Source organism: Mercurialis annua, linkage group LG1-X (genome assembly GCF_937616625.2).
Source record: "Mercurialis annua linkage group LG1-X, ddMerAnnu1.2, whole genome shotgun sequence".
Classification (NCBI taxonomy): domain Eukaryota; kingdom Viridiplantae; phylum Streptophyta; class Magnoliopsida; order Malpighiales; family Euphorbiaceae; genus Mercurialis; species Mercurialis annua.
This window is the reverse complement of record NC_065570.1, coordinates 28,256,444-28,328,532: the sequence shown is the minus strand read 5'-3', so window position 1 is coordinate 28,328,532 and position 72,089 is coordinate 28,256,444.

Below are 72,089 nucleotides of genomic sequence, written 5' to 3'. Positions count from 1 at the left end.
CGAAACAAACTACCCAACGCATGATCTAGAGCTAGCAGCGGTGATTTTCGCGCTAAAGATCTGGAGACATTATTTATACGGCGCTACGTGCGAGATCTTTACAGATCATAAGAGTCTCAAGTACATTTTTGACCAACGAGAGTTAAACCTCAGACAGCGGAGATGGATGGAGCTACTGAAAGATTACGACTGCACGATACAGTACCATCCAGGCAAAGCCAACGTAGTGGCGGATGCCTTAAGCAGGAAGTCAGCAGGAAGTCTCGCGCACGTTACAACGACATGGCGGAGGCCATTAATCAACGAGATTCATACGATGTTTAGCCAAGGGGTTGAGTTTGAGATTTCATCTCTCGGAAACCTAATGGCTCAGTTAACGATACGATCGACGTTGATAGATCAGATCAAAGAATTGCAAGCGGACGACCCTCAATTGAAGCATCTAATTGAGGAAGTTCAACAAAGAAAGAGTCAAGATTTCAGTATTGTCAACGGAATCTTGAAATACGGCAATCGAATGTGCGTTCCAGATATGGAAGATTTGAGACAGAAGATCATGGAAGAGACTCATGGAACGATTTATAGCGTTCATCCGGGTTCCACAAAGATGTACCATGACATCAAGACGACGTACTGGTGGAGTGGAATGAAGAAAGATATCGCGGAATTCGTGGCGAAATGCCCGACTTGTCAACAAGTCAAATTGGAGCATCAGCGACCTTACGGATTTCTTCAGCCGTTACCCATTCCGGAATGGAAATGGGAGCAGATCACGATGGATTTATTAATCGGATTACCCAAGACGTAGAAAGGGTTTGACTCTATTTGGGTAATCGTGGATCGTTTGACGAAGTCAGCACACTTCATACCTATAAAGACGACTTATTCTGCAGCAAAGTTGGCGGAGACTTATATCGATAAGATTGTGATCCTACACGGAGTTCCCGTGTCAATCGTTTCCGACAGAGGTTCCGTATTCACCTCTCATTTCTGGAAAAGCTTACAAGACGCGCTGGGAACGCGATTGAATTTCAGCACTGCATTTCATCCTCAGACGGACGGCCAGTCTGAGCGGACGATTCAAACGTTAGAAGATATGCTTCGACTTTGCGTATTAGACTTCGGAGGTAGTTGGGATACATACCTACCTCTAGTCGAATTCGCTTACAACAACAGCTATCACTCGAGTATCGAGATGGCTCCATACGAAGCGTTATACGGGCGAAAATGTCGTTCCCCTATCTGTTGGGATGAATTCGGTGAGCGAAAGCTCACTGGAGCAGAGATTATCCAGATTACGTCAGAAAAAGTTCCATTGATAAAGCAGCGTTTGAATACTGCTTCCAGTCGACAGAAGAGTTACGCGGACCCCAAGAGGAAGGACATCGAATTTCAGATCGGAGACTACGTGTTTCTCAAAGTATCACCGATGAAGGGAGTAATTCGTTTTGGAAAGAAGGGTAAATTGGCTCCGAGATATGTCGGACCTTACCAGATCGTATAATGCATAGGGTCTGTTATGGACTAAATTGAAACTTTTGAAAAGTTTCAAGGACCAAAGTGCAAATTAGCCAGATATATATAAAAACCCTTCAGATGAAGGATCCAGACCTTCATCTTCATCTTTCATTTCTCTCGTTTCGTTCATCGCCGTTTCCGTCGTTCGATTCCGTTTCTCGTCCATTTTCGACGTTTAATAGCTCGAATTGATCGTATTCAAGAGGCGAATCACGGTAAGCTTGACGTTTTACCGTTTCGTTGATTATATTTTGAGTTATATCAATTCAAAGTTTTAGGCCACGAAACGATTTTATCGTTTATTCGATTATAGGATCGTATTTGGGTGTTTTGAAGTTAGAAATAGCGTTTTAGTTACGTTTTGAGCGTTTTGGCACGATGGAGCACGTCGGAAAACGATTTCCGGGCAAAAGCCCGTGGCTGTGCGTCACACAGCCGAACTGTGCGAACGCACAGCAGGACTGTGCGAACGCACAGTCAATGGACTGTGCGAACGCACAGTCAACTGTGCGAACGCACAGTCAGGTGACTGTGCGAACGCACAGTCATGGACTGTGCGAACGCACAGTCTGCTAGGACTGTGCGAACTCACAGTCACACCGTGCAGACGCACAGTCCCCTGTGCAATCGCACAGGCAGACGTGCGTACGCACAGTGTTTTCGCCAATCGACCTAGTTCTTCGAGAAATTTTATACGCGTATATCGAGATTTGAAATGGGTTAGTAATTGAATAATGTGAGACATTAACCTAATGAAGTTAAAAGAGAATTGAGTTAAAGTGATATTTTATCCATAAACGAGTTTGATACCGTTTATCGGAGTATACGTGAGAAGCACGACGATTAATGAAAGTAAAACGTGTCGAGTCTCGAGTCTAGAGTCAATCTTAGAATAGGATTCTGATGTGAGTCAAATGTTTTGAAATTGTTTTAGATCCAGCGAGGCAAGAAGGAGCTGGACCAGGAGTTCGGGAAGCTTGACGTTCTAAAGCCCCGACGTATTTTTGGATAAGCGTTTTCAGTGAGTTTATACGATTTGCTTTTAAAGTATTTAAGCAATTATTTTATATTGCTTTGTATTTGAATTGCATGTTTGGTATGCGAATTCTTTTTATGAATTGCATATGTTTGATTTGAAACCGGTATTGATCCGATGGAACGTGCTACCTATTGGGCGACAATAGGACTGTGTGATCACCAGTTTTGATATGACTCAGCTGGGAGCTGATGATGAATATGAAATTTACGATTGGGTTATGATTTTGATACGAGAGTGAACTCGGCTACGGTGTAGCCTGGAAGTCCCCGTATCTAGTGGCTGGGCCACCAGCGAGTTGGACTCGCAATTGATATTTATGATTGGGTTGATCGATTGATTATTAGTATGTTTGAGGATTAAGGTTTCAATCGGATCCTGTACTTGGCTGCATATGATTGATTACGATTTTATGTTTTATTTGAATACTTATTAGTAAATGTATGAACTCACTCAGTATATCCCAATATACTGACCCCTCATAGATTTCCTTTCAGGATAAAGACGCTTTGAAGCAACGGACTTCTATCCTACTTCCAGAAGTCTGTATTTTTGAGTATGTAAAGAAATAGTACTTTACTCTTAGAGCTGCAGTAGATAAGTGTTTTGTAAGTCAGCTTGTATGTGTAGTTTTCTGTAAATATAACTTTAACGTTTTAAAGTTTTAAACGTTTTACGCTTAATGCGTTATCTATATTGTGACTGCTAGAGGATATGTGTGCCTGGCATGTGTGTTTCTGCATGACACGTGTTTATTTATGTCATGCATGACGTTTATATTTCGCGAAAAAAATTGTTTTACGGTTTTTAGGCTTGCTACGGGTTTCGGAGCAACCACTCCCATTCCCTAGCGCCGGTCTCAGCTCTGAGATTGGGTCGTGACAAAATTGTACTTTTACCAATTAGGGACTAAACTGTACTTTTGCCAATTAGGGACTAAATTGTACTTTAGCCAATTTGATATTTAAAATCAAATTAATTACTTTTGTTTATAATTAATACTCAATATAACATTACTAATCAAAAACTTAATTAAATAAGTTTTAAAAACGTTTAAGGACTACATTGTAATTTAGCCAATTTCTTGCCAAATTAGTATTCGAATATAATATAATTACCTGAGTAATTATGTTAACTTAGATTATAAAAATACTGTTTACAATATATCAACTGTAAATTATAATGAAATTCAAGTTATTATCGAATAAAAATAACTTAAAGGACTTAATAATTTCAAACCAAATAAGATAGTGATTAGAATGGTTTATTAACCATCCCTTTTCTTTAAATCCTCCAAAACCCCCGCCCATCACCTACAATTCCATAACTCACCATTTTTGCTACTGTACATGATTTCTACACCTTAATTCATTCAATTATAAAGCTAACACATCAAGCTTTATCAAGAACAATCAACACTAATCTCCATAACCAAACCAAAACTAATAACAACACCATCAAAACAACACCAAACAATAACACCGAAAATCAACCCAAGAACATCGAATGTGAGTCGAACAATGAGAAAAAATTCTAACAGAGAGCTTTAAGCTATTAAACGATTAACCAAATCCTAGAGATTCATAATCATAGAATATCAAAATCATTGCCCACAAGAAGAATTACAATCGGCAGTAACATTAAATTATCAAGAACAGTGAAGGCATTTCTAAAAGGGAAACCGTACGGCGAATGGAAACGAGGTCGATCACGTACCGTTCAACGAAAACGAGGTGGGGAATCGAAGGTATATGAGTCTAGAACGTCTGGGATCAAACGATTTTGATTTCGATCTAGAAATGAGCAAGAACGAATCAGAAAACCGAAAGACGTTTCAAAATGAAAAATGAGATTTAACGAAACCAGAAAACTTACCGAGGCAGCAACTTTGGATGAAGATTCCCGCTTCGTATTTCAGAGAATAAGCAAGGGAATGACGACTAGGGTTTCAGTGAAGTGTGGTAAAGGTTTTCTATTTAGAAAGCGTTTATAAATATCGATAGGAACTAGGTTAAAAACGAGTGCGAAGTGGGCTGGATGTTAAGCTCGCATGGGCTGATACATTCTCGAACGAGACTCAGCCATTTAAGGTTGAGTCTCGTTCGGGAATCCTAGTCTCGTACGAGACCAGGCTTAAAATGCCATGAGTCTCGTACGAGACTTTCACAACTTTCGAATCAGGTCTCTTTTGAGACCTGATTCGAAAGGTGTGGTTCAACCCTTTTGGTTGAACCACAACCCAAACCGAAGTGCCCTTAATTCAAAATAGCCACGAATCAAACCACAAAACCAGAAAAATATCGGAACGATTAAAATAATAAATTTAAAATTTTACGGGATATTACATTCTCCCCAACTAATTATAAAATTCGTCCTCGAATTTAACACGATAAGCAATTACCACCAGAACAACACGTAACACAAGTAAAAATCATAAAAGTCACAGAAATCAAGTTATCGTACCTCACGGAAAAAGAAAAGGATAGCGATTCCGCATATCCGACTCGGTCTCCCAAGTACACTCCTCTACAGAATGATTGCGCCAGAGAACTTTGACCATCAGAATCTCCTTGTTCCGCAATTTACGCACTTGAGTATCAACAATCTCAACTGGCTGTTCCTCATAGGACAGCTCTTTGTCAATCTCAACACTCTGAGGCACAATCACATGCGAAGGATCAGAAATGCACTTCCTCAACATAGAAACATGAAACACAGGATGTACTAACGGCATTTCTGGCGGCAAACCAGACGATAAGCCACAGCTCTAATCCTCTCTGAAATCTCGTAAGGACCAATATACCTCGGTGCCAACTTTCCCTTGACACCAAAACGAACCACGCCTTTCATAGGCGAAGCCCGAAGAAACACGAAATCACCAACATGAAACTCAATGTCTTTCCTCTTCGGATCAGCGTAACTCTAATGCCGACTAAAAGCAGTCTCTAACCTACGCTTAATCAACAGTACCTTCTCTGAGGTAATCTGAATAATCTCTGCTCCCGAGACTTTACGCTCTCCAACCTCCTCCCAACAGATAGGAGATCTACACTTGCGCCCGTACAAAGCCTCATACGGCGCCATCTCGATACTCGCGTGGTAAATGTTGTTATAAGAAAACTCAATCAACGGCAAATGAGTATCCCAGCTACCCTGAAAATCGAGAACACACATCCTAAGCATATCCTCCAACGTCTGAATAGTCCTCTCAGACTGACCGTCAGTCTGAGGATGAAAAGCTGTACTGAAATCCAATCGAGAACCCAAGGACTCCTGCAACGCTTTCCAGAACCTCGAAGTAAACACATGACCTCTGTCTGAAACAATAGAAACCGGTACACCATGCAAACTGACAATCCTGTCAATGTACAACTGAGCCAACCTCGAAGCAGTATACGAAACCTTTATCGGAAGGAAATGAGCTGACTTGGTCATACGGTCAACTATAACCCAGATGGAATCGTACCCCTGTCGAGTACGTGGTAAACCAACCACAAAATCCATAGCAATCCGCTCCCACTTCCACTCTGGAATAGCTAGTGGCTGCAGATAACCAAATGATCTCTGATGCTCCAGCTTCACTTGCTAGCACGTCAAACACTTAGAAACATACTCTACGACATCCTTCTTCATCCCGCTCCACCAATAGGTACCTTTAAGATCATGGTACATCTTAGTAGAACCCGGATGAACACTATAAGCAGATTTATGCGCTTCTTCCAGAATCTGGTCCCTCAAACCATCTGAATCTGGAACACACAATCTCGAACCATGTCTCAGAACACCATACACAAAAGTAAACTCAGAATTACCGTCCTGCTGAATCTCCTCAATAATCCATTTCAACTGTGGATCCTCAGCTTGTAAAGCTTTGATCCGTTCAATCAAAACAGGTTGCACTTGTAACTGTGCCAACAAACAACCGGCCTGAGAAACCTGGAAACCATAGCCCGAAGCTATCAAATTGTGCCACTCTCTAACCATGGGTCTACGCCCAATCTCAGAAATATGAGCCAAGCTGCCCGAAGACTTGCAACTCAACGCATCGGCTACCACATTAGCCTTACCCGGATGGTACTGAATAGTACAGTCGTAGTCTTTCAGAAACTCTAACCACCTCCTCTGTCTCAAGTTCAACTCTCTCTGGTCAAAGATATATTTCAAACTCTTGTGATCAGTGAAAATCTCACAAGTAGCACCATACAAATAATGTCTACAAATTTTCAGCGCAAAAACCACAGCTGCCAACTCTAAATTATGAGTAGGGTAATTTACCTCATGCTTCTTCAACTGTCTGGAAGCATAGGCAATCACATGTCCATGTTGCATCAGAACACAACCCAAACCAACCCGAGACGCATCACAATACACTGTGAAACCGTCAATGCCAGAAGGCAATGCCAAAACCAGAGTTGTAGTCAAAATCTCCTTGAGCTTCTCAAAGCTTGTCTCGCACTTGTCAGTCCACTCAAACTTAACACCCTTCTGTGTCAGTTTAGTCAACGGTGCAGATATTCTGGAGAAATCTTGCACGAACCGACGATAGTAGCCAACTAAACCCAGAAAACTTATGATCTCGGTAACTGACCTCGGCCTCTGCCAATCCATAACCGCCTCAATTTTCTTCGGATCAACCTTGATCTCATCTTTCGACACTACGTGTCCTAGAAAGGTAACCTAATCCAACCAGATTTCACATTTTGAGAACTTAGCATACAACTGATGCTCACGCAATGTCTGTAGTATAGTCCTCAAATGGTAAGCATGTTCCTCCTCACTCAGAGAATAGATAAAAATGTCATCAATAAGGACGATAACAAATTGATCCAAAAACGGTTTGAACACTATGTTCATCATATCCATAAATGCTGCTGGTGCGTTAGTCAGACCAAAGGACATTACCAGAAACTCAAAATGTCCATAACGAGTCCGAAAAGCAGTTTTAGGCACATCTGCATCACGGATCCGAAGCTGATGATACCCAGACCTCAAATCAATCTTGGAAAAACACTTCGCACTCTGCAACTGGTCAAACAAATCATTGATGCGAGGAAGAGGATATATGTTCTTGACAGTAGCCTTGTTCAACTGTCTATAGTCGATACACAGTCGAAAGGAACCGTCTTTCTTTTTAACAAACAGAACTGGAGCACCCCATGGAGAAGTACTCGGTCTGATGAACCCGCTATCCAACAATTCTTGTAACTGGTCCTTCAACTCCTTCAGCTCTGCAGGAGCCATCCGATACGGCGGTATCGAAATCGGAGTTGTACCAGAAACCACATCAATGCAAAACTCAATATCACGATCAGGTGGTAATCCAGGCAATTCCTCTGGAAACACATCAGCGAACTCATTCACTATCGGAACACTATGCATATCACCACTACTAGTCTCCAAATCACGAACCACAGCAAGAAAACCCTGGCAACCCTTGCCTAACATCCGCTTCGCCTTGATGGAGGAAATCAGATTCTTAGGTGTCTCCGCCTTTTCTCCCTGAAAGGAAAAAGGTAGATCACCTGGAATTCTAAACTCGACTGACTTCCCTCGACGGTTAATAGAAGCATAATGGCGCGACAGCCAATCCATCCCCAAAATCACGTCAAAAGAAACCACGTCAAGCAAAATCAAATCAGCACATAATTCTCTACCCTGAATAACTACTGGACAAGAAGGATAAATAACGTCCACTACTACACCTTCAGACATAGGTGTAGACACAGCTAGAGGTTAAACAGATGGTGCAATATCCAATTTTCCCGCAAAGCAAGTAGAAACAAACGAATGGGTTGCACCCGCATCAAATAACACTAAAGCATCAGTAAAAGAAATTGGAATGGTACCTTGCACCACAGCATTTGATGCACGCGCATCCTGAGGAGTAAGAGCAAACACTCTGGCCTGATCCTGCGGCTGTTGCTGCGAACTCTGCCCAGTACCATAACTGTTGGAACCTCTACCACCGTTACCACGGCCACCAAAACCTCTGCCACCAGAACCACGGCCCCGCTGGCCACCAAAAGATGCTGCAGTTTGAGAGTACCCTACAGACTGTGTAAACGCAGGTCTCTGCTGCTGATAAGATGACTGCGCCACACTGGAGTTAGACATCTGCTGCCCAAATGTCGGACACTCCCTGGAAAAATGACCCGGCTGGCCACAAGAGAAACAACCTCCATGAGCTAACTGACACTGACCATAATGCCTGCGTCTGCAATTCTGGCAGAACGGAATGTTTGATCCACCACTGTACCCGCGTCCTGAACCACGGTTACTCCTACTGCTACTAGAGCTGTACGGAGCACTCCTAGCACTATGCCTCCCTTTGTTGTGAGTACGACGACTCCCCTTGTTGGCCTGAGAAGAGCCACTGCAGTAATTCCCACTGCCATGCTGCACTGGGGCCTGTTGCCCCCCACTAGGAACATCACTCTTTCCCTTCTGATTCTGGAAAGGGTCAGAGATCGTCCCAAACTGAATCAACGAATTCTCCATCCGTCGAGCACTATCCACTACCCGAGCAAACTCCATGTCTGCCCCTATCAGCAAAGGAAGAAATTCCGAGCCTAAACCCCTGATATAGCGGTCGTTCACTCGCCCACGATCACCCTGTAGATCTGTAGCAGACCGCCCCAAACAGACAAACTCTGTAGTGTAGTCTGTCACTGATCTATACCCTTTCTTCAAACTTAGCAGATTATCTCTGAAATTCTCAATAACAGAGAAAGGTAGATAATAACCTCTGAACCTTGTCACAAAATCAGCCCAAGACAATGTAGCCATCTCTGGCATGATATTATCGCGAAACCAGTCCTTAGATAGACCCTTCAGCGACATCTCCACAAGCATCACTGATTGACGATCAGTAGCTTGAATTCTCTGACTATTGTACTAAAACTCTTCCAAAAAATCAAGAGCATCCCCAGTACCATCAAAAGAAGTCGGATTCAACTTCGTGTAGGTTATCACCATCTCTCTGTCAGTCGGAATATGACCGACACCAGCAAGTCCACCCATACCAGCTACAGCACCAACCTGAGGTTGCTGTTGCTGCGCTAACTAACCCAATACAGTACACTGATTCTGCAGAAGAGCCTGATTGTTCTGCATTTCGACAATCCCAGCCAAGAAAGTAGTGAAGTCGAACGCCTGCATATTCGGTGCCTATTGCACCCCTGGTGCCTGCTGCACATTCGGTGCCTGAACACCTGCTGCACCACGTCCTCTAGCTCCACCTCTACCAGCACCAGCTCCTCTGCCTCTACCTCTACCTCTGCCAGCACCTCTACCTCTACCACGTCCAGCATTGGCCGGAACTGGTGGTACGTTCTGATAGACTTCCATGGAAATCGCATCATCAGCCACAGCTTCTTGCTCTGCCGCAGCACGAGCACGAGTACGAACAACATTGTCCATATCCTAAGGATTGAACAAAAACAATTTAAATACACAAATATTTTATACCCAAGTATGAACAAAACAAGCAACAAATTAGGATTTCCCGAGAAATTAACAGCATTAAAATATTCACCCAAGTGAAATAAAATTAACATTTAACAGCATCAAATCAACATATAATGACTGACTCGACGCAATCCTATTGGTGTAGGCAGAATATTTTAAAAATCAAAAGATGACGTTTTTAAATACATGACAGAAACCTATATCCGCAGTAGTTCCTAAGACACAACCATACTTAACATAGTAAACACATAGCAAGCAATTGGCCTTGGTTTGAAACCAAAGCTCTGATACCAAGTTTGTCACGACCCATTTTCATGAATAGCGACCGGCGCTAGGGTATGGGTAATGTAGTACCAAAACCCGTAGCTAGCCTTTAAATTAACATACAAACACATAAACCTGTAGAAAACCAATGCTCGGGGGCAACCGAGACTTCAGCCTAAATCTAGCAGTTATAATATTCAACAGTTAATATAACATGCTTATCCAATTCCGAGTCTAAAATATATTTATCATAAACCAATGTAAATATTATAACATGCCAAAACAATATAACCAGTCGAACCAATCCGACAAAATATATAATAATAATAAAGACGTCTAGTTACTACTGCGGTCTAAGAATAAAATAGTTTGACAGTTTATCAAAAATAAATGGAACCTCCGAGGAAAAGTAAATGCGGAGATAACCGGACTCTCTAAGTTCATAACCCTGGAAAATTGGGAAAGCAACGGGGTCAGATATACTGAGATGAGTTTATACCACTATCTACATTTATCAAGTGAAAAACCTTTAAAACATTTAATAACGATATTACGAATAATAGTTGGAACCCTAATCCACAATTCTAAATAAATAACATAATCCAATAGGTCTGGTCCTGAGAGCTGAGCTACACCGAGTTACCACTGACCACACTTATACCAGAGTCCCGAGAGCTGAGATACACCGAGTTACTCTACTTGGTCCCGAGAGCTATGCTCACACCGAGTTACCAAATTACCATAATTACCTTACCTAGATCACAACCGGTGCGCACGCAGTCCTAATGATGCCCATTAGGTAGCATGTTCCAACTAGATGCCATAATATAAAAACAGTTCGAAATATACGTACAGTATATATATTTAATATTAAAATAACAATTTACTTAATAAAGCGGTAAATATTAAGTACAAACTCACTGCTTGCTAATCCACGTGAAAACCGGAAAGCAACTAATCCTGGTTCGCCTCTGGAGCACGAACAATAGACGAGTCTAGACAAATAAAATAATTATTAAAAACAGACCCTAACTCTAGAGAGTACTAGACACCACATAGGACTAGCACAATTAACACGTCGGAATTAAACAATCCAAAGCAACACAGAAATACCCAATAGGTAATAAAGCCCAATTAATACAAGTCTATTGAGTTCTCGCTTAAAATTCAATTTATAAATATTATTTAATAATCTTTAAATAATAATTAATTTTCCAAATAGTGGGTTAGCCGAGTTACCATTAACTACCAAGCTAACCTCACTTTTCGGGTGACCCAAGTCTAACCTGACTCAAAACATTTATCAAATATAAACCCGAGTTTATATTTATAAAATAATTCCATAAAATAATAAGCCATTTTAAATGCGGAACTCAATAACTTCAATTTCAAGTAACCCAAGTTACAACCCAAAAATCTAACCATTTTAAGTTTATAAAAGTTTAGGGACTAAATTGTACTTTTGCCAATTAGGGACTAAACTGTACTTTTGCCAATTAGGGACTAAATTGTACTTTTGCCAATTTTATATTTAAAATCAAATTAATTACTTTTGTTTATAATTAATACTAAATATAACATTACTAATCAAAAACTTAATTAAATAAGTTTTAAAAACGTTTAAGGATTAAATTGTAATTTAGCCTATTTCTTGCCAAATTGGTATTCGAATATAATATAATTACCTGAGTAATTATGTTAACTTAAATTATAAAATACCGTTTACAATATATCAACTGTAAATTATAATGAAATTCAAGTTATTATCGTATAAAAATAACTTAAAGGACTTAATAATTTCAAACCAAATAAGATAGTGATTAGAATGGTTTATTAACCATCCCTTTTCTTTAAATCCTCCAAAACCCCCGCCCATCACCTACAATTCCATAACTCACCATTTTTGCTACTGTACATGATTTCTACACCTTAATTCATTCAATTATAAAGCTAACACATCAAGCTTTATCAAGAACAATCAACACTAATCTCCATAACCAAACCAAAACTAATAACAACACCATCAAAACAACACCAAACATTAACACCGAAAATCAACCCAAGAACATCGAATGTGAGTCGAACAATGAGAAAAAATTCTAACCGAGAGCTTTAAGCTATTAAACGATTAACCAAATCCTAGAGATTCATAATCATAGAATATCAAAATCATTGCCCACAAGAAGAATTACAATCGGCAGTAACATTAAATTATCAAGAACAGTGAAGGCATTTCTAAAAGGGAAACCGTACGGCGAATGGAAACGAGGTCGATCACGTACCGTTCAACGAAAACGAGGTGGGGAATCGAAGGTATATTAGTCTAGAACGTCTGGGATCAAACGATTTTGATTTCGATCTAGAAATGAGCAAGAACGAATCAGAAAACCGAAAGACGTTTCAAAATGAAAACTGAGATTTAACGAAACCAGAAAACTTACCGAGGCAGCAACTTTGGATGAAGATTCCCGCTTCGTTTTTCAGAGAATAAGCAAGGGAATGACGGCTAGGGTTTCAGTGAAGTGTGGTAAAGGTTTTCTATTTAGAAAGCGTTTATAAATATCGAGAGGAATTAGGTTGAAAACGAGTGCGAAGTGGGCTGGATGTTAAGCTCGCATGGGCTGATACATTCTCGAACGAGACTCAGCCATTTAAGGCCGAGTCTCGTTCGGGAATCGTGGTCTCGTACGAGACCAGGATTATAATGCCATGAGTCTCGTACGAGACCTTGAGTTCTCGTACGAGACTCACAACTTTCGAATCAGGTCTCTTTTGAGACCTGATTCGAAAGGTATGGTTCAACCCTTTTGGTTGAACCACAACCCGAACCGAAGTGCCCTTAATTCAAAATAGCCATGAATCGAACCACAAAACCAGAAAAATATCGGAACGATTAAAATAATAAATTTAAAATTTTACGGGATATTACATCCGGTCCTCCCATGTTTTGGCAGGGGAAGGGCTGAAACGCATCCCCACAGTGCGAAGCACAGTGGTTCCTTCCTCCGGCCATCAAGGCCTCCAAAATAACCATCAATTCATCTTCAACCTACATGAAACCCTAACATACACAATAACCATCCATAGCACAACCCTCATAGTTCACAACTAATCATTAAGTTAAGCCTATAGCTAACTAATCATACACCAAAAACATTGTTTCTATACATATAATCATCAACATCAACAACCACCAATAAATCAAACCAGCAAATTTGAACTAGAACCTAACCATAATTACTGATTCTTACCTTTATTAATAGACATTGATCAGTAGAGCTCTGCCTTCTCGTTCTGTGGCCGAAAGGTTAGGACCTAAACATAGGAATGATCATGCCCCAACAAATTTAGAAATCGACAGAAACATAACTAAGAAATAGAATCAAAGTAGCGTACAAATACGATGAAACAGCGGCGATTGAAACGAGATCGATAACGTAAAAGTGTACAATCATAGAGAATTGCGTCTAGAATCTCTAGGATGAAGTGGAATTAATTTCGATCTACAAACGAGAGAGAATGATTAAAATTTGAGAGGTATCATTTATAACTAAAACTTAAAATTAATGGGAACTAGACTTACTGATGTTTGCAGCAAAATTGGTGGTTTCGAATGAATGAATTCATAGGTTCTTGAAAGTACAATTTACTGCTAGGTTTTAGTTGTGATGTAGAGAATGAAATTAGGTTTAGAATCGAGATAAATAGGAAGGAAACAACGAGCCAAAACAAGCTCGTTGTGTTGCTGCTGTTGGTCTCGAACAAGACCAGCCAGAAATTCATTGGGTCTCGTTCGAGACCCTGCTGGTCTCGAACGAGACCAGCCATATTCTCCAAGAGTCTCGTGCGAGACTGCATTGTCTCGAACGAGACTCAACGTAATGTTTCAAGTCTCAAATTGAGAACTGAGTCTAACGCACGTGGTTCAATCATTAGGTTGAACCACAACCCAAATGATTCGTTAAAAAAAACCTAGAATCTAATGGAATCACAAACCAAAACACAAACTTCAAAATAAACCTCTAAAATGCAACCCGAACTCGTCGGAAAATATCAAAAAATATACAGGTTATTACAGTTTGAAACGTTTGGATTCGTTTTGTAAGTAACCGTTTGTAAACGTTTAAATTTGTTTCGTAACGTTTTAAACGTTTGGTAACGTTTGGCTTAAATCGCTGAAAAAGTGAAACGTTCGGATTTGTTTCCTAACGTTTGTAAACATTTGGCTTAAATCGTAGAAAAGGTGAAACGTTTGGATTTGTTTTGCAATGTTCTAAACGTTTGGATTTGTTTCGTAACGTTTGTAAATGTTTGGCTTAAATCGATAAAAAGCTGAAACGTTTGCATTTGTTTCGTAACGTTTTAAACGATTGGTTTTGTTTCGTAAAGTTTGTAAACATTACAAACCAAATCTAAACGTTTCACCTTTTTAGCGATTTGGATTGGTTTCGTAATGTTTTTTAGCGAGTTAAGACAAACGTTTGCAAATGTTACGAAACCAATCGTTTTTAGCGACTGGTTTCGTAACGTTTGGTGTTTAAAGAAATCCAAACGTTTAAAACATTATGAAGCAAATCAAACTCAAATGTTTAAAAAGTTACGAAACAAATCCAAATGTTTCACCTTTTTAGCAATTTAAGCCAAATCCAAACCTTTCACCCTTTTTAGCGATTAAATCCAAACGTTTAAAACGTTACGAAACAATTCCAAATGTTTAAAACGTTACAAAACAAATCCAAACGTTTCACCTTGTTAGCGATTTAAGCCAAACGTTATGATCACTAAAAAGGTGAAACGTTTGGATTTGTTTTGTAACGTTTTAAACGTTTGGATTGGTTTTGTAACGTATTAAACGTTTGGATTTGAATTGTAACGTTTACAATCGTTACGCAACAAATCCAAACATCACACCTTTTTAGCGATTTATGGCAAACGTTACAAAAATAATCCAAACATTTATAAAAGATTTAGAAACAAATCCAAACGTTTGTCTACAAACGTTACGAAACAAATCCAAACGTTTTACTTTTTTAGCGATTTAAGCCAAACGTTTTGCAAACGTTACGAAACGTTTTAAACATTACGAAACCAATCCAAACGTACAAAACGTTATGAAATAAATCCAAACGTTTCACCTTTTTCGTAACGTTTAAAACTTTTGGATTGGTTTTGTAACGTTTTAAACATTTGGCTTAAATCGTTAAAAAGGGGAAACGTTTGGTTTTCTTTCGTAACGTTTGTAAACGTTTGGCTTAAATGCTAAAAAGGTTAAACGTTCTGATTTTTTTCATAAAGTTTTTAATGTTTGGATTGGTTTCGTAACGTTTGTATACGCTTGGCTTAAATCGTTAAAAATGTGAAATGTTTGGATTTGTTTGTAAACATTTTATAAGATTTGCTTAAATCGCTAAAAAGGTGAAACATTTGGATTTGTTTCCTAACGTTTGTGAACGTTTGGCTTAAATTGCAAAAAATGGGAAACGTTTGTATTTGTTTCGTAACGTTTTAAAACGTTTGGATCAGTTTCCAAACGTTTTAAACGTTTTGGATTGGTTTTATAACGTTTGTTAACATTTGCCTTAAATCGCTAAAAAGGTTAAACGTTTGGATTTGTATCGTAATGTTTTAAACGTTTGGATTGGTTTTGTAACGTTTTAAACTTTTGGCTTAAATTCCTAAAAAGGTGGAACGTTTGGATTTATTTAGTAAATTTTGTAAACGTTTGGCTTCAATCGCTAAAAAGGGGAAACGTTTGGTTTTGTTTCGTAACATTTGTGAATGTTTGGCTTAATTCGCTAAAAAGGTGAAATGTTTGGATTTGTTTCGTAACGTTTGTAAACGTTTGGCTTCAATCGCTAAAAAGGGGAAACGTTTCTATTTGTTTCGTAAAGTTTTTAAACGTTTTGCGTAAAATGATAAAAAGATGAAACGTTTGGATCTGTTTCGTAGAATTTGTAAATATTCGGCTTAAATCTTCAAAATTGTGAAACGTTTGGATTGGTTTCCTAACATTTTTAAACGGTCGGCTTAAATCGCTAAAAAGGTGAAATGTTTGAATTTTTTTCGTAACGTTTATAAACGTTTGGCTTAAGTCGCTAAAAAGATGAAACGTTTGGATTTAATTTGTAACGTTTGTAAACGTTTGGCTTAAATCGCTAAAAATATGAAACGTTTGGATTTTTTTTTTAACTTTTTAAACGTTTGGATTGGTTATGTAATGTTTGTAAACGTTTGGCTTAAATCGCTAAAAAGGTGAAACATTTGGATTTGTTTTGTAATGTTTTAAATGTATGGATTGATTTCATAACGTTTTAAACGTTTGGCTTAAATCGCTAAGAAGGTGAAACATTTGGTTTTGTTTCATAACGTTTGTAAACGTTTGGCTTAAATCGCTAAAAAGGTTAAACGTTTGGTTTTGCTTCATAACGTTTTTAAACGTTAGGCTTAAATCGCTAAATATGTGAAACGTTAGGATTTGTTTCGTAATATTTTAAATTTTTTGCTTAAATCGCTAGAAATATTAACCGTTTGAATTTGTTTCATAACGTCTGTAAACGTTTGGCTTAAATCGCTAAAAAGATGAAACGTTTGGATTGGTGTTGTAACATTTGTAAACGTTTGGCTTAAATCGCTAAAAAGGTGAAACGATTGGATTTTTTCTTAAAGTTTGTAAACGCTTAAATCGCGAAAAATGTGAAATGTTTGGTTTTTTTAAGATTTTAAACGTTTGGATTGGTTTCGTAACGTTTTAAATGTTTGGCTTAAATTGCTAAAATGGTGAAACGTTTGGTTTGGTTTTGTTTCGTAACGTTTGTAAATGTTTGGCATTAATTGCTAAAAAGGTTAAACGTTTCGATTTGTTTCGTAACGTTTGTAAACGTTTGGCTTAAATCGCTAAAAAGGTGAAACATATGGATTTGTTTCGTAACGATTAAACGCTAGGATTGGTTTCATAACGTTTTAAATGTTTGGCTAAATCGCTAAAAAGGTGAAACGTTTGGATTTATTTCGTAAGGGTTGTAAACGTTTGGCTTAAATCGCTAAAAAGGTGAAACGTTTGGATTTGTTTCGTAACGTTTGTAAACGCTGGGCTTAAATAGCTAAAAAGGTGAAACTTATGGTTTTGTTTCGTCACGTTTGTAAATGTTTGGCTTAAATTGCTAAAACGGCGAAACGTTTGGATTTGTTTCGTAACATTTGTAAACGTTTGGCATATATGGATAAAAAGGGGAAACGTTTGGTTTTTTTTCGTAACGTTTTAAACATTTGGATTGGTTATGTAACGTTTTAAACTTTTGGCCTAAATTGCTAAAAGGTGAAACCTTTTGATTTGTTTTGTAACGTTTGTAAACGTTTACCATAAATCAATAAAAAGGGGAAACGTTTGGATTTGTTTCGAAAAGTTTGTAAACATTTGGCTTAAATCGTTAAAAAGTTGAAACGTTTGGTTTTGTTTTGTAACGTTTGTAAATGTTTGGCTTCAATCGCTAAAAAGGTGAAACGTTTGAATTTTTTTCGTAATATTTGTAAATGTTTGGCTTAAGTCTCTAAAAAGGTGAAACGTTTGGATTGGTTTCATAACGTTTGGCTTTAATCGCTAAAAAGATAAAACGTTTGGATTTGTTTAGTAACGTTTGTAAACGTTTCGCATAAATCGCTAAAAATGTGAAACGTTCGGACTTGTTTCGTAACGTTTGTAAATGTTTGGCTTAGTTTCATAACGTTTTAAAATTTTAGCTTAAATCGCTAAAAAGGTGAAACGTTTGGATTTATTTCGTAACGTTTTTAAACGTTTGGCATAAATCGCTAAAAAGGCGAAACGTTTGGATTTTTTTCGTAATGTTTTCAACGTTTTGATTGGTTTTGTAACTTTTGTAAACGTTTGGGTTGGTTTTGTAACGTTTTAAAGGTTTGACTTAAATTACTAAAAACTTGAAACGTTTGGATTTGTTTCCTAACGTTATAAATGTTTGTATTGGTTTCTTAACATTTTAAACGTTTGGCTTAAATCGCTAAAAAGGTGAAACGTGGATAGTTTTAGTAACGTTTTGAATGTTTTGACTTAAATTGCTAAAAAGGTCAAACGTTTGGTTTGGTTTTGTTTCCTAACGTTTAGATTTGTTCCGTAACGTTTTAAACGTTTGGCATAAATCGATAAAAAGGTGAAACGCTAAAAAGACGCCATGTTTGGTTTTGTTTCGTATTTTGTAAACGTTTGGCTTAAATTGATAAAAACGGGAAACGTTTCGATTTGTTTCGTAACGTTTTAAATGTTTGGATTAGTTTCGTAACGTTTTAAACATTTGGCTTAAATCGCTAAAAAGGTGAAACGTTTGGATTTGTTTCGTAACGTTTCAAATGTTTGGATTTGTTTCGTAACGTTTTAAATGTCTGGCTTAAATCACTAAAAAGGGGAAACGTTTGGTTTTGTCTCGTAACATTTGTAAACGTTTGGCTTAAATCGCTAAAAAGGTGAAACATTTGGATTTGTTTCGTAACGTTTGGATTGGTTTCGTAACGATTTAAACGTTTGACTTAAATCGCGAAAAAGGTAAAACGTTTGGATTTGTTTCGTAACGTTTGTAAACGTTTGGCTTAAATCGCCAAAAAGGTAAGATTTGTTTCGTAAAGTTTTAAATGTTTTGCTTAAATCGCTAAAAAGGTGAAACGTTTGGATTCATTTTGTAACGTTTGTAAAAGTTTGGCTTAAATCGCTAAAAAGGTGAAACGTTTGGATTTGTTTTGAAGTGTTTGTAAATGTTTGGCTTAAATCTTCAAAATTGTGAAACGTTTGGATTGGTTTCCTAACATTTTTAAACGGCCGGCTTAAATCGCTAAAAAGGTGAAATGTCTGAATTTTTTTCGTAACGTTTATAAACGTTTGGCTTAAGTCGCTAAAAAGATGAAACGTTTGGATTTAATTTGTAACGTTTGTAAACGTTTGGCTTAAATCGCTAAAAATATGAAACGTTTGGATTTGTTTTTTAACTTTTTAAACGTTTGGATTGGTTATGTAATGTTTGTAAACGTTTGGCTTAAATCGCTAAAAAGGTGAAACGTTTGGATTTGTTTCGTAATGTTTTAAATGTATGGATTGATTTCATAACGTTTTAAACGTTTGGCTTAAATCGCTAAAAAGGTGAAACATTTGGTTTTCTTTCATAACGTTTGTAAACGTTTGGCTTAAATCGCTAAAAAGGTGAAACGTTTGGTTTTGCTTCATAACGTTTTTAAACGTTAGGCTTAAATCGCTAAATATGTGAAACGTTAGGATTTGTTTCGTAACATTTTAAATTTTTTGCTTAAATCGCTAGAAATATTAACCGTTTGAATTTGTTTCATAACGTCTGTAAACGTTTGGCTTAAATCGCTAAAAAGATGAAACGTTTGGATTGGTGTTGTAACATTTGTAAACGTTTGGCTTAAATCGCTAAAAAGGTGAAACGATTGGATATTTTCGTAACGTTTGTAAACGCTTAAATCGCGAAAAATGTGAAATGTTTGGTTTTTTTTTTAAGATTTTAAACGTTTGGATTGGTTTTGTAACGTTTTAAATGTTTGGCTTAAATCGCTAAAATGGTGAAACGTTTGGTTTGGTTTTGTTTCGTAACGTTTGTAAATGTTTGGAATTAATTGCTAAAAAGGTTAAACGTTTCGATTTGTTTCGTAACGTTTGTAAACGTTTGGCTTAAATCGCTAAAAAGGTGAAACATATGGATTTGTTTCGTAACGATTAAACGCTAGGATTGGTTTCATAACGTTTTAAATGTTTGGCTAAATCGCTAAAAAGGTGAAACGTTTGGATTTGTTTCGTAAGGGTTGTAAACGTTTGGCTTAAATCGCTAAAAAGGTGAAACATTTGGATTTGTTTCGTAACGTTTGTAAACGCTTGGCTTAAATAGGTAAAAAGGTGAAACTTATGGTTTTGTTTCGTAACGTTTGTAAATGTTTGGCTTAAATTGCTAAAACGGCGAAACGTTTGGATTTGTTTCGTAACATTTGTAAACGTTTGGCATATATGGCTAAAAAGGGGAAACGTTTGGATTTTTTTCGTAACGTTTCAAACATTTGGATTGGTTATGTAACGTTTTAAACTTTTGGCCTAAATTGCTAAAAGGTGAAACCTTTTGATTTGTTTTGTAACGTTTGTAAACATTTACCATAAATCAATAAAAAGGGGAAACGTTTGGATTTGTTTCGAAAAGTTTGTAAACATTTGGCTTAAATCGCTAAAAAGTTGAAACGTTTGGTTTTGTTTCGTAACGTTTGTAAATGTTTGGCTTCAATCGCTAAAAAGGTGAAACGTTTGAATTTGTTTCGTAATATTTGTAAATGTTTGTCTTAAGTCTCTAAAAAGGTGAAACGTTGGATTGGTTTCATAACGTTTGGCTTTAATCGCTAAAAGGATAAAACGTTTGGATTTGTTTAGTAACGTTTGTAAACGTATCGCATAAATCGCTAAAAATGTGAAACGTTCGGACTTGTTTCGTAACGTTTGTAAATGTTTGGCTTAGTTTCATAACGTTTTAAAATTTTAGCTTAAATTGCTAAAAAGGTGAAACGTTTGGATTTATTTCGTAACGTTTTTAAACGTTTGGCATAAATCACTAAAAAGGCGAAACGTTTGGATTTTTTTCGTAATGTTTTCAACGTTTTGATTGGTTTTGTAACTTTTGTAAACGTTTGGGTTGGTTTTGTAACGTTTTAAAGGTTTGACTTAAATTACTAAAAACGTGAAACGTTTGGATTTGTTTCCTAACGTTATAAATGTTTGTATTGGTTTCTTAACATTTTAAACGTTTGGCTTAAATCGCTAAAAAGGTGAAACGTTTGGATTGTTTTAGTAACGTTTTGAATGTTTTGTCTTAAATTGCTAAAAAGGTCAAACGTTTGGTTTGGTTTTGTTTCCTAACGTTTAGATTTGTTCCGTAACGTTTTAAACGTTTGGCATAAATCGATAAAAAGGTGAAACGCTAAAAAGACGCCATGTTTGGTTTTGTTTCGTATTTTGTAAACGTTTGGCTTAAATTGATAAAAACGGGAAACGTTTCGATTTGTTTCGTAATGTTTTAAATGTTTGGATTGGTTTCGCAACGTTTTAAACATTTGGCTTAAATCGCTAAAAAGGTGAAACGTTTGGATTTGTTTCGTAACGTTTCAAATGTTTGGATTTGTTTCGTAACGTTTTAAATGTCTGGCTTAAATCACTAAAAAGGGGAAACGTTTGGTTTTGTCTCGTAACATTTGTAAACGTTTGGCTTAAATCGCTAAAAAGGTGAAACGTTTGGATTTGTTTCGTAACGTTTGGATTGGTTTCGTAACGTTTTAAACGTTCGACTTAAATCGCGAAAAAGGTAAAACGTTTGGATTTGTTTCGTAACGTTTGTAAACGTTTGGCTTAAATCGTCAAAAAGGTAAGATTTGTTTCGTAAAGTTTTAAATGTTTTGCTTAAATCGCTAAAAAGGTGAAACATTTGGATTCATTTTGTAACGTTTGTAAAAGTTTGGCTTAAATCGCTAAAAAGGTGAAACGTTTGGATTTGTTTTGAAGCGTTTGTAAATGTTTTGCTTAAATCGCTAGAAAGGTGAAACTTTTGGATTTGATTCGTAACGTTTTCGGTTTCCTAACGTTTGTAAAAGTTTGACTTAAATCGCTTAAAAGGTGAAATATTTGGATTTTTTCGTAACGTTTTAAACGTTTTGGATTGGTTTTGTGACGTTTTAAACTTTTGGCTTAAATCGCTAAAAAGGCGAAAAGTTTGGATTTGTTTCGTATGGTTTGTAAACGTTTGGCTTAAATCGCTAAAAATGTGAAACGTTTGGATTTGTATCATAACGTTTGCAAACATTTGGCTTAAATCGCTAAAAAGGTGAAACGTTTGGATTTGTTTTGTAACTTTTGTAAACGTTTTCCTTAAGTCACAAAAAGGTGAAACGTTTGGATTTGTTTCGTAACGTTTTAAACGTTTGGATTGGTTTTGAAACATTTTAAATGCTTGGCTTAAATTGCGAAAAAGGCGAAAACGTTTGGATTTGTTTTGCAACGTTTTTGGTTTCTTATCGTTTGTAAACGTTTGGCTTAAATCGCTAACAAGGTGAAACGTTTGGATTTGTTTCGTAACGTTTTAAACGTTTTGATTGGTTTGTAACATTTTAAACTTTTTGCTTAAATTGCTAAAAATATTTTGTAATGTTTGTAATTGTTTAGTTTAAATCGCTAAAATGAGAAACATTTGGATTTGTTTCGTAACGTTTTAAACGTTTGACTTAAATCGCAAAAAAGGTAAAACGTTTGGATTTGTTTCGTAACGTTTGTAAACATTTGGTTTAAATCTCTAAAAAAATAAGATTTGTTTCGTAAAGTTTTAAATGTTTTGCTTAAATCGCTAAAAAGGTGAAACGTTTGGATTCGTTTTGTAACGTTTGTAAAAGTTTGGTTTAAATCGCTAAAAAGGTGAAACGTTTGGATTTGTTTCGAAGTGTTTGTAAACGTTTGGCCTAAATCGCTAAAAAGGTGAAACTTTTGGATTTGATTCGTAAAGTTTTCGGTTTCCTAACGTTTGTAAACGTTTGACTTAAGTCGCTTAAAAGGTGAAACATTTGGATTTTTTTGTAACGTTTTAAACGTTTTGGATTGGTTTTGTAACGTTTTAAACTTTTGGCTTAAATCGCTAAAAAGGCAACAAGTTTGGATTTGTTTCGAAAGGTTTGTAAATGTTTGGCTCAAATCGCTAAAAATGTGAAACGTTTGGATTTGTATCATAACGTTTGTTAACATTTGGCTTAAATCGCTAAAAAGGTGAAACGTTTGGATTTGTTTCGTAACTTTTGTAAACGTTTTCCTTAAATCACAAAAAAGGTGAAACGTTTGAATTTGTTGCATAACGTTTTAAACGTTTGGATTGGTTTTGAAACATTTTAAATGTTTGGCTTAAATCGCTAAAAAGGCGAAAGGTTTAGATTTGTTTTGCAACGTTTTTGGTTTCTTATCGTTTGTAAACGTTTGGCTTAAATTGCTAACAAGGTGAAACGTTTTGATTTGTTTCGTAACGTTTTAAACGTTTTGATTGGTTTTGTAACGTTTTAAACTTTGTGCTTAAATTGCTAAAAATGTTTTATACTGTTTGTAATTGTTTAGCTTAAATCGCTAAAATGGGAAACGTTTAGATTTGTTTCGTAACGTTTGTAAACGTTACGCTTAAACCGCTAAAATGGTGAAACGTTTGGATTGCTTTGTAATGTTTGTAAACGTTTGGCTTAAATCCCTAAAAAGGGGAAACGATTGGTTTTCTTTCGTAAAGTTTGTAAACGTTTGGCTTAAATCGCTAAAAAGGTGAAACTTTTGGATTTGTTTCGTAACGTTTTAAACATTTGGATTGGTTTCGTAACATTTTAAACGTTTGGCTAAATCGCTAAAAAGGCGAAACGTTTGGAATTTTTTTGTAACGTTTGTAAACATTTGGCTTTAATCGCAAAAAAGGCGAAACGTTTGGATTTGTTTCGTGACGTTTATAAATGTTTGGCTTAAATCGCTAAAAAGGTGAAACGTTTAGTTTTGTTTGCTAACGTTTTTAAACGTTTGGCTTAAATCACAAAAAAGATGAAACGTTTGGATTTGGCTTCAATCGCTAAAAAGGAAAAACATTTGGATTTATTTCATAGCGTTTGGCTTAAAACGCTAAAAATGTGAAACATATGGATTTGTTTCGAAACCTTTGTAAGCGTTTGGCTTAAATCGCTAAAACGGTGAAACGTTATGATTTGTTTCGCAACGTTTGTAAACGTTTTACTTAAGTCACTAAAAAGGCGAAATGTTTGGATTTATTTCATAACGTTTGTAAACGTTTGGATTAATTCGCTAAAAATGTGAAACGTTTGGTTTTTTTGTTAGATTTTAAACGTTTGGATTGGTTTCGTAACGTTTTAAATGTTTGGCTTAAATCGCTAAAAAGGTGAGATGTTTGGTTTGATTTTTTTCGTAACATTTGTAAATGTTTGACTTAAATTGCTAAAAAGGTGAACGTTTGGATTTGTTTCGTAACGTTTGTAAACGTTTGGCTTAAATTGCAAAAAAGGTGAAACGTATGGGTTTGTTTCGTAACGTTAGGATTGGTTTCGTAACGTTTTAAATGTTTGGCTTAAATCGCTAAAAAGGTGAAACATTTAGATTTGTTTCGTAAGGTTTGTCAACGTTTGGCTTAAATCGCTAAAAAGGTGAAACGTTTGGATTTGTTCCATAATGTTTGTAAACGTTTGGCTTAAATCGCTAAAAAGGTGAAATGTATGGATTTGTTTCGTAACGTTTGTAAACGTTTGGCTTAAATTGCTAAAAAGGCGAAACGTTTGGATTTGTTTCGTAACATTTGTAAACTTTTGGCATATATGGCTAAAAAGGGGAAACGTTTAAATTTTTTTCGTAACGTTTCGAACATTTGAATTTGTTTTGTAACGTTTTAAACTTTTGGCTTAAATCGCTAAAAGGTGAAACGTTTGGATTTGTTTTGTAGCGTTTGTAAACGTTTGGCTTAAATCGCTAAAAAGGTGAAACGTTTGGATTTGTTTCGTGAAGTTTGTAAACGTTTGGCTTAAATCGCTAAAAAGTTGAAACGTTTGGTTTTGTCTCGTAATATTTGTAAATGTTTTGCTTCAATCGCTAAAAAGGTGAAACGTTTGAATTTCTTTTGTAACATTTGTAAACTTTCAGCTTAAATCGCTAATTAGATGAAACATTTGGATTTGTTTTGCAACATTTTAAACGTTTTGATTGGATTGTAACGTTTTCATATGTTCGGCTTAAATCTGTAAAAAGGTGAAACGTATGGATTTGTTTCGTAATGTTTTAAACGTTTGGTTTTAATCGCTAAAAAGGTGAAACGTTTGGATTTGTTTCGTAACGTTTGTAAACGTTTGGAATAAACCGCTAAAAATGTGAAACTTTTTGGACTTCTTTCGTAACATTTGTAAATGTTTGGATTTGTTTCATAGCGTTTGTAAACGTTTGGCTTAAAACGCTAAAAATGTGAAACGTTTGGATTTGTTTCGTAACGTTTGTAAACGTTTGGCATAAATCGCTAAAAAGGTGAAACATTTGGATTTGTTTCGTAACGTTTGTAAATGTTCGGCTCAAATTACTAAAAAGGTGAAACGTTTGGATTTGTTTCGTAACGTTTGTAAATGTTATGCTCAAATCGCTAAAAATGTGAAACCTTTTGATTTGTTTCGTAACGTTTGTAAACGTTTGTCTTAAATCGCTAACGTTTGTAAATGTTTGGCTCAAATCGCTAAAAATGGGAAACGTCTGGATTTGTTTCGTAACGTTTGTAAATGGTTGGCTTAAATCCCTAAAAAGGTGAAACTGTTGGTTTTGTTTCGTGACGTTTGTAAACATTTCGCTTAAATTGATAAAAATGTGAAACGTTTGGATTGGTCTCGTAACATTTGTAAACGTTTTGATTAAATCACTAAAAATGTGTAATGTTTGGATTTGTTTCGTAACGTTTGTAAACGTTTGGCTGAAATTGTTAAAAATGGGAAACATTTGGATTTGTTTCATAACGTTTCTAAACGTTTCGCTTAAATCGCTAAAAAGATGAAACATTTGGATTGGTTTAGTAACGTTTTATAAGTTTGGATTGGTTTCTTAACGTTTTAAAAGTTTGGCTTGAATCGCTAAAAAGTAGAAACGTTTGGATTTGTTTCGTAACGTTTGAAAACATTTCCCTTAAGTCGCTAAAAAGGTGAAACGTTTGGTTTTGTTTCGTAACGTCTGTAAACGTTTCTAAAAAGGGGAAACGTTTGAATTTGTTTCGTAACATTTGTAAACGTTTGGCTTAAATCACTAATAAGGGGGAACATTTGGATTTGTTTCGTAACGTTTTAAACATTTCGATTGGTTTGTAACGTTTGTAAATTTTTGGCATAAATCTCTAAAAAGGTGAAACGTTTGGATTGGTTTGGTAACCTTTTTAACGTTTAGCTTAACTAGCTAAAAAGAAGAAACGTTTGGATTTGTTTCGTAACATTTGTAAACTTTTGTCTTAAATCGCTAAAAATGTGAAACATTTAGATTGGTTTCGTAACGTTTTAAACATTTGGTTTTAATAGCAAAAAATATGAAACCTTTGGATTTTATTCGTAACGTTTGTAAACGTTTGGCTTAAATCGCTAAAAAGGCAAAACGTTTAGATTTAATTCATAACGGTTTTAAACGTTTGGCTTATTTGGCTAAACAGGTGAAACGTTTGGATTTGTTTCATAACGTTTGAAACGTTTGGATTGGTTTTGTAACGTTTTAAACTTTGGCTTAAATCGCTAAAAAGGTGAAACGTTTGAATTTGTTTCGTAACGTTTTTAAACGTTTGGCTTAAATCGCTAAAAAGGTGAAACATTTGGACGTTTGGATTTGTTTAGTAATGTTTAAAACGTTTGGATTTGGTTTTGTAACGTTTTGCTTAAATCACTAAAAAGGGGAAACGTCTGAATTTGATTGGTAACTTATTAAACGTTTATCTTGGTTTCGTAACGGTTTAAACGTTAGGCTTAAATCGCTAAAAAGGTGAAATATTTGGATTTGTTTCGTAACGTTTGGCTTAAATCGCTAAAAAGCTGAAACGTTTGGATTTTTTTTGTAACGTTTGTAAACGTTTGGTTTAAATAATAAAAAAGGTGAAGCGTTTGGATTTGTTTCGTAACGTTATAAACGTTTGGATTGGTGCTAACGTTTTGAATGTTTGGATTGGTTTTGTAACGTTTTAAAAATTTGGCATAAATCGCTAAAAAGGAGAAACATTTGGTTGTTTCTTAACGTTTTTGGTTTTGTAACGTTTGTAAACGTTTGGCTTAAATAGCTAAAAAGGAGAAACGTTTGGATTTATTTCCTAACATTATAAACGTTTGGATTAGTACTGTAACTTTTGTAAACGTTTGAATTGGTTTTGTAACGTTTTAGATGTTTGGCTTAAACACTAAAAAGGTGAAACATTTGGATTTGTTTCGTAACGTTTTAAATGTTTGGATTGGTTTCGCAACGTTTTAAACATTTGGCCTAAATCGCTAAAAAGGTGAAACGTTTGAATTGGTTTTATAATTTTTGTTAACGTTTGGCTTAAATCGCTAAACATGTGAAACGTTTGGATTTGTTTCGTAACGTTTGTAAACGTTTTGCTTAAATCGCTAAAAAGATGAAATGTTTGGTTTTTTAGTAACGTTTGTAAACGTTTGACTTAAATTGCTAAAAAGGTGGAACGTTTGGATTTATTTCATAACGTTTTTAAACATTTGGCTTAAATTGCTAAAAAGGTGAAACGTTTGAATTTGTTTCGTAACGTTTGTAAACGTATGGCTTAAATAGCTAATAAGGTGAAATGTTTGTATTTATGTTGTAACGTTTTAAGCGTTTGGATTGGTTTTGTAACTTTTGTAAATGATTGGCATAAATCTCTAATAAGGTGAAACATTTGGATTGATTTTGTAACGTTTTAAACGTTTGGCTTAAATCGTTAAAAGGTGATACGTTTGGATTTGTTTAGTAACGTTTGTAAACGTTTTTCTTAAATCGCTAAAAAGGTGAAATGTTTAGATTTTTTTTGCAACTTTTTAAGCGTTGGGATTTGTTTTGTAATGTTTGTAAACGTTTGGCTTAAATTGCTAAAAAGGTGAAACGTTTGGATTTGTTTCGTAATGTTTTAAATGTTTGGATTAGTTTCGTAACGTTTTAAATGTTTGGCTTATATCGCTAAAAAGGTGAAACGTTTGGATTATTTTTGTAACGTTTGTAAACGTTTAGCTTAAATCGCTAAAATCGGGAAACGTTAGATTTTGTTTCGTAATGTTTGTAAATGTTTGGCTTAAATCACTAAATAGGTGAAACATTTGGATTTGTTTTGTAACGTTTGTAAACATTTAGCTTAAATTGCAAAAAAGGCGAAACGTTTGGATTTGTTTCGTAATGTTTGTAAACGTTTGTATTAAATTGCTAAAAAGACGAAATGTTTAGATTTGTTTTGTAACGTCTGTAAACATTTGGCTTCTATGGATAAAAAGGTGAAATGTTTGGATTTGTTCAGTAACGTTTGAAACGTCTGTAATGGTTTTGTAACATTTTAAACTTTTGGCTAAAATCGCTAAAAAGGTGGAACGTTTGGATTCGTTTCGTAATGTTTGTAAACGTTTGGCTTAAATCGCTAAAAAGGTGAAACGTTTCGATTGGTTTCGTAACGTTTTAAACGTTTGGATTAAATCGCAATAAAGGTGAAATGTTTGGATTTGTTTCGTAACGTTTGTAAACATTTGGCTTAAATCGATAAAAATGTGAAACATTTGGATGTTTGGATTTGTTTCATAACATTTTATATATTTGGATCGGTTTTGTAACGTTGTGCTTAAATCGCTATAAAATTGAAACGTTTAGATTTGTTTGGTAACTTTTAAAGCATTTTGGATTGGTTTCGTAACGTTTTAAAATTTTTGCTAAAATCGCTAAAAAGGTGAATAGTTTGGATTTGTTTCGTAACGTTTGTAAACGTTTGACTTAAGTTGCTAAAAATGTAAAACATTTGGATTTGTTTCGTAACGTTTGTAAACCTCTAGCTTATATCGCTAAAAAGGTGAAATGTTTGGATTTGTTTCGTAACATTTTAAACGTTTGGATTGGTTTTGTAACGTTTGTAAACGTTTAGCTTAAATTACTAAACAGGTGAAACGTTTGGATTTGTTTCGTAACGTTTTAAACATTTGGATTGGTTTCGTATTGTTTTAAACATTTGGCTTAAATTGCTAAAAAGGTGAAACATTTGGATTTGTTTTGTAACGTTTGTCAACGTTTAGCTTAAATTGCAAAAAAGGCGAAACGTTTGGATTTGTTTCGTAACGTTTGTAAACGTTTGACTTAAATTACTAAAAAGGCGAAACGTTTGGATTTGTTTAGTAACGTCTGTAAACGTTTGGCTTCTATGGCTAAAAAGTTGAAACGTTTGGATTTGTTCATTAACGTTTGAAACGTTTGGAATGGTTTTGTAACATTTTAAATTTTTGGCTAAAATCGCTAAAAAGGGGAAACGTTTGGATTCGTTTCATAATGTTTGTAAACGTTTGGCATAAATCGGTGAAACGTTTCTATTGGTTTCGTAACGTTTTAAATATTTGGATTAAATCGCTAAAAAGGTGAAATGTTTGGATTTGTTTCGTAACGTTTGTAAACATTTGGCTTAAATCGCTAAAAACGTGAAACATTTGGACGTTTGGATTTGTTTCGTTACATTTTAAATATTTGGATTGGTTTTGTAACGTTGTGCTTAAATCGCTATAAAAATGAAACGTTTAGATTTGTTTGGTAACTTTTATAGCGTTTTAGATTGGTTTCGTAACGTTTTAAACTTTTGGCTTAAATCGCTAAAAAGGTGAATCGTTTGGATTTGTTTCGTAACGTTTGTAAACGTTTGGCTTAAGTTGCTAAGAATGTAAAACGTGTGGATTTGTTTCGTAACGTTTGTAAACCTCTAGCTTATATTGCTAAAAAGAAGAAATGTTTGGATTTGTTTCGTAACATTTTAAAAGTTTGGATTGGTTTTGGTAACGTTTGTAAACGTTTAGCTTAAATTACTAAGCAAGTGAAACGTTTGGATTTGTTTCGTAACGTTTTAAACATTTTGATTGGTTTCGTATTGTTTTAAACATTTGGCTTAAATTGCTAAAAATGTGAAACTTTTGGATTTCGTTCGTAACATTTGTAAACGTTTGGCTTGAATCGCTAAAAATTGGAAACGTTTGGATTTGTTTTGTAACGTTTTAGACGTTTGGATTGGTTTTGTAATGTTTTAAACGTTTGGCTTAAATCGCTAAAAAGGTGAAACATTTGGATTTGTTTTGTAATGTTTGTCAACGTTTAGCTTTAATTGCAAAAAAGGCGAAACATTTGGATTTGTTTCGTAACGTTTGTAAACGTTTGACTTAAATTGCTAAAAAGGCGAAACGTTTGGATTTGTTTAGCAACGTCTGTAAACGTTTGGCTTCTATGGCTAAAATGGTGAAACGTTTGGATTTGTTCATTAACGTTTGAAACGTTTGGAATGGTTTTGTAACATTTTAAATTTTTGGCTAAAATCGCTAAAAAGGGGAAACGTTTGGATTCGTTTCATAATGTTTGTAAACGTTTGGCATTAATCGAGGAAACGTTTCGATTGGTTTCGTAACGTTTTAAATGTTTGGATTAAATCGCTAAAAAGGTGAAATGTTTGGATTTGTTTCGTAACGTTTGTAAACATTTGGCTTAAATCGCTAAAAACGTGAAACATTTTGGACGTTTGGATTTGTTTCGTAACATTTTAAATATTTGGATTGGTTTTGTAACGTTGTGCTTAAATCGCTATAAAAGTGAAACGTTTAGATTTGTTTGGTAACTTTTAAAGCGTTTTGGATTGGTTTCGTAACGTTTTAAACTTTTGGCTTAAATCGCTAAAAAGGTGAATCGTTTGGATTTGTTTCGTAACGTTTGTAAACGTTTGGCATAAGTTGCTAAAAATGTAAAACGTTTGGATTTATTTCGTAACGTTTGTAAACCTCTAGCTTAAATCGCTAAAAAGGTTAAATGTTTGGATTTGTTTCGTAACGTTTAAACGATTGGATTTGTTTTAGTAACATTTGTAAACGTTTAGCTTAAATTACTAAACAAGTGAAACGTTTGGATTTTTTGTAACGTTTTAAACATTTGGATTGGTTTCGTATTGTTTTAAACATTTGGCTTAAATTGCTAAAAATGTGAAACTTTTGGATTTGTTTCGTAACATTTGTAAACGTTTGGCTTGAATCGCTAAAAATGGGAAACGTTTGGATTTGTTTTGTAACGTTTTACACGTTTGGATTGGTTTCGTAACGTTTTAAACATTTGGCTTAAATCGCTAAAAAGGTGAAACGTTTAGATTTGTTTAATAACTTTTGTAAACGTTCGGCTCAAATCGCTAAAAAGGTGAAACGTTAGGATTTGTTTCGTTACGTTTGTAAACAATATGCTCAAATCGCTAAAAATGTGAAACATTTTTATTTGTTTTGTAACGTTTGTAAACGTTTGGCTCAAATCTCTAAAAATGTGAAACGTTTGGGTTTGTTTCGTGACGTTTGTAAACGTTAGGCTTAAATCACTAAAACGCTGAAATGTTTGGTTTTGTTTCGTGACATTTGTAAACGTTTCTCTTAAATTGATAAATATGTGAAACGCCTGGACTGGTTTCGTAACATTTGTAAACGTTTAGATTAAATCGCTAAAATGTGAAACGTTTGGATTTTTTTCATAACGTTTGTAAACGTTTGGCTTCAATTGCTAAAAAGGGAAAACATTTGGATTTGTTTCATAACGTTTGTAAACGTTTTGCTTAAATCGCTAAAAAGATGAAACATTTGGATTGGTTTTGTAACATTTTATAAGTTTTGATTGGTTTCATAACGTTTTAAAAGTTTGGCTTAAATCACTAAAAAGATGAAACGTTTGGATTTGTTTAGTAACGTTTGAAAACATTTGTCTTATGTCGCTAAAAAGGTGAAACATTTGGTTTTGTTTTGTAACGTCTGTAAACGTTTGGCTTTAATCGCTAAAAATGGGAAACGTTTGAATTCGTTTCGTAACATTTGTATACGTTTGACTTAAATCGCTAATTAGGGGGAACATTTGGATTTGTTTCGTAACGTTTTAAACGTTTGGATTGGTTTGTAATGTTTGTAAATGTTTGGCATAAATCTCTAATAAGGTGAAACGTTTGGATTGGTTTGGTAACCTTTTTAACGTTTGGCTTAAATAGCTAAAAAGGTGAAATGTTATGACTTGTTTCGTAACATTTGTAAATCTTTGGCTTAAATAGCTAAATAGCTGAAAGATTTATATCGGTTTCGTAACGTTTTAAACATTTGGCATAAATCGCTAAATATATGAAACCTTTAGATTTGTTTGGTAACGTTTGTATCTGTTTGGCTTAAATCGCTAAAAAGGCAAAACGTTTAGATTTGTTTCGTAATGTTTGTAATCGTTTGGCTTATATGGCTAAACAGGGGAAACGTTTGGATTTGTTTCATAACGTTTGAAACGTTTGGATTGGTTTTATAACGTTTTAAACTTTTGCCTTAAATCACTAAAAAGGTGAAACGTTTGTAAACGTTTGGCTTAAATCGCTAAAAAGGTGAAACATTTGGACGTTTGGATTTATTTCGTAATGTTTAAAATGTTTGGATTGGTTTTGTAACGTTTTGCTTAAATCACTAAAAAGGGGAAACGTCAGGATTTTGCTTGGTAACTTGTTAAACTTTTGTATTGGTTTCGTAACGTTTTAAACATTAGGCTTAAATCGCTAAAAAGGTGAAACGTTTGGATTTGTTTCGTAACGTTTGTATACCTTTGGCTTAAATCACTAAAAATGTAAAACGTTTGTAAATGTTTGGCTTGGTTGCATAATGTTTTAAACGTTTGGCTTAAATCACTAAAAAGCTGAAACGTTTGGATTTTGTTTTGTAACGTTTGTAAAGATTTGGTTTAAATAATAAAAAAGATGAAGCGTTCGGATTTGTTTCGTAACGTTATAAATGTTTGGGTTTGTGTTAACGTTTTGGATGTTTGGATTGGTTTTGTAACGTTTTTTACATTTGGCCTAAATCGCTAAAAAGGAGAAACATTTGGTTGTTACTTAACGTTTTTGGTTTTGTAACGTTTGTAAACGTTTGGCTTAAATAGCTAAAAAGGAGAAATGTTTTGATTTATTTCGTAAGTGTTGTAACTTTTGTAAACGTTTGGATTGATTTTGTAACGTTTTAGATGTTTGGCTTAAATTGCTAAAAAGGTGAAACGTTTGGATTTGTTTCTTAACGTTTTAAACGTTTGGATTGGTTTAGCAACGTTTTAAACGTTTGGCTTAAATCGCTAAAAAGGTGAAACGTTTGGATTGGTTTTATAATGTTTGTTAACGTTTGGCTTAAATCACTAAGCATGTGAAACGTTTGGATTTGTTTCGTAACGTTTGTAAACGTTTGGCTTAAATCGCTAAAAAGGTGAAACGTTTGGTTTTTTCGTAACGTTTGTAAACGTTTGGCTTAAATTGCTAAAAAGGTGAAATGTTTGGATTCGTTTCGCAATGTTTTTAAACGTTTGGCTTAAATTGCTAAAAAGATGAAACGTTTGGATTTGTTTCGTAACATTTGTAAACGTTCGGCTCAAATCGCTAAAAAGGTGAAACGTTTGGATTTGTTTCGTAACGTTTGTAAAAAATATGCTCAAATCGCTAAAAATGTGAAACATTTTGATTTGTTTCGTAACGTTTGTAAACGTTTGGCTCAAATCGCTAAAAATGTGAAACGTTTGGGTTTGTTTCGTAACGTTTGTAAACGTTTGGCTTAAATCACAAAAAAGGTTAAACGTTTTGTTTTATTTCGTGACGTTTGTAAACGTTTCGCTTAAATTGCTAAAAAGGTGAAATGTTTGGATTCGTTTCGTAATGTTTTTAAACGTTTGGCTTAAATTGCTAAAAATGTGAAACGTTTGGATTTGTTTCGTAACTTTTGTAAACGTTCGGCTCAAATCGCTAAAAAGGTGAAACGTTTGGATTTGTTTCGTAACGTTTGTAAAAAATATGCTCAAATCGCTAAAAATGTGAAACATTTTGATTTGTTTCGTAACGTTTGTAAACGTTTGGCTCAAATCGCTAAAAATGTGAAACGTTTGGGTTTGTTTCGTAACGTTTGTAAACGTTTGGCTTAAATCACAAAAAAGGTGAAACGTTTTGTTTTATTTCGTGACGTTTGTAAACGTTTCGCTTAAATTGATAAAAATGTGAAACTTTTGGATTGGTTTCGTAACATTTGTAAACGTTTAGATTAAATTGCTAAAAATGTGAAACGTTTGGATTTTTCTCGTTACATTTGTAAATGTTCGGATCAAATCGCTGAAAAGGTGAAACGTTTGGATTTGATCCGTAACGTTTGTAAACAATATGCTCAAATCGCTAAAAATGTGAAACATTTTGATTTGTTTCGTAACGTTTGTAAACGTTTTGCTCAAATCGCTAAAAATGTGAAACGTTTGGGTTTGTTTCGTAACGTTTGTAAACGTTTTGCTTAAATCACTAAAAAGGTGAAACATCTGGTTTTGTTTCGTGACGTTTGTAAACGTTTCGCTTAAATTGATAAAAATATGAAACGTTTGGATTGGTTTCGTAACATTTGTAAACGTTTAGATTAAATCGCTAAAAATGTGAAACGTTTGGATTTTTTTCGTAACGTTTGTAAACGTTTGGCTTAAATTGCTAAAAAGGGGAAACATTTGGATTTGTTTCATAACGTTTGTAAACGTTTCGCTTAAATCGCTAAAACGATGAAACATTTGGATTGGTTTTGTAATGTTTTATAAGTTTGGATTGGTTTCAAAACGTTTTAAAAGTTTGCCTTAAATCACTAAAAAGATGAAACGTTTGGATTTGCTTAGTAACATTTGAAAACATTTGTCTTAAGTCACTAAAAAGGTGAAACATTTGGTTTTGTTTTGTAACGTCTGTAAACGTTTGGCTTTTATCGCTAAAAATGGGAAACGTTTGAATTTGTTTCATAACATTTGTAAACGTTTGACTTAAACCGCTAATAAGGGGGAACATTTGGATTTGTTTCGTAACGTTTTAAAAGTTTGGATTGGTTTGTAACATTTGTATATGTTTGGCATAAATCTCTAATAAGGTGAAACATTTGCATTGGTTTGGTAACCTTTTTAACGTTTGGCTTAAATAACTAAAAAGGGGAAACGTTATGATTTGTTTCGTAACATTTGTAAACGTTTGGCTTAAATAGCTAAATAGGTGAAAGATTTAGGTTGGTTTCGTAACGTTTTAAACGTTTGGCTTAAATCGCTAAAAATATGAAACCCTTAGATTTGTTTGGTAACGTTTGTATTTGTTTGGCTTAAATCGCTAAAAAGGCAAAACGTTTAGATTTGTTTTGTAACGTTTGTAATCGTTTGGCTTATATGGCTAAACAGCGAAACGTTTGGATTTCTTTCATAACGTTTGAAACGTTTGGATTGGTTTTATAACGTTTTAAACTTTTGCCTTAAATCACTAAAAAGGTGAAACGTTTGGATTTGTTTCGTAACGTTTGTAAACGTTTGGCTTAAATCGCTAAAAAGGTGAAACATTTGGACATTTGGATTTGTTTCGTAATGTTTAAAATGTTTGGATTGGTTTTGTTACGTTTTGCTTAAATCACTAAAAAGGGGAAACGTCTGGATTTGATTGGTAACTTATTAAACTTTTGCATTGGTTTCGTAACGTTTTAAAAAAGGTGAGACGTTTGGATTTGTTTCGTAACGTTTGTAAACGTTTGGCTTAAATCACTAAAAATGTAAAACGTTTTGATTTGTTTCTTAGCGTTTGTAAATGTTTGGCTTGGTTGCATAATGTTTTAAACGTTTGGCTTAAATCGCTAAAAAGCTGAAACGTTTGGATTTTGTTTTGTAACGTTTGTAAAGGTTTGCATTAAATAATAGAAAAGGTGAAGCGTTTGGATTTGTTTCGTAACGTTATAAATGTTTGGATTTGTGTTAACGTTTTGAATGTTTGGATTGGTTTTGTAACGTTTTAAACATTTGGCATAAATCGCTAAAAAGGAGAAACGTTTGGTTGTTTCTTTACGTTTTTGGTTTTGTAACGTTTGTAACGTTTGGCTTAAATAGCTAAAAAGGAGAAACGTTTGGATTTATTTCGTAACATTTTAAATGTTTGGATTAGTCTTGTAACTTTTGTAAACGTTTGGATTGGTTTTGTAACGTTTTAGATGTTTGGCTTAAATCGCTAAAAAGGTGAAACGTTTGGATTTGTTTCGTAACGTTTTAAACGTTTAGATTTTCGCAACGTTCTAAACGTTTGGCTTAAATCGCTAAAAAGGTGAAACGTTTGAATTTGTTCCGTAACGTTTCTAAACGTTTGGCTTAAATCGCTAAAAAGGTGAAACATTTGGACGTTTGGATTTTTTTCGTAATGTTTAAAATGTTTGGATTGGTTTTGTAACGTTTTTCTTAAATCACTAAAAAGGGGAAACGTCTGGATTTGATTGGTAACTTATTAAACTTTTGCATTGGTTTCGTAACGTTTTAAACATTAGGCTTAAATCGCTAAAAAGGTGAAACGTTTGGATTTGTTTAGTAACGTTTGTAAACGTTTGGCTTAAATCACTAAAAATGTAAAACGTTTTGATTTGTTTCTTAACGTTTGTAAATGTTTGGCTTGGTTGCATAATGTTTTAAACGTTTGGCTTAAATCGCTAAAAAGCTGAAACGTTTGGATTTTGTTTTGTAACGTTTGTAAAGGTTTGGATTAAATAATTAAAAAGGTGAAGCGTTTGGATTTGTTTTGTAACGTTATAAATGTTTGGATTTGTGTTAACGTTTTGAATGATTGGATTGGTTTTGTAACTTTTTAAACATTTGGAATAAATCGCTAAAAAGGAGAAACATTTGGTTGTTTCTTTACGTTTTTGGTTTTGTAACGTTTGTAAACGTTTGGCTTAAATAGCTAAAAAGGAGAAACGTTTGGATTTATTTCATAACATTTTAAACGTTTGGATTAGTGTTGTAACTTTTGTAAACGTTTGGATTGGTTTTGTAACGTTTTAGATGTTTGGCTTAAATCGCTAAAAAGGTGAAACGTTTGGATTTGTTTCGTAACGTTTTAAACGTTTGGATTTTCGCAACGTTCTAAACGTTTGGCTTAAATCGCTAAAAAGGGGAAACGTTTGGATTGGTTTTATAATGTTTGTTAACTTTTGGCTTAAATCACTAAACATGTGAAAGGTTTGGATTTGTTTCGTAACGTTTGTAAACGTTTGGCTTAAATCGCTAAAAAGGTGAAACGTTTGGTTTTTTAGTAACGTTTGTAAACGTTTGGCTTAAATTGCTAAAAAGGTGAAACGTTTGGATTAGTTTCGTAACGTTTTTAAACGTTTGTCTTAAATTGCTAAAAGGTGAAACGTTTGGATTTGTTTTATAACAATAGTAAACGTATGGCTTAAATAGCTAATAAGGTGAAATGTTTGTATTTGTGTTGTAACGTTTTAAACGTTTGGATTGGTTTTGTAACTTTTGTAAATGTTTGGCATAAATCTCTAGTAAGGTGAAACATTTGGAATGGTTTGGTAACGTTTTAAACGTTTGGCTTAAATCGTTAAAAGGTGAAACGTTTGGATTTGTTTAGTAACGTTTGTAAAGGTTTGGCTTATATAGCTAAAAAGGTTAAACATTTAGATTGGTTTCGTAACATTTTATACGTTCGGATTTAATCACTAAAAATGTGAAATGTTTGGATTTATTTCGTAACGTTTGTAAACGTTTGGATTTGTTTCGTAACGTTTGTAAACGTTTTGCTTAAATTGCTAAAAATGTGAAACTTTTGGATTTTTTTGTAACGTTTGTAAATTTTTGTCTTGGTTTCATAATGCTTTAAACGTTTTGGTTAAATCGCTAAAAAGGTAAAACGTTTGGATTTTATTCGTAACGATTGTAAACGTTTGGTTTAAATCGCTAAAAAGGTGAAACATTTGAACGTTTGGATTTGTTTCGTAATGTTTAAAATGTTCTAATTTGTTTTGTAACGGTTGGCTTAAATCACTAAAAAGGGGAAATGTCTGGATTTGATTGGTAACTTATTAAACGTTCGGATTGGTTTTGTAACGTTTTAACCATTTGGCTTAAATCGCTAATAAGGTGAAAAGTTTTGATTTGTTTCGTAACGTTTGTAAATTTTTGGCTTAATTCGCCAAAAATGTGAAACATTTGGATTTGTTTCGGAACTTTTGTAAATGTTTGGCTTGATTTTATAATGTTTTAAACGTTTGGCTTAAATCGCTTAAAAGGTGAAACATTTGGATTTTTTTCGTAACGTTTGTAAACATTTGGTTTAAATTGCTAAAAAGGTGAAACGTTTGGATTTGTTTTATAATGTTTAAACGTTTAGATTGGTGTTGTAACGTTTAGAATGTTTTGATTGGCTTTGTGACATTTTAAACATTTGGCTTAAATCGCTAAAAAGGTGAAATGTTTGGATTTGTTTCTTAATGTTTTTAGCTTTGTAACGTTTGTAAACGTTTCGCTTAAATCGCTAAAAAGGCGAAACGTTTGGATTTGTTTCGTAACGTTTTAATGGTTTCGATTGGTTTTGCAATGTTTTAAACATTTGTCTTAAATCGCTAAAAAGGTGAAACGTTTGTATTGGTTTCGTAATGTTTATTGATGGATACGCAAATAATCAGACAACAGACAAGTAGGCTCAGACACAGATACGCAGACACATATACGCAGACAAAGACACCTTATCAGAAATTAAGCTGTTGTAACTAACTTATTGATAAAATCCCTATCTTATAGGGATCATCATTATAACTGAATAAGAAGAGTTTAAACAGAACTCTACTACAGGAGACCCGAAGCTAAGTTAATATCAAAGTCTATACCTATAAATAGACATGGAAGTCAAGGTAAAAACCCTAATTCATTCTCTTGAAACTACATCATTTATCTTTAACCTTACAAGGTATCTGACTTAGGCATCGGAGTGTGGTCGGACACAACACGTCCGACTCATTCTGACCTGTGTTTGTGATCTCAGGTCATCAAGAGAAGACATTACCATTCGAAGAACCATCATTTGCGCCGTCTGTGGGAAACGATCATTCTTTCCTTTAAAAAAAATCTAATTTTTGTTCTACGACTACTGAAAGAAACATGGATCACCACGATGAACCACCACCACCTGGTGTCAATATCTTGGACGGAGCATCTTCTGCAAAGAATAACCAAACTTCTGTAGTTACGACAAACGAAGTGGTTTTTCCGACCCGGAATCCATCAGAGGTAGTAGGACGCAGATGCATAAAAAATGGACACCGGCGTACAGTAGCTGGAATGACCAGTAGTATCATGGTTATCAGATACCATTTCGACCTATCACGTTCCCGTCCTTGGACACAGAAGGAATAGTCACATCTACGTCAATAGGGTATGTCCCTCCGTATGTGCCACAAGGAGTACAACTCCCATCTCTCTACCATGAGGCAGTTGTAAAGAGAATAAACGACTTCCAGGATCACTTGTTGGGCATTACTATGGAATCATAGAACAAAAAGGTATGTGGGATGTTGAAGGCGCAAACACCATAGAACAAGAAGATCTCGGAGCCTTTGCCTCAAAGGAAGGAGAAAGAAGCTTAAATCGCCAAGGAAGGGAACTTTAGGTAAATTGAAACTTCGCCTATCCCGGAAAAAAAGGAAGTCCATTAAAGATAGAAAAGAAGCCATACCATTGGCAAAAGGAGTAGATCTAGTAGATGCCCAAAAGAAGCACATAACTTATGTCGACCTAGAGAAAGAGGAAGGCAGAAGAAAAAGAAGAGAAGGAAGCAGAAAGCCATTCATCTAATAAACGGAAAAAAGACATATAAAAGAACACATTCGATCAGAAAATCAAAGACGCACATGCCCTCGGTCTGAGAAACAGAAGACGCACATGTCATTTTTCGGAGACGCAGAGTGCCACATGCCCTTGGTCTGAGACACAGAAGACGCACATGTCATTTGTCGAAGACGCAAAAAGCGCACATGCCCTTAGTCTAAGATACAAAGGACGCACATGTCATTTGTCTGAAAAGTAAAAAGCGCACACGGAAGACACACATATAATTGGTCGAAGACGTAGAAGACGCATATGTCATTGGTCGAAGACATAGACAGATACACAACTCATTGGTCAGAGACGTAGAAGGCGCAAAATAATTGCCCATTACTAGGAAAAGATATGAAATCTCCAAGTGAAAAAATCATAAACCATACCATTGGTCGCAGACGCAAAAGGAGCACATACCCAAAAGGTGCAAACACTTGAAAAGATACGAAATCTCCAAGTGAAAAAGCAGAAACCATTCCATTGGTCAGAAATGCAAAAGACGCACATACTCAGAGGAAGCACAAGGCGCATATCAACGTGAATAAGGAAATAGAAAACATAAGAAACAGGCCAGAAGATCCCAGAAAAAATGGACGAGTAAACCTAGACACAAATATAAAGAAAAAATACAGGAGGAGGAAGGATCCCAGACGCAGATGGAGGAGCAACCATAGGCGCAGATGCATAATAGAAATGCATGAAGACAAAAAAAAGATCACGGACGCGGATATAAAGCAAAAATGCAGGAAGAGGAAGAACCCCATGCACAGATGGAGGAGTAATCATAGGCGCAAATGCATAGTAGAAAGGTATGAAGACAAAAAGATCCCGGACGCAGATAGACAAATAATCCCAGATGCGGAGGCATGGGAAAAATACAAAAGGATGAAGGATACCAGACGTAGAGAGAGGAGAAATTCCAAAGGCAGATGTATAGCACAAATGCATAAGGACAAACGATCCCAGACGTAGATGGACGAATAATTCCAGACGTAGACGCATAGTAGAATGGCCACCATGAGAACAAATGCTTTCAAATGTAGATGCAAGTAGAATCACCACTCAACCCCTAAAGATAAGAGTTTCATCATAACTCAAAAAAGAAATAACATGACAAAAGGAGCATATGCACACCAGATATTTGGTCGCAAGAGGAGCGCTTTCATTAAAGAAACAGAAGATCTATGTCAATGTATATGGCGTCATCAAAGGAAAAAATACGAAATGAGAAAAGGGAGTGAATCATACCACTGACAGCAGACGCAGAAGCCGTACTCACCCAAATAAGACTTAAGATCTACATCAACTTAAAGGACGAAATGAAGGAAGGCAGAAATCCATTCATGAAATAAAAGAAAGAAGGAAGGCGAAAAGAGCACACATACCTATCATAAAAGAAGAAGAAAATCTAACTACTAAAGCATTCCCAAACGACATATGACGTAGAAGAGGAAGGAGCAGAGATCAAAAAATTCTTGAAGGCTAATGTTGCAATATTCGCAGCTAAACATCCGCTCAAATGCCAAACCTGTGATACAAAAGAAAAGAAAGGTTTGCAAAGTCAAAAATAAATCCATGGAGGAAAGCACTACATCACCTTGAGACATCAGGGAGGCTGATCAGTTGGTCTTTTCAATTAATGAAACGTGGTGTCAAGACGAAGTCGCTGAAGACGCTGAAGGAGCAGACACTAACGTACTTTATCACTGAGATGACATAAAACAAGAAGAATCAGAGAGGAAAGAAGAGCTCACATGGAATATTTATGAGATGGATCCTCGAGCGAACAAGGAATAGGACCATGATTAGTATTAATACCAATCGAGTACGCAATACATCTCCAATTCAACGCCAATAATAACATGGCAGGTACATAATCTTTTTACTTATTTTAAGAATTTACATATGCAGCCCATATAACAGGGTTATCAATAGCAAAGAAATCAAAAGTGGAGAATCTAAAAATACATAGTGACTCACAACTAGTCACTAGTCTAATGGTGGAGTAATTCCAGGATAAGAATGCAAATATAGCTAAGTATATTCCAAGGAATATTGAAAAAGTTTAAGAGATCATTCCCATACCTAAAGAAGAGAAAAAAAGTCCTCGAGAGAAATAAAAGAAGCCATACCATTGGCAGGAGGAACCAACAGGGCAAAATCCCTTGAAAAAGAGAAGACATAGAGCGATGTTGATCTGGAGAAAGATGAAGGCAGAAGCAAGAGGCGGGAGAAAGAAGCAAAAATTAATTTTGAGAGATAATGCAAATGACACAAATGACGCGGATGACGCAGAGGACGTAAATGATGCAGATGACACAAATGACGCGGATGACGCAGATGACGTAAATGATGCAGATGACACAAATGACGTGGATGACGCGGATGACGCAGATGACGCGGATGACGCAGATGACGCGGATGATGCAGATGACGCGGATGATGCAGATGACCTAGAAAAACTCCCAGAAGGTGTGTTTGCTATACATGCCGCTGAAGCTGACATTGTTTTAAAAAAAAAGAAGAAGAAATGGATCTATAAATAGAAAGTTTTCTAAGACCGCGGGCCAGTTCAAATCAAACATAAGTGCCCCAACCACAAAAGAACACTAGAAGTTGTGCCTCGACGGGCATATACAGTATAAGGAAAGCTACCTAAAGTAAAATAGAAGGTACATGCAACCATGTATATCATGTATAGTATCATTAAAAGAAGGATATTTTCAGAAGGAAAGGTCCAATTAACGAAATAGAAAGGTCGTTCCATATGAAGGAACGATCTGATTGATTAGAATTGTTCCAGTTGAGCGATCCATTTGATCAGCAGGAAGGATTATATCCATTTGGCCAATAAGAAGAAATGAGGATGCTTTTAGAATATTCACTCCATGATAAGGAGAAGCTATACCAGGCATCATTTCATTAGAAGAAATGATAATCATGTCATAAGAAGGAGATATACGTATCAGGCATCAATCCACTAGAACAAAGTAATGGAGCTTTATTAAGAAACTACTATACTATAAGTCATATCAATAGAAGATATGGACACTACCCCAACGAGAGCATATCACAATGTACCAGAAATACTGAAGTTGATTGCACAATTCAACAACCATAAATGAGTGAAACAAGCATTGATGAATGGAATACGTCTCTCCTAGAAACATACGTAAAGTCTCCAAGATCAGACTTTGAATAAGAAACTTGATCTTCTTTATATTAGACACGAGGGCCATAGAATTTGAAGAACCCGTATTCTCCAAAGGCAGTTTAAAAGGAGAAGACATAACGCCTACGCCCTTTGAGGTCGTTATAGTGTGGATACAGAAGCATAAGAAGTAATACATTTTAAATTTTTGAATAAGAAGTAAGAAATGGAGATATTTTATAAGACAACAAGGCAAAGTTTGCCATGCATATCTAAAACCATCCTCTCTCAAATCACATAAGTATCTTATACCAGTCAAATAACCATAAATATTTGAACAAAGGCTGAAGGGAGGGGAGGGACTAATGATGGATACGCAAATAATCAGACAGCAGACAAGTAGGCTCAGACACAGATACGCAGACACAGATACGCAGACAAAGACACCTTATCAGAAGATTAAGCTGTTGTAACTAGCTTATTGATAAAATCCCTATCTTATAGGGATCATCATTATAACCGAATAAGAAGAGTTTAAACAGAACTCTACTACAGGAGACCCGAAGCTAAGTTAATATCAAAGTCTATACCTATAAATAGACATGGAAGTCAAGGTAAAAACCCTAATTCATTCTCTTGAAACTACATCATTTATCTTTAACCATACAAGGTATTTGACTTAGGCATCGGAGTGTGGTCAGACACAACACGTCCGACTCAATCTGACCTGTGTTTGTGATCTCAGGTCATCAAGAGAAGACATTACCATTCGAAGAACCATCATTTATTAATGTTTGGCTTATAACACTAAAAATGTTCAACGTTTGGATTTATTTTGTAACGTTTCTAAATGTTTTTCTTAAATAGCTAAAAAGGTGAAACGTTTGTTTTTTTCGTAACGTTTGGCTTAAATTGCTAAAAAGGTGAAACGTTTGGATTTGTTTCGTAACGTTAGTAAACATTTGGCTTAAATCGCTAAAAAGTTGACACATTTGGATTTGTTTCGCAACGTTTGTAAATGTTTGGCTTAAAACTCTGAAACGGTGAAACGTTTGGATTGGTTTCGTAACGTTATAAACATTTGGCTTGAATCACTAAAAAGGGGAAACGTTTGGATTTGTTTCGTTACGTTTGTAAACGTTTGGCTTAAATCGCTAAAAAGGCGAAACGTTTGGATTTGTTTCGTAATGTTTGCAAATGTTTGACTTATATGGCTAAAAAGGTGAAACGTTTGGATTTGTTTCGTAACGTTTGATACGTTTAGATTAGTTTTATAACGTTTTAAACTTTTGGCTTATATCGCTGAAAACGTGAAACGTTTGGATTTGTTTCATAACGTTTGTAAATGTTTGGCATAAATGGCTAAAAAGGTGGAACGTTTGGATTGGTTTTGTAACGCTTTAAACGTTTGGCTTAAATCGCTAAAAAGGTGAAATGTTTGGATTTTTTTGTAACGTTTGTAAACGTTTGGCTTACATCGCTAAAAAGGTGAAACATTTAATCGTATGGATTTGTTTTGTAACGTTTTAAATGTTTGGATTCTATTTGTAATGTTTGGCTTAAATAGCTAAGAAGGTGAAACGTTTAGATTCGATTGGTAACGTTTAAAAGGTTTGGATTGGTTTCGTAACGTTTTAAACGTTCGGCTTAAATCAATAAAAAGGTGAAACGTTTGGATTTTTTTCGTAACGTTTGTAAACCTTTGGCTTAAATTGATTAAAATGTGAAACATTTGGATTTATTTCGTAACGTTTGTAAACGTTTGGCGTAAATCGCAAATTTTTTTAGACATTTGGTTTTGTTTCGTAACGTTTGTAAACATTTGGCTTCAATTGCTAAAAAGGTTAAACATTTGGATTTGTTTCGTAACATTTGTATACGTTTGGCTTAATTCGCTAAAAAAGTGAAACATTTGGATTTCTTTCATAACGTTTGTATATGTTTGGCTCAAATCGCTAAAAATGGGTAATGTTTGAATTTGTTTCGTAATAGTTTAATTGTTTGGATTGTTTTTGTTACGTTTGTAAACGTTTGGCTTAAATCGCAAAAATGGTGAAACTTGTGGATTTGTTTCGTAACTTTTTAAACGTTTGGATTGGTTTCGTAATATTTTAAACGTTTGGCTTAAATCGCTAAAAAGGTGAAACCTTTGGATTTGTTTCGTAAAGTTCATAAACGTTTGGCTTAAATCGCTAAAAATGTGAAACGTTTGGATATTTTTCGTAACGTTTAAAAAGTTTGGATTGGTTCATAACGTTTTAAACGTTTGGGTTAAATCACTAAAAAGGTTAAATAATTGGATTTATTTCGTAATGTTTGTAAATGTTTGGCTTAAATAGCTAAAATGGGTAAATGTTTGGATTTGTTTCGTGCCGTATGTTAACGTTTTGCTCAAATCGCTAAAAATGTGAAATGTTTGGATTGGTTTCGTAACGGTTTTGAACGTTTGGCTTAAATCGCTAAAAAATGTGAAATGTTTGGATTTGTTTCGTATCGTTTGTAAACGTTTGGCTTAAATCGGTAAAAAGAGGAAACATTTGCATTTCTTTCGTAACGTTTCTAAACGTTTGACTTAAATCGCTAAAAAGGTGAAACGTTTGGATTGGTTCCGTGACGTTTTAAAAGTTCGGATTGGTTTCGTAACGTTTTAAACGTTTGGATTGGTCCCGTAACATTTAAAACGTTTTGCTTAAATTGCTAAAAAGGTGAATCGTTTGGATTTGTTTCGTAACGTTTGTAAACATTTGGCTTAAACCGCTAAAAAGGTGAAACGTTTGGTTTTGCTTCGTAACGTTTGTAAACGTTTGGCTTCAATCGCTAAAAAGGTGAAACATTTGAATTTGTTTTGAAACATTCGTAACCGTTTGGCTTAAAACGCTAATAAGGTGAAATGTTTGGATTTGTTTCGTAAGTGTAATATCCCGTAAAATTTTGAATTTATTTTGTTAATTTTCGACGTGATTCCGGATGTGTTTTGAGGGGTATTTGTAGTTTCGTAAATTATTGTGGTTCGATTCATCTTTGGTTCGGTTTTAAAAAAAAATATATTCCTTCTTTGGGTTGTGGTTCAACCGAAGTGGTTGAACCACTTTCGTTTGACTAAGGTCTCAATTGAGACCTGAGAAAAACGTTGATTCTCGTTCGAGAATCCAAGGATTCTCGAACGAGAATCCATCTGCAGGCCTGGTCTCGTTCGAGACCAGGCCATTCTCGTGAACCCTCCCATCAGGCCCACTTCCAACCTGTTTTCGACCTACTTCCTCTCGTTATATCAGCTCGACTTCTAAACAGAAAATCTTCACCACTCATCACTGAAACCCTAGCCGTTTTCCTCTTGTTATTTCGCTGCATATCGAAGCCGTTATCATCTTCCAAAGATCGCTGTTCGGTAAGTTTTTTGGTTCTTTTGATTTCCAGATTTTGCTCTTGAACGACTTTCAGTTAATTGAGTCGTTCTCATTCGTTTCTAGGTCGAAATCAAAACCGTTTGATCTCAGACGTTCTAGACTCAATTCCCTACGTTTCTCTATCTCGGTTTTGCTAAACGGTACGTAATCGATCTCGTTTCAATCGCCGTACGGTTTCCGTTTTAAAGCTTTATATTTTCTGTTTTAGTTTTCTGGTTTCTGCCGAACCATTTTGCTTTCCTTTGGCCATGGATTTGATTGTTGGCTTATATATCTCTTGAGTTATTTGTTAGTTTATGATTTCGTGGAGTTATCAATCCATTTTCCATTTTCGTATTGAGAGTTTGGGGTCGGCAGTAAACGTTTGTTTTGTTCTTCGTGTTTGATGATTATGGGTGTGTAGCAATTGTGTTATGTTGATTTGGATTGATTTATGGCTATTAGGTTGCTTTGGTTTTGATAAGATTGATGAATGAACTTAGTTTCAGAAACATAAAAATGGTGAATTGGTTGTTTAAGGTTGGCGGGTTTCTTTTGTTTTGAAAGGAGGAAGATGGTGAAAAGACTCCTTTGATCACTCAATTGTTTTGCCTAAATCAAATAAATTCCTTAAGTTAAACTTTACCTATTGATTTGATAATACCTTGGATTTCGTTATAATTTATAAGTGATACTTGTAAACGATATTTTTATAATCTAAATTAACATAATTACTCGGGTAATTTCGTTATGTTTCGAGTTGGTAAAAAAATTGGCTAAATTACAATTTAGCCCTTAAACTTAATTTATAACTTGTTTAAGTGGATTTTGATTAATAGCTTAGTATTTGGTTTTGATTATAAACAAAAGGGATTAAATTGATTTTAAATATCTTTTTGGCAAAAGTACAGTTTAGTGCCTGATTGGCTAAAGTACAATTTAGTCCCTAAAACTTTTATTCACTTAAAATGACTAAGTTTTGATTTGTAACTTGGGTTACTTAGAATTGAAGTTATTAAGTTCCGCTTTTTAAATGGATTTTATTTTGTTAAATTGTTTTATGTATATAAACTCGGGTTTATATTTGATAAACGTTTTGAGTCGGATTAGACTTGGGTCATCCGACAAGTGAAGTTAGCTTGGCAGTTAGTGATAACTCGGCTAACTCACTATTTGGAAATTATTTATTATTTAAAGTTATTAAATAATATTTATATATTGGATTTTAAGCGGGAACTCAATAGACTTATATTAATTAGGCTTATTTACCTTTTGGATATTTTTGTGTTACTTTGGATTGTTTATTTACTACGTGTTAATTGTGCTAGTCTTATGTGGTGTCTAGTACTCTCTAGAGTTAGGGTCTGTTTTTAATAATTATTTTATTTTGTCTAGACTCGTCTACTGTTCGTGCTTCAGAGGCGAACCAGAGTTAGTTGCTTGCCGGTATTTCACGCGGATTAGCAAGCAGTGAGTTTATATTTACTATTTACCGCTTTATTAAGTAAATTGTTATTTTAATATTAAATATATATACTGTACGTATATTTCGAACTGTTTTTATACTATGGCTCTTAGTTGGAACATGCTATCTAATGGGCATCATTAGGACTGCGTGCGCACCGGTATTGATCTGGGTAAGGTATATATGGAAATGTGGTAACTCGATGTGAGCATAGCTCTCGGGACCAGGTAGAGTAACTCGGTGTAGCTCAGCTCTCGGGACTCTGGTATAAGTGTGGTCAGTGGTAACTCGGTGTAGCTCAGCTCTCGGGACCAGACCTATTGGATTATGATTATTATTTAGAATTGTGGATTAGGGTTCCAACTATTATCTGTAATATCGTTATTAAATGTTTTAAACGTTTTAAAGGTTTTCCACTTAATAAATGTAAATAGTGGTATGAACTCATCTCAGTATATCTGACCCTGTTGTTTTCCCAATTTTTCCCAGGGTTATGATCTGAGAGAGTCTGGTGATCTCCGCATTTACTTTTCCTCGGAGGTTCCATTTATTTTGATAAACTGTCAAACTATTTTATTCTTAGACCGCAGTAGTTGACTAGACGTCTTTATTATTGTTACAGTTGTTTGTCGGATTGGTCTGACTGGTTATATTGCTCTGGCATGTTATGTATTTATTTCGGATTATTTACGTTATGACTATTTTAGACTCAGAATTGAATAAGCATGTTATATTAATTGTTGTATATTATATCTGCTAGATTTAGGCTGAAGTCTCGGTTGCCCCCGAGCATTGGTTTTCTGCAGGTTTGTGTGTTTATGTGTTAAATGAAAGGCTAGCTACGGGTTTCGGTACTACATTACCCATACCCTAGCGCCGGTCGCGATTCATGAAAATGGGTCGTGACAGTAAGGTTTTAGATGTTTGGATTTGTTTTGTAACGTTTGTATACGTTTGGCTTAAATCTCTAAAAGGGAAAACGTTTGGATTGGTTTTGTAACGTTTTAAACGTTTGGCTTAAATCGCTAAAAAGGTGAAACGTATGGATTTGTTTCGTAATGTTTGTAAATGTTTGGCTTAAATCACTAAAAATGTGAAACGTTTGGATTTGTTTCGTAATGTTAGTAAATGTTTTGCCTGGTTTCACAACGTTTGGCTTAAATTGCTAAAAAGGTAAACGTTTGGATTTGTTTTGTAACGTTTGTAAACATTTAGCTTAAATCGCTAAAAAGGGAAAACATTTGGTATTTTTCGTAACGTTTTTAAACGTTTTGCTTAAATCGTTAAAAAGGTGAAACATATGGATTTGTTTCGTAACGTTTGTAAACGTTTGGCTTAAATAGCTAAAAAGGTAAAACGTTTGGATTTGTTTCGAACATTTTAAATTTTTGGCTTAAATCGCTAAAAAGGTGAAATGTTGGGATTCGTTTTGTAACGTTTGGCTTAAATCGCTAAAAAGGTGAAACGTTTTAATAACGTTTGTAAACGTTTAGCTTAAATCGTTAAAAAGGTAAAATGTTTAGATTTGTTTCGTAACATTTTAAACGTTTGAATTGGTTTTGTAACGTTTTAAATGTTTATCTTAAATCGCTAAACAGGTGAAACGTTTGGTTTTGTTTCGCAATGTTTTTGGTTTCGTATCGTTTGTAAACGTTTTGCTTAAATCGCTAAAAAGATGAAACATTTTGATTTGTTTCGTAAAATTTTAAACATTTGGATTGGTTTGGTAACGTTATAAAATTTTGGCTTAAATCTCTATAAAAGGTGAAACAATTGGATTTGTTTCGTAATATTTGTAAAAGTTTTGCTTAAATCGCTAAAAATGTGAAACGTTTGGATATGTTTCGTAACGTTTGTAAACGTTGTTTGGCTTAAATTGCTAGAAAGGTGAAACGTTTGGATTTGTTTCGTAACGTTTTAAACGTTTGGATTGGTTTCATAACGTTCTAAACGTTTGGCCTAAATCGCTAAAAAGGTGAAACGTTTGGATTTGTTTCGTAACATTTGTAAACTTTTGGCTTAATTTGCAAAAAGGTGAAACGTTTGGATTTGTTTAATAACATTTGTAAACATTTGGCTTAAATCGCTAAAAAGGTGAAACGTTTGGATTTGTTTCGTAATGTTTGTAAATATTTGGCTTAAATAGCTAAAAAGGTGAAACGTTTGGATTTGTTTCGTCAAGGTTATAAACGTTTGGTTTGAATCGCTAAAAAGGCGAAACATTTGGATTGGTTTCGTAACGTTTTAAATGTTTGGCTTCAATTGCTAAAAATGTGAAATGTTTAGGTTGGTTTCATAATGTTTGTAAACGTTTGGCTTAAATTGCTAAAAAAGAGAAATGTTTGGATTTGTTTCGTAACATTTGTAAACATTTGGCTTAAATCGTTAAAAAGGTGAAACGTTTGGATTTGTTTCGTAACATTTGCAAACGTTTGGATTGGTTTTGTATCGTTTTAAACTTTTGGCTTAAATCGCTAAAAAGTGAAACGTTTGGATTTGTTTCATAATGTTTGTAAACATTTGGCTTAAATCGCTAAAAATGAAAAACGTTTGCATTTCTCTCATAACGCTTGTAAACATTTGGCTTAAATCGCTAAAAAGGTGAAACGTTTTAATTTGTTTCGTAACGTTTACAAACTTTTGGCATAAATCGCTAAAAAGGCGAAACGTTTGGATTTCTTTCGTAACGTTTTGAACGTTTGGATTTGTTTGTATCGTTTGTAAACGTTTTGCTTAAATCGCTAAAAAGATGAAACGTTTGGATTTGTTTCGTAACGTTTTAAACTTTTGGCTTAATTCGCTAAAAAAGGTGAAACGTTTGGATTTGTTTCGTAACGTTTATAAACGTAACGTTTATAAACGTTACGAAACAATTCCAAACGTTGGAAACGTTACGAAACAAATCCAAACGTTTCCCCTTTTTAGAGATTTAAGCCAAACGTTTAAAACGTTACGAAACAAAGCCAAACTTTTACAAACGTTACGAAACAAATCCAAACGTTTATAAAAGTTACGAAACAAATTCCAAACGTTTCACCTTTTTAGCGATTTAAGAGAAACATTTAAAACGTTGCGAAACCAATCCAAACCCTTAAAACGTTATGAAACAAATCTAAACATTTAACCTTTTTAGCGATTTAAGCCAAACGTTTACAAACGGTATGAAACAAATCCAAACGTTTAAAACGTAACAAAACAAATCCAAATGGTTACAAAACCAATGCAAACGTTTAAAACATTACGAAATAAATCCAAATGTTTCACCTTTTTAGCGATTTAATCCAAACGTTTAAAGCGTTACAAAATAAAGCAAAACGTTTACAAACGTTACGAAACAAATCCAAACGTTTACAAATGTTACGAAACAAAACCAAACGTTTCACCTTTTTATCTATTTAAGAAAAACATTTACAAACATTACGAAACAAATCCAAATGTTTCCCCTTTTTAGCAAATTACGTATACAAGCGTTACGAAACAAATCCAAACGTTTCACATATTTAGCGATTTATGCCAAACGTTTACAAACTTTACGAAACAAATCCGAACGTTTCACATTTTCAGCGACTTAAGTGAAATGTTTACAAACGTTACGAAACAAATCCAAATGTTTCACATTTTTAGCGACTTAAGCCAAACATTACAAACATTACGAAACAAATCCAAATGTTTCACCTTTTTAGAGATTGAAGCCAAACGTTTACAAATGTTAAGAAACAAAACCATACGTTTCACCTTTTTAACGATTTTAGCCAAACATTTACAACGTTACAAAACCAATCCAAACGTTTAAAACGTTACAAAAAAAAACAAAACTTTTCACCTTTTTAGCGATTTAAGCCAAACGTTTACAAACGTTACGAACAAAATCCAAACGTTTCCCCTTTTTAGTGATTTACGCCAAACGTTCAAAAACATTACGAAACTAATCCAAACGTTTCACCTTTTTAGGGATTTAAGCCAAACGTTTACAAACGTTAAGAAAAAAATCGAAACCTTTCCACTCTTTAGCGATTGAAGCCAGAAGTTTACAAACGTTACGAAACAAAACCAAAAGTTTCACCTTTTTAGCGATTTAACCGAAACGTTTACAAACGTTTCGAAATAAATCCAAACGTTTTGTCTTTTCAGCGATATAAGCCAAACGTTTAAAACGTTACAAAACCAATTAAAACGTTTACAAACTTTATGAAACAAATCCAAACGTTTGACCTTTTTAGCGATTTAAGCCAAACGTTTACAAACTGCATGAAATAAATCCAAACGCTTCCCATTTTTAGCGATTTTAGCCAAAAATTTAAAACGTTGGAAAACCTATCCAAATGTTTAAAACGTTACGAAACTAATCCAAACCTTTTAAACGTAGCGATTTAAGCCAAATGTTTAAAACGTTACGAAATAAAGCCAAACGTTTACAAACGTTACGAAACCAACCCAAACGTTTCAACTTTTTAACAATTTAAGCCAACCGTTTACAAAGGTTTTCAAGCAAATCCAAACGTTTCCCCTTTTTTAGCGATTTAAGCCAAACGTTTACAAACGTCATGAAACAAATCCTAAGGTTTCACCTTTTTAGCGATTTATTCAATACGTTTAAAACGTTAGGAAACCAATCCAAACGTTTAAAACATTACAAAAAAATCCTAACGTTTCATCTTTTTAGTGATTTAAGTCAAACGTTTAAATTGTTACGAAACCAATCCAAACGTTTACAAACGTTACGAAACAAAACCAAACGTTTTACCTTTTTAGCGATTTAAGCCAAACGTTTAAAACGTTACGAAACAAATCCAAACGTTTACAAATGTTACGAAACAAAACCAAATGTTTCCCCTTTTTAGCAATTTATGACAAACGTTACGAAAAAAAACCAAACGTTTAACCTATTTAGCAATTTAAGCCAAACGTTTACAACTGTTACGAAACGTTTCGCTTTTTAGCGATTCAAGCCAAACGTTTACAAACGTTACCAAACAAATCCAAACATTTATCCTTTTTAGCGAATTAAACCAAAAGTTGAAAACGTTACAAAACCAATTCAAACATTTAAAATGTTATGAAACAAATCCAAACGTTTCAATTTTTTTAGCAATTTAATCCAAACGTTTCAATTTTGTCGGATTGGTTCGACTGGTTATATTGCTTTGGCATGTTATATTATTATATTGGTTTATGATAAATCTATTTTAGACTCAGAATTGATTAAGCATGTTATATTAACTGTTGATTATTATAACTGCTAGTTTAGGTTGAAGTCTCGGTTGCCCCCGAGCATTGGTTTTCTGCAGGTTTTTGTGTTTATGAATTAAATGATAGGCTAGCTACGGGTTTCGGTACTACATTACCCATACCCTAGCGCCGGTCGCGATTCATGAAAATGGGTCGTGACAAACTTGGTATCAGAGCTTTGGTTTCAAACCAAGGCCATTGCTTGCTATGTGTTTACTCTGTTAAGTATGGTTGTGTCTTAGGAACTACTGCGGATATAGGATTCTGTCTTGTCTTTTAAAAAACGTCATCTTTTGATTTTAAAAACATTCTGCCTAAACCAATAGGATTGCGTCGAGTCAGTCATTGTATGTTAATTTGATATTGTTAAATGTTAATTTTATTTCACTTGGGTGAACATTTATTGCTGTTGATTTCTTGGGAAATCCTGTATGTTGTTTGGTTGTTCATACTTGGGTATGAAATATCTGTTATTTAAATTGTTGTTGTTCAATCTTAGGATATGGACAACGTTGTTCGTACTCGTGCTCGTGCTGCGGCAGAGCAAGAAGCTGTGGCTGATGATGCGATTTCCATGGAAGTCGATCAGAACGTACCACCAGTTCAGGCTAATGCTGGACGTGGTCGAGGTGGAGGTGCTGGCAGAGGTAGAGGTGCTGGTAGAGGCAGAGGAGCTGGTGCTGGTAGAGGTGGAGCTAGAGGACGCGGTGCAGCAGGTGTTCAGGCACCGAATGTGCAGCAGGCACCAGAGGTGCAACAAGCACCAAATATGCAAGCGTTCGACTTCACTACTTTCTTGGCTGGCGTCGTCGAGATGCAGAACAATCAGGCTCTACTGCAGAATCAGTGTAATATACTGGGTCAGTTAGCGCAGCAACAGCAACCTCAGGCTGGTGTTGTAGCTGGTGTTGGTGGACTTGCTGGTGTCGGTCATATTCCGACGGACAGAGAGTTGGTGATGATTTACTTGAAGTTGAATCCGACTTCTTTTGATGGTACTGGTGATGCTCTTGACTTTTTGGAGGAATTTGAGTACAACAGTCAGAGGATTCAAGCGTCTGATCGTCAATCAGTGATGCTTGTGGAGATGTCGCTGAAGGGTCCAGCTAAGGATTGGTATCGCAATAACATCAGGCCGGTTATGGATACTTTGCCTTGGGCTGATTTTGTGATCAGGTTCAGAGGTTACTATCTACCCTTCTCTGTTACTGAGAGTTTCAGAGAAAAGCTGCTCACTTTGAAGAAGGGGGATAGATCGGTGACAGACTACACTACTGAGTTTGTACGTTTGGGGCGGTTTGCTACAGATCTACAGGGTGATCAAGAGCGAGTGAACGACCGTTATATTAGGGGTTTAGGCTCGGAGTTTCTCCCTTTGCTGATAGGGACAAACATGGAGTTTGCCCGGTTAGTGGATAGTGCGCGGCGGATGGAGAATTCGATGGTTCAGTTTGGGACGATCTCTGACCCTTTCCAGAATCAGAAGGGAAAGAGTGACGTTCCTAGTGGGGGGCAACAGGCCCCAGTGCAGCATAGTAGTGGGAATTACTACAGTGGCTCTTCTCAGGCCAACAGGGGGAGTCGACGGACTCACAACAAAGGGAGGCATAGTGCCAGGAGTGCTCCGTACAGTTCCAGTAGCAGTGGGAGCAACCGTGGTTCAGGACGCGGGTACAGTGGTGGATCGAACATTCCGTTCTGCCAGAATTGCAGACGTAGGCATTATGGTCAGTGCCAGTTAGCTCCTGGAGGTTGTTTCACTTGTGGCCAGCCGGGTCATTTTTCTAGGGAGTGTCCGACATCTGGGCAGCAGATGTCTAACTCCAGTGTGGCGCAGTCATCTTATCAGCAGCAGAGACCTGCGTTTACACAGTCTGTAGGGTACGCTCAACCTGCAGCATCTTTTGGTGGCCAGCGGGGCCGTGGTTCTGGTGGCAGAGGTTTTGGTGGCCGTGGTAACGGAGGTAGAGGTTCCAACGGTTATGGTACTGGACAGAGTTCGCAACAGCAGCCGCAGGGTCAGGCCAGAGTGTTCGCACTTACTCCTCAGGATGCGCGTGCATCAAATGCTGTGGTGCAAGGTACCATTCCGATTTCTTTTTTAGATGCTTTAGTGTTATTTGATACGGGTGCAACCCATTCGTTTGTTTCTACTTGTTTTGCTGGGAAATTGGGTAGAGCACCATCTGTTTTGAGTGAACCTCTAGCTGTGTCTACACCTATGTCTGAAGGTGTAGTAGTGGACGTTGTTTATCCTTCTTGTCCTGTGGTTATTCAGGGTAGAGAATTATGTGCTGATTTGATTGTACTTGACGTTCTTTCTTTTGATGTTATCTTGGGGATGGACTGGTTGTCACGCCATTATGCTTCTATTGACTGTCGAGGGAAGTCAGTCGAGTTCAGGATTCCAGGTGATCTACCTTTTTCCTTTCAGGGAGAGAAGGCAGAGACACCTAAGAATCTGATTTCCGCCATCAAGGCGAAGCGGATGTTAGGCAAGGGTTGCCAGGGTTTTCTTGCTGTGGTTCGTGATTTGGAGACTAGTAGTGGTGATATGCATAGTGTTCCGATAGTGAATGAGTTCACTGATGTGTTTCCAGAGGAATTGCCTGGATTACCACCTGATCGTGATATTGAGTTTTGCATTGATGTGGTTTCTGGTACAGCTCCGATTTCGATACTGCCGTATCGGATGGCTCCTGCAGAGCTGAAGGAGTTGAAGGACCAGTTACAAGAGTTGTTGGATAGTGGGTTCATCAGACCGAGTACTTCTCCGTGGGGTGCTCCAGTTCTGTTTGTAAAGAAGAAAGACGGTTCCTTTCGGCTCTGTATCGACTACAGACAGTTGAATAAGGCTACTGTCAAGAACAGATATCCTCTTCCTCGCATCGATGATCTGTTTGACCAGTTGCAGGGTGCGAAGTGTTTTTCCAAGATTGATTTGAGGTCTGGGTATCATCAGCTACGGATCCGTGATGCAGATGTGCCTAAGACTGCTTTTCGGACTCGTTATGGACATTTTGAGTTTCTGGTTATGTCCTTTGGTCTGACGAACGCACCAGCAGCGTTTATGGATATGATGAACAGAGTGTTCAAGCCGTTTTTGGATCAGTTTGTTATCGTATTCATTGATGACATTTTGATCTATTCTCGGAGTGAGGAGGAACATGCTTACCATTTGAGGACTATACTACAGACGTTGCGTGAGCATCAGTTGTACGCTAAGTTCTCAAAATGTGAGTTCTGGTTGGATCAGGCTACCTTTCTAGGACACGTGGTGTCGAAAGATGGGATCAAGGTTGATCCGAAGAAGATTGAGGCGGTTATGGATTGGCAGAGGCCAAGGTCAGTTACCGAGATCAGAAGTTTTCTGGGTTTAGCTGGCTACTATCGTCGGTTCGTGCAAGATTTCTCCAGAATATCTGCACCTTTGACTAAACTGACACAGAAGGGTGTCAAGTTTGAGTGGACTGACAAGTGCGAGGCGAGCTTTGAGAAGCTCAAGGAGATTTTGACTTCAGCTCCGGTTTTGGCATTGCCTTCTGGTATTGATGGTTTCACAGTGTATTGTGATGCGTCTCGGATTGGTTTGGGTTGCGTTCTGATGCAACATGGACAGGTGATTGCCTATGCTTCCAGACAGTTGAAGAAGCATGAGGTGAATTACCCTACTCATGATTTAGAATTGGCAGCTGTGGTTTTTGCGCTGAAAATCTGGAGGCATTATTTGTATGGGGCTACTTGTGAGATTTTCACTGATCATAAGAGTCTGAAATATATCTTTGATCAGAGATAATTGAACTTGAGGCAGAGGAGGTGGCTAGAGTTGCTGAAAGACTACGACTGTACTATTCAGTACCATCCTGGTAAGGCTAATGTGGTAGCCGATGCGTTGAGTCGCAAGTCTTCGGGCAGTTTGGCTCATATTTCAGAGGTTGGGCGTAGACCCATGGTTAGAGAGTGGCACAGTTTGATAGCTTCAGGCTATTGCTTTCAGTTTACTCAGGCCGGTAGTTTGTTGGCACATCTGCAAGTGCAACCCGTTTTGATTGATCGGATCAAAGCTTTACAAGCTGAGGATCCACAGTTGAAACGGATTATTGAGGAGGTTCAGCAGGATGGAAATTCTGAGTTTACATTTGTGGATAGTGTTCTGAGACATGGCTCGAGATTGTGTGTTCCGGATTCAGATGGTTTGAGGGACCAGATTCTGGAAGAAGCGCACAAGTCTGCTTATAGTGTTCATCCGGGTTCTACTAAGATGTACCATGATCTAAAGGGTACCTATTGGTGGAGCGGGATGAAGAAGGATGTCGCTGAGTATGTTTCTAAGTGTCTGACGTGCCAGCAGGTGAAGCTGGAGCATCAGAGACCTTTTGGCTATCTGCAGCCACTACCTATTCCAGAGTGGAAGTGGGAGCGGATTGCTATGGATTTTGTGGTTGGGTTACCACGTACTCGACAGGGATACGATTCCATCTGGGTGATAGTTGACCGTATGACCAAGTCAGCTCATTTCCTTCCGATAAAGGTTTCGTATACTGCTTCGAGGTTGGCTCAGTTGTACATCGACAGGATTGTCAGTTTGCATGGTGTACCGGTTTCTATTGTTTCAGACAGAGATTCTGTGTTTACTTCGAGGTTCTGGAAAGCGTTACAGGAATCCTTGGGTTCTCGGTTGGATTTCAGTACAGCTTTTCATCCTCAGACTGACGGTCAGTCTGAGAGGACTATTCAGACGTTGGAGGATATGCTCAGGATGTGTGTTCTCGATTTTCAGGGTAGCTGGGATACTCATTTGCCGTTGATTGAGTTTTCTTATAACAACAGTTACCACGCGAGTATCGAGATGGCGCCGTATGAGGCTTTGTACGGGCGCAAGTGTAGATCTCCTATCTGTTGGGAGGAGGTCGGAGAGCGTAAACTCTCGGGAGCGGAGATTATTCAGATTACCTCAGAGAAGGTACCGTTGATTAAGCGGAGGTTAGAGACTGCTTTTAGTCGGCATAAGAGTTATGCTGATCCGAAGAGGAAAGACATTGAGTTCCAGGTTGTTGATTTCGTATTTCTTCGGGTTTCGCCTATGAAAGGCATGGTTCGTTTTGGCGTCAAGGGAAAGTTGGCACCGAGGTATATTGGTCCTTATGAGATTTCGGAGAGGATTGGAGCTGTGGCTTATCGTCTGGTTCTACCGCCAGACATGTCGTTAGTACATCCTGTGTTTCACGTTTCTATGTTGAGAAAGTGCGTTTCTGATCCTTCGCACGTGATTGTGCCTCAGAGTGTTGAGATTTACCAGGAGCTGTCCTATGAGGAACAGCCAGTTGAGATTGTTGATACGCAGGTGCGTAAATTGCGGAACAAGGAGATTCCGATGGTCAAGGTTCTCTGGCGCAATCATTCTGTAGAGGAGTGTACTTGGGAGACCGAGTTGGATATGCGGAATCGCTATCCTTTTCTTTTTCCGTGAGGTATGATATTTTGATTTTATGTGATTTTTGTGAGTTTTATCTGTGTTACGTGCTAGTGCTGTTATTTTCTTACGTGTTAAATTCGAGGATGAATTTTTAATAAGTTGGGGAGAATGTAATATCCCGTTTTTTTTTAAATTATTTTTATTAAATATTTTATTAATTTTATTTGAGTCGTTCATTCATTCGGTCGTGGTTCGATTTGTTTTTGTCTGGTGTTGGGTTGGTTTGGCCTTAGAGTGTAAATATTTTTTTTTTTATTTAAAGTCCATGCATTGGAGTAATATTTATCTCATGCAATTGCTTACATAAAGCCCATGCAATTGCTTATTTTGGCCCATACACCTTAAGTCTTGGCCATGCATCAGTGTTACAATTTCAAATTGTAACTATTTTCTGCAGTACGCATAGGTTACTTTTAAACGTTTTAAAATTCTTATTTCACTTCTTACACTCATAACAAACCCTAGCCGTCACAACTACCTTCCTATTACTCTGAAAATCAACGTCTTAATCGCTCTGTTCTTGGCTTGAAATCCGTAAGTCCTTATCTCTTTTTCTGTTTTATTTCACTAATAGTCACGTTTCGTTCTTAATCGATATCTCATTCGTTTTAGCATCAAATTGGAACCCGTCTCGTCTTAAATGTAGTAGACACAAGCTTCTACGATCCTACGCTTGAAAATCGTTTTTTTGGTACGTTAACCTCTTCGTTATAATCACCGTCGTTTCATCGTTTTTTTGATGTTTTTGGTTGCGTATGTGCTTAATGATTTATGCCTTTGTTCTTGAGTTGCTGAGGTGTTTATGTTGTTGTTTTGAGATCATTAAATGATGGGTTTTGATTTGATTTGATCTCCTCCATGAGTTGTGTTACCTTGTTACGGTTGTTGCAGTATTGTTGTTTCGATATTTCGTGAACAATGATTGTATGCAGTTTTTGTTATGGCTGCCTTGTTCTTACTGTTTGCCTCTTGACAAATTCTCAAGCTTTTATTTGATGATTAGTTGAGTTTTCTTTGTTGTTTTGAGATCAGTAGACTGTTTGTTCTTTTGCCATGAAGCCCGTTGGGTTGCTTCTGTATGTGGTCAGTTGCATGAAAATGTGAACATTCTTGATTATGAATGTTCATATTTCTTATTCCACTTATTAGTTCTTAATGGTTTCATATATATTGAATGGTTATTGGAGGGAATTTGTGTTGTTCATATTTGTTTATGGTTTGTTCATGATATGTTGGCCATGGATTATTTCAACTATTTTACTTACTGCTTTCAAAATTCGTTTTTTATTTTATTTTATTTTTATTATCAATTAATATAATTATAGAATTGATTAAATTTTAATTTGAAAATAAACTTTCGGATATCGTTTTCATTGCTAAATTGTTAATTGTTAGCACCATTTTTAAATCTGGAAAATAATATTATTTTATTTATAATTGGCTTGGTATTAATAATTATACTCTAAAAACGATAAATACTAATTAGCCTAAATTCATATAATTACTTGGGTAATTATTGTTTAATTTAAACTTTGGCTTGACGTGCCAGTTTGGCTAATTAACATTTTAGCTTTTAATTATTTTTCTTAACTTATTTTAGTTAAGCAATTTTTGTCGGTAACTATTGGTTACTTGTGTTTTAAGCTATTGAGTTCCGTTTTAATATTTAATTATTAATTTATCAAAAGTACTATTATAGAATTATAAACTGTGATTTATATTTTTTTTTTTGATAAAATATTTGGATCGGGTTAGACTTGGGTCACCCGACAAGTGAGGTTAGCTTGGTAGTTATTGGTAACTCGGCTAACACACTAATTGGGAATTAATTATTATTTAAAGATTATTAAATAATATTTGTAAGTTGGATTTTAAGCGAGAACTCAATAGACTTGTAATAATCGTGCATTGTTACCTTTTGGGTATTTTTGTATTGTTCTGAATTATTAATTCTGACCTGATATTGTGCTAGTCTTATGTGGTGTCTAGTACTCTTTAGAGTTAGGGTCTGATTTTAATAATTATTTTATTTGTCTAGACTCGTCTACTGTTCGTGCTTCAGAGGCGAACCAGAGTTAGTTGCTTGCCGGTATTTCACGTGGATTAGCAAGCAGTGAGTTTATATTTACTATTTACCGCTTTATTAAGTAAATTGTTATTTTAATATTAAATATATATACTATACGTATATTTCGAACTGTTTTTATATTATGGCTCTTAGTTGGAACGTGCTACCTAATGGGCATCATTAGGACTGCGTGCGCACCGGTATGGATCTGGGTAAGGTATATATGGAAATGTGGTAACTCGGTGTGAGCATAGCTCTCGGGACCAGGTAGAGTAACTCGGTGTAGTTCAGCTCTCGGGACTCTGGTATAAGTGTGGTCAGAGGTAACTCGGTGTAGCTCAGCTCTCGGGACCAGACCTATTGGATTATGATTATTATTTAGAATTGTGGATTAGGGTTCCAACTATTATCTGTAATATCGTTATTAAATGTTTTAAACGTTTTAAAGGTTTTCCACTTAATAAATGTAAATAGTGGTATGAACTCATCTCAGTATATCTGACCCCGTTGTTTTTCCCAATTTTCCCCAGGGTTATGATCTGAGAGAGTCTGGTGATCTCCGCATTTACTTTTCCTCGGAGGTTCCTTTTATTTTAATAAAACTGTAAAACTGTTTTATTCTTAGACCGCAGTAGTGACTAGAAGTCTTTATTATTATTACAGTATTTTGTCGGATTGGTTCGACTGGTTATATTGCTTTGGCATGTTATATTATTATATTGGTTTATGATAAATCTATTTTAGACTCAGAATTGATTAAGCATGTTATATTAACTGTTGATTATTATAACTGCTAGTTTAGGTTGAAGTCTCGGTTGCCCCCGAGCATTGGTTTTCTGCAGGTTTTTGTGTTTATGAATTAAATGATAGGCTAGCTACGGGTTTCGGTACTACATTACCCATACCCTAGCGCCGGTCGCGATTCATGAAAATGGGTCGTGACAATTACGAAACAAAACTAAAACGTTTCCCCTTTTCAGCGATTTAAGCCAAACATTTACAAATGTTTCGAAGCAAAACAAAACATTTCCCCTTTTTTGCGATTTAAGCCAAACGTTTACAAACGTTACGAAACAAATCCAAACGTTTCACATTTTTAGCGATTTAAGTTAAACGATTACAAACATTATGAAACAATTCCAAACGTTTCACCTTTTTAGCGATTGAAGCCGAACGTTTACAAACGTTCCGAAACAAAACTAAACGTTTCACCTTTTAGCGATTTGAGCCAAACATTAACAACGTTACAAAAAAAATCCAAACGTTTAAAACGTTACAAAACAAAACCAAATGTTTCACCTTTTTAGCAATTTAAGTCAAACGTTTTAAAAAGCTACGAACAATATCCAAACGTTTCCCCTTTTTAGCGTTTTAGGCCAAACGTTCACAAACATTACGAAACTAATCCAAACGTTTCACCTTTTTAGGGATTTAAGCCAAACGTTACGAAACAAATCCAAACATTTCCACTCTTTAGCGATTGAAGCCAGAAGTTTACAAACGTTACGAAACAAAACCAAACGTTTCACCTTTTTAGCGATTTAAGAGAGACGTTTACAAACGTTTCGAAATAAATCCAAACGTTTCACCTTTTTAGCGATTGAAGCCAAACGTTTACAAATGTTAAGAAACAAAACCAAACGTTTCACCTTTTTAACGATTTTAGCCAAACATTTACAACGTTACATAACCAATCCAAACGTTTAAAACGTTACAAAACAAAACAAAACGTTTCACCTTTTTAGCGATTTAAGCCAAACGTTTACAAACGTTACGAACAAAATCCAAACGTTTCCCCTTTTTAGTGATTTACGCCAAACGTTTAAAAACATTACGAAACTAATCCAAACGTTTCACCTTTTTAGGGATTTAAGCCAAACGTTTACAAAAGTTAAGAAAAAAATCGAAACCTTTCCACTCTTTAGCGATTGAAGCCAGAAGTTTACAAACGTTACGAAACAAAACCAAAAGTTTCACCTTTTTAGCGATTTAACCGAAACGTTTACAAACGTTTCGAAATAAATCCAAACGTTTTGTCTTTTCAGCGATATAAGCCAACCGTTTAAAACGTTACAAAACCAATTAAAACGTTTACAAACTTTATGAAACAAATCCAAACGTTTGACCTTTTTAGCGATTTAAGCCAAACGTTTATAAACTGCATGAAATAAATCCAAACGCTTCCCATTTTTATCGATTTCAGCCAAAAATTTAAAACGTTACAAAACCTATCCAAATGTTTAAAACGTTACGAAACTAATCCAAACGTTTTAAACGTAGCGATTTAAGCCAAATGTTTAAAACGTTACGAAACAAAGCCAAACGTTTACAAACGTTACGAAACCAACCCAAACATTTCAACTTTTTAACAATTTAAGCCAACCGTTTACAAAGGTTTTCAAGCAAATCCAAACGTTTCCCCTTTTTTAGCGATTTAAGACAAACGTTTACAAACGTCATGAAACAAATCCTAAGGTTTCACCTTTTTAGCGATTTATTCAATACGTTTAAAACGTTAGGAAACCAATACAAACGTTTAAAACATTACAAAAAAATCCTAACGTTTCATCTTTTTAGTGATTTAAGTCAAACGTTTAAATTGTTACGAAACCAATCCAAACGTTTACAAATGTTACGAAACAAAACCAAACGTTTTATCTTTTTAGCGATTTAAGCCAAACGTTTAAAACGTTACGAAACAAATCCAAACGTTTACAAATGTTACGAAACAAAACCAAATGTTTTGCATTTTTAGCGATTTACGCCAAACGTTCACAAACGTTACGTAACAAAACCAAACGTTTCCCCTTTTTTGCAATTTAAGACAAACGTTACGAAATAAATCAAACCTTTAACCTATTTAGCAAATTAAGCCAACTGTTTACAACTGTTACAAAATGTTTCGCGTTTTTAGCAATTTAAGTCAAACGTTTACAAACGTTACGAAAAAATCCAAACATTTAACATTTTTAGCAAATTAAACCAAAAGTTGAAAACGTTACAAAACCTATTCAAACGTTTAAAATGTTACGAAACAAATCCAAACGTTTCACCTTTTTAGCTATTTAAGTATAACATTTACAAGCGTTACGAAACAAATCCAAGCGTTTCACATTTTTAGCGATTTGAGCAGAACATTTAAAACGTTATGAAACCAATCCAAACATTTAAAACGTTATGAAACAAATCCGAACGCTTCACTTTTTTATCGGTTTAAGCCAAATGTTTACAAACGCTACGAAACAAAACCAAACGTTTCCCCTTTTCAGCGATTTAAGCCATACATTTACAAACGTTTCGAAGCAAAACCAAACATTTCCCCTTTTTTGCAATTTAAGCGAAACGTTTACAAACGTTAAGAAACAAATCCAAACGTTTCACATTTTTAGCGATTTAAGTTAAAAGTTTACGAACATTACGAAACAAATCCAAACATTTCACCTTTTTAGCGATTTAATCCAAACGTTTACAAACGTAATAAAACAAATCCAAACACTTCACCTTTTTAGAGATTTAAGCCAAATGTTTACAAATGTTACGAAACAAATCCAAATGTTTCCCCTTTTTAGCAAATTACGTATACAAACATTACGAAACAAATCCAAACGTTTCACATATTTAGCGATTTAATCCAAACGTTTACAAACGTAATAAAACAAATCCAAACACTTCACCTTTTTAGAGATTTAAGCCAAATGTTAACAAATGTTACGAAACAAATCCAAACGTTTCACATTTTTAGCGATTGAAGCCAAACGTTTGCAAACGTTACGAAACAAAACCAAATGTTTCACCTCTTTAGCAATTTAAGATAAACGTTATGAAACAAATACAAATGTTTGGTATTTTAGCGATTTAAGCCAAACGTTTACAAACGCTACGAAACAAATCCAAACAGTTCAGCTCTTTAGCGATTAAAGCCAAATGTTTAAAACGTTACGAAACCAATCCAGACGTTTAAAACATTATGGAACGTTTCACCTCTTTAGTTATTTTAGGCAAACTATTACAAATGTTACAAAACAAGTCTAAACGTTTCACATATTTAGCGATTTATGCCAAATGTTTCACATTTTTAGCGGTTTAAGCCAAATGTTTACAAACGTTACGAAACAAAACCAAACGTTTCCCTTTTTTAGCGATTTAAGCCAAACGTTTACAAATTTTTTGAAGCAAAACCAAACATTTCCCCTTTTTTGCGATTTAAGCCAAACATTTACAAACGTTACGAAACAAATCCAAACGTTTCACATTTTTAGCGATTTAAGTTAAACGGTTACGAACATTACGAAACAAATCCAAACGTTTCACCTTTTTAGCGATTTAATCCAAACGTTTACAAACGTTTACAAACGTTATAAAACAAATCCAAACGCTTCACCTTTTTAGAGATTTAAGCCAAATGTTTACAACCATTACGAAACAAATTCAAACGTTTCACATTTTTAGCGATTGAAGCCAAACGTTTACAAATGTTACGAAACAAAACCAAATGTTTCACCTCTTTAGTCAATTTAAGACAAACGTTACGAAACAAATACAAATGTTTGGAATTTTAGCGATTTAAGCCAAACGTTTACAAATGTTACGAAATAAATCCAAACGGTTCAGCTCTTTAGCAATTAAAGCCAAATGTTTAAAACGTTACGAAACCAATCCAAATGTATAAAACATTATGGAACGTTTCACCTCTTTAGCTATTTTAGGCAAACTATTACAAATGTTACGAAACAAATCTAAACGTTTCCTCTTTTTAGCGATTTAAGCGAAATGTTTACAAACGTTACAAAACAAAACCAAACGTTTCACCTTTTTAGCGATTTAAGCCAAACTTTTACAAACGATACAAAACAAATCCAAACGTTACACCTTTTTAGCGATTTAAGCCAAACATTTACAAAGTTACGAAATAAAACCAAACGTTTCACCTTTTTAGCGAATTAAGCAAAACGTTTAAAACGTTACGAAACCAATCCAAACATTTAAAACGTTACGAAACAAATCCAAACGTTTCCCCTTTTTAGAGATTTAAGCCAAACTTTTACAAACGTTACCAAACAAATCCCAACGTTTCGCCTTTTTAGCGATTAAAGCCAAACGTTTACAAATGTTACGAGACAAATCCAAAAAATTCACCTTTTTAACGATTTAAGCCAAACGTTTAAAACGTTACTAAACCAATCCAAACGTTTCCCCTTTTTAGCGATTTAAGCAAAACGTTTGCAAACGTTAAGCAACAAATCCATACGTTTCACATTTGTAGCGATTTAAGCCAAACCTTTACAAATGTTACAAAACAAATCCAAACGTTTCACATTTTTAGCGATTTAAACCAAACGTTTACAAACTTACGAAATCCAAACATTTCACATTATTAGGGATTTAAGCCAAACATTTACAAACGTCACGAAATAAAACTAAACTTTTTAGCGATTTAAGCCAAACGTTACAGAACAAATCCAAACGTTTCACCTTTTTAGCGATTTAAGCCAAACGTTACGAAACAAATCCAAACGATTAAAACATTATGAAACAATTCCTAACATTTAACCTTTTTAACGATTTAAGCCAAACGTTACAAAACCAATCTCAAAGTTTAAAACGTTACCAAACAAATCCAAACATTTCACCTTTTTAGCGATTTAAGCCAAACGTTTAAAAAAATTACGAAACAAATCCAAATGTTTCACCTTTTTAGCGATTTAAGCGAAACGTTTACAAATGTTACGAAACAAAACCAAACGTTTCACCTTTTTAGCGATTTAAGCCAAACATTTAAAACGTTATGAAAGGAGTCCAAACGTTTACAAACGTTACGAAGCAAATCCAAACATTTCACTTTTTAGTGATTTAAGCTAAACATTTAAAATGTTACAACACCAGTCCAAACGTATAAAACTTTACGAAACAAATCTAAACGTTTCACGGTTTTAGCAATTTATGCAAAATGCTTGCAAACGTTACGAAACAAATCCAAACGTGTCACCTTTTTAGCAATTTAAGCCAAACGTTTACAAACGTTACAAAACAAATCCAAACGTTTCACCTTTTTAGCGATTTAAGCCAACCGTTTAAACGATTACGAAACCAATCCAAACGATTAAAACGTCACGAAACAAATCCAAACGTTTCACCTTTTTAGAGATTTATGCCAAACTTTTACAAACGTTACGAAACCGAACGTTAAGAAACAAATCCAAACGTTTCCCCTTTTTATCAATTTAAGCAAAACATTTACAAACGTTAAAAAACAAATACAAACGTTTCACATTTTTAGCGATTTAAGACAAACGTTTACAAAAGTTATGAAACAAATCTAAACGTTTAAAACGTTACGAAAAAAATCCTAACATTTCACCTATTTAGCGAATTAAGCCAAACGTTTAAAACGTTACGAAACAAAACCAAACGTTTCCCCTTTCAAGCGATTTAAGCCAAACGTTACGAAACCAAAAACGATACAAAACAAATCCAAACGTTACACCTTTTTAGCGATTTAAGCCAAACATTTACAATGTTACGAAATAAAACCAAACGTTTCACCTTTTTAGCGAATTAAGCCAAACGTTTAAAACGTTACGAAACCAATCCAAACGTTTAAAACGTTACGAAACAAATCCAAACGTTTTATCTTTTTAGCGATTTAAGCCAAAAGTTTAAAACGTTACGTAATCAATCTGAACATTTAAAACGTTGCGAAACAAATCCAAATGTTTCAGCTTTTTAGCGATTTACAAACGTTACGAAACAAATCATAACATTTACAAACTTTACGAAAAAAATCCAAAGTTTTAATTTTTTTATTAATTTAAGCTAAGCGTTAACAAATATTACGAAACCAATCCAAACGTTTAGGAAAGAAATCCAAACGTTTCACAACAAAACAAATCCAAACGTTTCATCTTTTTAACGATTTAATCCAAACGTTTAAAAAGTTACGAAACAAATCCAAACGTTTAAAAAGTTACGAAACAAATCCAAACGTTTCACCTTTTTCGCGATTTAAGCCAAACGTTAACAAACGTTACGAAACAAATCCAAACGTTTGTAAACATTCAAAACCAAACGTTTCAACTGTTTCGTGATTTAAGCCAAACGTTTACAAACGCTACAAAGCAAATCCAAATGTTTCGCCTTTTTAGTGATTTAAGCCAAACATTTAAAAAGTTACAAAATCAATCTAAACGTTTAAAACGTTAGGAAACAAATCCAAACGTTTCAGCTTTTTAGCGATTTAAGCCATGCGTTTAAAACGTTAAGGAAACAATCAAAACGTTTAAAACATTACAAAACAAATCGAAACGTTTCACCGTTTTAGCGATTTAAGCTAAACGTTTATAAACGTTACGAAACAATCCAAACGATTCATATTTTTAGCGATTTAAGCCAAATGTTTAAAACGTTATGAAACCAATCCAAACATTTAAAACGATACGAAACAAATTCAAACGTTTCACCTTTTTAATGATTTAAGCCAAACTTTTAAAAATGATACCAAACAAATCCAAACGTTTTCCCTTTTTAGCGATTAAAGCCAAACGTTTACAAATGTTATAAAAAAATTCCAAACGTTTCGCCTTTCTAAATATTTAAGCCTAATATTTAAAACGTTACAAAACTAATCTAAACGTTTAAAACATTACGAAACAAAACCAAACGTTTTCCACTTTTTAGCGATTTAAGCCAGACGTTTACAAATGTTACGAAACAAATCCAAACATTTAAAACGTTACTAAAGAAATCCAGACGTTTACAAACGTTACGAAACAAATCCAAACGCTTCACCTTTTTAACGATTGAAGCCAAACGTTAAAAACTATCACGAAACAAAACTAAACGTTTCATCTTTTTAGAGATTTGAGCCAAACGTTTAAAAACGTTACGAAACGAATCTAAACGTTCAAAACATTACAAAAAAATCCTAATGTTTCACCTTTATAGCGATTTAAACCAAATGTTTAAAACGTTATGAAACCAATCTAAGCGTTTATAAACATTTCGAATCAAAACTCAACGTTTTACCTTTTTTGTGATTTGAGCCAAAAGTTTAAAATGTTACGAAACAAATCTAAGCATTTACAAACGTTACGAAACCAATACAAACGTTTTCCCTTTTTAGCAATTTAAGCCAAACGTTTACAAACGTTACAAAACAAATCCAAACGTTTCACCCTTTTTAGCGATTTAAGCCAAATGTTTACAAACGTTACGAAAGAAAACCAAACGTTTAACCTTTTTTAGCGATTTAAGCCAAACGTTTAAAACTTTACGAAACAAATCCAAACGTTTAAAACTTTATGAAAAAAATCCAAACGTGTCGCATTTTTAGCAATTTAAGCCACACGTTTACAAACGTTACGAAACAAAACCAAACGTTTCACCTTTTTAGCGATTTAAGCCAAACGTTTACAAACGTTACGAAAGAAAACCAAACGTTTAACCTTTTTTAGCAATTTATGCCAAACGTTTCACATTTTTAGCGATATAAGTCAAATGTTTAAAACGTTACGAAACCAATCCAAACGTTACGAAAAAAACCAAATGTTTAACCTATTTAGCAATTTAAGCCAAACGTTTAAAACTGTTACGAAACGTTTTTCCTTTTTAGCGATTCAAGCCAAACATTTACAAACGTTACGAAACAAATCTAAACATTTAACATTTTTAGCGAATTAAACCAAAAGTTGAAAACGTTACAAAAACAATTCAAACGTTTAAGATGTTACGAAACAAATCCAAACATTTCACCTTTTTAGCAATTTAAGTATAACGTTTACTAACGTTACGAAACAAATCCAAGCGTTTCACATTTTTAGCGATTTACGCAAAACATTTAAAACGTTACGAAACCAATCCAAACATTTAAAACATTACGAAACAAATCCAAACGTTTCACATTTTTAGCGGTTTAAGCCAAATGTTTACAAACGTTACGAAACAAAACCAAACGTTTCCCCTTTTTAGCGATTTAAGCCAAACGTTTACAAATTTTTCGAAGTAAAACAAAACTTTTCCCCTTTTTTGCGATTTAAGCCAAACATTTACAAACGTTACGAAACAAATACAAACGTTTCACATTTTTAGCGATTTAAGTTAAACGTTTACGAACATTACGAAACAAATCCAAACGTTTCACCTTTTTAGCGATTTAATCCAAACGTTTACAAACGTTATAAAGCAAATCCAAACGGTTCACCTTTTTAGAGATTTAAGCCAAATGTTTACAAACGTTACGAAACAAATTCAAACGTTTCACATTTTTAGCGATTGAAGCCAAACGTTTGCAAACGTTACGAAACAAAACCAAATGTTTCACCTCTTTAGCAATTTAAGATAAACGTTATGAAACAAATACAAATGTTTGGTATTTTAGCGATTTAAGCCAAACGTTTACAAACGTTACAAAACAAATCCAAACGGTTCAGCTCTTTAGCGATTAAAGCCAAATGTTTAAAACGTTACGAAACCAATCCAGACGTTTAAAACATTATGGAACGTTTCACCTCTTTAGCTATTTTAGGCAAACTATTACAAATGTTACAAAACAAGTCTAAACGTTTCCGCTTTTTAGCGATTTAAGCCAAACGTTTACAAACGCTACAAAACAAATCCAACTGTTTCCCCTTTTCAGCGATATATGCCAAACTTTTACAACCGTTATAAAACAAATCCAAATGATTCACCTTTTTAGCGATTTAAGCCAAACGTTTACAAACATTACAAAACAAATCCAAACTTTCCCCTTTTTTGCGATTTAAGCAAAACATTTATTAACGTTACGAAATAAAACAAAACATATAAAAGGTTACGAAACAAATCTAAACGTTTCACCTTTTTGGCGATTTAAGCCAAAATTTTACAAACGTTTCCAAACAAATCCCAACGTTTCGCCTTTTTAGCGATTAAAGCCAAACGTTTACAAATGTTACGAGACAAATCCAAAAAATTCACCTTTTTAACGATTTAAGCCAAAAATTTAAAACGTTACTAAACCAATCCAAATGTTTAAAACGTTACTAAACCAATCGAAACATTTACGAAACAAATCCACACGTTTCCCCTTATTAGCGATTTAAGCAAAACCTTTCACATTTGTAGCGATTTAAGCCAAACCTTTACAAATGTGACGAAACAGATCCAAACTTTTCACATTTTTAGCGATTTAAGCCAAACATTAAAAACGTTACGAAAGGAGTCCAAACGTTTACAAATGTTACGAAGCAAATCCAAACGTTTCACTTTTTAGTGATTTAAGCTAAACATTTAAAATGTTACAAAACCAGTCCAAACGTTTAAAACTTTACGAAACAAATCTAAACGTTTCACGTTTTTAGCAATTTATGCAAAATGCTTGCAAACGTTACGAAACAAATCCAAACGTGTCACCTTTTTAGCAATTTAAGCCAAACGTTTACAAACGTTACAAAACAAATCCAAACGTTTCACCTTTTTAGCGATTTAAGCCAACCGTTAAAAACATTACGAAACCAATCCAAACGTTTAAAACGTTACGAAACAAATCCAAACGTTTCACCTTTTTAGAGATTTAAGCCAAACTTTTACAAACGTTACGAAACCGAACTTTAAGAAACAAATCCAAACGTTTCCCCTTTTTATCAATTTAAGCAAAACATTTACAAACGTTACCAAACAAATACCAACGTTTCACATTTTTAGCGATTTAAGACAAACGTTTACAAAAGTTATGAAACAAATATAAACGTTTACAACATTACGAAACAAATCCTAACATTTCACCTTTTTAGCGATTTAAGCCAAATGTTTAAAACGTTACGAAATAAAACCAAATGTTTCACCTTTTAAGCGATTTAAGCCAAACGTTACGAAACCAAAAACGATATAAAACAAATCCAAACGTTACACCTTTTCAGCAATTTAAGCCAAACATTTACAAAGTTACGAAATAAAACCAAACGTTTCACCTTTTTAGCGAATTAAGCCAAACGTTTAAAACGTTACGAAACAAATCCAAACGTTTAAAACGTTACGAAATAAATCCAAACGTTTTATCTTTTTAGCGATTTAAGCCAAAAGTTTAAAACGTTACGTAATCAATCTGAACATTTAAAACGTTGCGAAACAAATCCAAATGTTTCACCTTTTTAGCGATTTACAAACGTTACGAAACAAATCATAACGTTTACAAACTTTACGAAATAAATCCAAACTTTTAACTTTTTTTATCAATTTAAGCTAAGCGTTAACAAATATTACGAAACCAATCCAAACGTTTAGGAAAGAAATCCAAACGTTTCCCTTTTTTAGCGAATAAAGCCAAACATTTACAAACTTTACGAAACAAATCCATACGTTTCATCTTTTTAGCGATTTAAGCCAAAAGTTTAAAACGTTGCAAAACCAATCCAAACGTTTAAAAAGTTACGAAACAAATCCAAACGTTTAACCTTTTTCGCGATTTAAGCCAAACGTTATCAAATTTTACGAAACAAATCCAAACGTTTGTAAACGTTCAAAACCAAACGTTTCAACTGTTTAGTGATTTAAGCCAAATGTTTACAAAAGTTACAAAGCAGATCTAAATGTTTCACCTTTTTAGCG